This window comes from Schistocerca serialis, chromosome 1 (genome assembly GCF_023864345.2).
Source record: "Schistocerca serialis cubense isolate TAMUIC-IGC-003099 chromosome 1, iqSchSeri2.2, whole genome shotgun sequence".
NCBI classification, from domain to species: domain Eukaryota; kingdom Metazoa; phylum Arthropoda; class Insecta; order Orthoptera; family Acrididae; genus Schistocerca; species Schistocerca serialis.
The window spans coordinates 93828591-93900679 of NC_064638.1; the positions used below are offsets into that span (position 1 = coordinate 93828591).

The window sequence follows — 72089 nt, forward strand, 5'->3', positions numbered from 1 at the left end:
CTGACATTGTACTCTTACTAAAATATACTTTTATTTATTCATAAAGCTGATGAATTAATTGTACTTCTCATGTTTACAAGGCCAACTGCATCAGAATATACTGAACGGCTGATAATAAACTTTCTTTTCTTGCCGGCCGCTGTGGACGAGCGGTTCTAAGCGATTCAGTCCGGAACGGTGCTGCTGCTAGGGTCGCATGTTCGAATCCTGGCCTCAGACATGGATGTGTGTGATGTCCTTAGGTTAGTTAGGTTTAAGTAGTTCTAAGTCTAGGGGACTGATGGCCTCAGATGTTAAGTCCCATAGTGCTTAGAGCCATTTCAACCATCTTTTTGAGGGCTGAAGCATCATATGACGGTGAATTGACTATTGATACTTAAGGCGCACAACCAATAACATCGATTTACTGGGATCTATCGATTAATGCTGAATGCTGAAGATTAGATGGGTAGATCACATACCTAATGAGGAAGTATTGAATAGGATTGGGGAGAAGAGAAGTTTGTGGCACAACTTGACCAGAAAAAAGGATCGGTTGGTAGGACATGTTCTGAGGCATCAAGGGATCACCAATTTAGTATTGGAGGGCAGCGTGGAGGGTAAAAATCGTAGAGGGAGACCAAGAGATGAATATACTAAGCAGATACAGAAGGATGTAGGTTGCAGTAAGTACTGGGAGATGAAGAGGCTTGCACAGGATAGAGTAGCATGGAGAGCTGCATCAAACCAGTCTCAGGACTGAAGACCACAACAACAACAACAACAACATCGATTAATCGATACCTTATAGACAGTCGATGTGCAATAGTAGTTTGTAGTTTTAGTATTATCTACCGACTACTATGTAGTATGTAGAACTTGGGTGCTGTCTTAAGATATTATGGTCGGTTGTGCACGTGTGACTCTGCGCAGTGACAAATTTGTTTTGTGGGTAGATTAATAAGCTACTACATCCTCTTTACGGACGTAAGTTCTTTAAGTATACGATAAAATCCTGCCAGCATTTTGCAGCTACAATAGAGGAACACTTCTGACTCTTTTAAAATTAATGAAACTGAATTTTTTTTTTTTTTTTCGCCGGGACTCGTTACATTCGGAACATAACAAAACTCGTCCAGGATTTTGTGGCGAGATTGTTGGAACACAGAACGTTATATTTTGTCCACTAGCTGTAGAGTTTTACCAATGTTTAGTTGGCTAAAAGTATCAGCGTCGCCTTACAGGTTCATATTGTCTCACTACCTTTATTTCTAAGCTTCTTTTCGTTCATTTGCATAGAACAATTATTTACACCTTTTTACGGACTGCACTTGCATTTGGAAGATGGGACGTAATGTTTATTTCGGGTTATTTCTCCTATTCTCTTCGCGGTATTGTTAAGATCACTCCCGAAGGAGCCCATAGACTGTTTTCTCCTCTAACCAAGTTGTCATTTTATTATCTTCTAGAATAGTGTTGAGTAGGTGAAACTGTAGCATTCTTTTTCCATATTTTATATTGTTTTATGTAAACTTCCGTGAAACATTACTGTGTTTCGTCATATTTCTCTTGTGCTTCAAGATGACTCTTTATTTATTCCACGAACTACAGTGCCATTGCTACTTATCAACTTTATGGTCGAAACACTCAAAATGCTCAGAAAACGGAACAGAGTTAATTAAAAGGTTGCTATGGCACAGAATATGTTAGACTGTGACTATAATAACGCTTGTTAGACTCTTTGAGGACTTCATTTCTGGGAGTTTGTATTGTTTTCTCAGCAGAGAAAACTCTTTTAATACTAAATTGGTGATAATCTTTTATGTACTATATGCCCCCCACACCTTACTAATGGATAGTAAGGCGTATATATTTTGTGACAGCACGTGTTATAATTAATCTTACAATTTCGATGAGAATTATTTTAGTCTTTTCATGCGCCCCTCCAAAACCCTAAAAACACACTCTGAAAAACAACCCCCATATACAACAGCCCCCCACACCCATAAACCAACAGGAGACTTACCCCTCCCATACTTCCTCTTCCAAAACTGCTACTTGTCAACCTCCATGGCCACCCCAGGCCCACCCAACTTACCCCTGTACTTAATACATTCAGAACAAACTTTCATACAAAATGAAAACTAGTCATAAACCGTCCTATCACTAACACCAGTCTCATGCGCACAAAAACTATGGGAGGATCAATACCAAAAATAATAAGTCTTCAATACTCTCTCTCACATACCCAACCTAGACCTCTTGAACCAGGTACTACGCCTCATGGAGCGCCATAGGTTGTCCCTACGGCACTGCCACATGTCCCTGGTCCGAGGTGCCGGAACTCTGGCCAACCGCATGTTCTGTGGACACATGCTGCACTTCAGCCAACAGCCTGAATAATTGTAAGAATTTTATCAGGGACATCATTTTGTCCCCCATTTCCGCCTGCAAACAAGAAGTGTTATATTTATCCGTCATATCCGTACCTATCAAAAGCAGCCATAAATTAAATTAAACGACTCATAACACAGCAAACAGCAGTACAATAACATAGACACAACAAAAACTTAATTCTTAACTCTCTGAAACCAATTTCTGTTGAAGACCAGTCGCAAATGACAACTGAACAGATCAAGCAGCAACACCAAAATGAAGCCAATACACCACATAACACACGAACCATAAAAACACCACCAGAGGACACCACCGATTGCAACAAAACGACATCTACAAACACAACACACTCATAAACTAAACTCTGCACCTTCGTGACATCACACACCACAACACCGTTACGTCACGGGTGAAAGCCGACGGGTGGGATCGAAAGCCTCCGTTGACCCGAGCAGGCACTACATGTAGTAAGGAGAAATTTGGAAAGGGATTTATAATTCAAAGAGAATAAGCAATAGCTTTGTGTTTTACCAGTGATATTGCAGAGCTATGAGAGATGGCAAATGAGTTACATGAGCAGGTGAAAGGAATGGGCAGTGTCTTGAAATATGGTTATAAGACAAATGTCGACAGAAGTAAAATGAGGATAATGGAACATGGTTGAATTAAGACAGGTGAGGCTGATAAAAATTAATTAGAAAATAAGACTAAAAGGAGGTTTTTTTCCATCAAATTGAGGGTGGTCGAAGTAGAGGTTATAGACTGCAGACTGGCTGTAGGCTAACAAGAAAAGCATTTCCGAGAAAGGGGTATTTAATATCTGATATAAATTTAAACGTTAGGATGTCTTTTCTGGAGGTGTTTGAAGTGTAATCATGTGTGGAAATGAAATGTAACATTCAGTCCAGATGAGAACAGAAGCTTGTCAAATGACAGAAGAATGCTGATGATTAGATTGCTGGATCACGTAAGTAAAGAGGATGTTCAGGATAGATCTCAGAAGAAAAGGAATTTGTGGCACAACTTGACTGTGTAATAGAAGAGATTGTTAGGTCACATTCTGAGGCATTGAGGAATTGTTATTTTGGCTTTGGAGGAAGAGACAAAGGGATGATGAAGATAGTAAACAGGTTCAACAGGAAGTAATTTGCAGTTGTTATTCTGAGGTGAAGTGACTTGCACAGGATAATCTCAGGTGGAGAGCTGCAGCAAATATTCTTTGGACTGAAGACCACAACAGCAACAATGAAAAACCATGCATCTTAATTTTTCACAGACAATGAGTGTCTTACTTTAAAACTGCAAAGGGAAGAGACATGAATGTTTAGTGACTGCTTTGAAAGAAGTGGGCAACATTATATTTTTCATACAGGAGAACTGAACATATAACAGAGATCACCACTTCCAGCATCACTCTGTGTATGACTACTGTGATTTGAGTGTGATAATTCTGCCTCCCCCATAGGCCTACATTATTTTAATCATTGGTAAGACTGGTGTGGCATTAGCTTAGATCTAGGTTGTGTTGGGAAGTGACAATTTTTTTTAAAATGAGATGGTGATGCCAATGAATGTGATCATGAAATAAAATTGTTGTGACAGTGTTTAGTGATGCTCGATGTCTACACCCTATTTCTGGTAATGTTCGTACAGTATACATAATCTGTATACCATACATACATACGTATTTAAATAATGAAAAATAGGAAATGGGGTCATAACATAACTCGTACTAAATTTGAAAAATTACCATGGCAGAATGACAGGCCAGATCTACCTTCAGTCGACAAAATTCCAGTAGGTTCTACTTATAAAACAAACAACTGCTTAATAAGTGTGAAAGAAAGTATAACCTTCTACTTTGAGAGCTGCTACATAAAACACATAATTTGACTGTTCAAAGGGCTATGCATGTAGCCTTCAGTGAAATATATGGGTCACCAGAAGTGTCCGATACCACCCGTCGGCTTTGACCCGTGACGTAAGTCTGTTGTGGTGTGTGACATCACGACGGCGCGAAGTTCAGTTTGCGAGTGTCGCGTGTTTGTAGATGTCTTTTTGTACTGTCGATGGTGCTCTCTGGTGGCATGTTTGTAGGTTGCAGGTAAGGTTTTGTTGTTGGTTTAGTGTGTGCTTGTGATGTGTTTTTATGAGGGGGGGGGGGGGGGGACCCAAAAGAAATCGGATTGTTGTCATAAAAAATTTATTGATGAATCTTTTTACAAAATTACTTCAGTCACCTTCAAAATACTCCCCATTACATGCGATGCACTTGTCAACTCTCTTTTCCCACTGTTGGAAGCATGTTTGGAACTCTTCAAGTTTGATATTGTCCAGTGCCCTCTGCAAAGCTGTTTTTACCGCCTCCACATCGTCATAATGCTCCCCTTTTAGCGTTTTTTCATTCGTGGAAATAGGAAAAAGTCGCACGGGGCTAGGTCCAGCGAATACGGAGTGTGGGGAATGACACACCACCTCTGAGATGCCAAATAGTGAGTCACTCATAAGGCTGGAGCGTTATCGTGATGCAGAAACCAGTCACCTGATCGCCAACGTTCCGGGTGTTTCCTCCTCACATCCTTTCGCAGATGCCTTAAAACATCCAAATAAAAGTGCTGGTTAACAGCCTGGCCAGGGGGTACGAATTCCCCATGCACAATTCAACGAACATCAAAAAAGACAATGATCATCGTCTTCACATTTGACCTCACTTGCCTTGCTTTTTTTGGTCTGGGAGAGTTGGGAGTCCTCCACTGGCTTGACGCTTGCTTGGTTTCTGGGTCATACCCATAACACCAACTCTCATCCCCTGTAATGACTGTGTTCAAGAAGTTTAGATCACATGCAATCTCTGTTTTCAAGTCCTGACACATTCATGCGGATGGTTTTTTGCTCCTGAGTGAGAAGGTGTGCAACAAATTTAGCAGCAACAAGTCTCGTGCAAATCCTCATTCAAAATCCGCTGGCACGAGCTCCAACTGATTCCTGTCTCTGCTGAAATTTGGTCGATCGTTTGGCGACGATCCTCGTTGATCTTTTGGCAGACCTTTTCAATGTTCTCTTCATTTCGTGATGTTGAAGGGCGTCCAGAATGAGTTTGGTCTTCAACACACATCTCACCACGTTTAAGGCACCCAAACCACTCGAAAACCGTGTGCGGCTCGTAGCATCCTCCTGGAAAGCTTCCTGAAGCATTTGGTGTGTCTACATTGCAGTTTTTTAAAGCAGGAAACAAAATTTCACACACACTCTTTGTTCTTTTAAAGTTGGCGTAATGACTTCGCAGAGGTAACCCGCCAATAGTCAGAGAAACATAATACCACACTTGCACATTCAGCTCTACACTGACACCGTCTGAACAGCTGTTTCATGAAGGTCTTTACTGACACCATATAGCGTGAGAGCCCTGCACTACGTCTACAAGTGGCAGTGTCCTCAGAGTCCGGTTTCTTTTGGGTCCCCCCCTCGTATGTGGCGTGTCGTTGCGGTCCGATGGTGCTCTTTGGTGGGGTTTGTGGGTTGTGTGGTGTGTGACCTATTGGGTTCATTTGAGTTGTTGACGTTGTCGGCTGTTGTTGTGGTTGTAAGTGAAGATTAGTGGCATATTGTGCCGTGAGTTGATTGTTTAATTTTTGGGTTTTTTCTATGGCAATGTAGTGTTGTATGTGGTTTGTTGTGTTTGAATTTTTGAAATTATTTTTTTATGTCATTGTTAGGAATGGATATGACTGATAAAATGAACCGTTTTCGGCTGTGTGGTACGATGGGTGACACTGCTATGTTGCTCATCAAATTTTTGCAGATTTTTGGATTACTGGCCGAGCTGGTAAAGTGCTCTGTATGTGGTGAGTATATGAAGTTAACGAAAGTTCCGGTGTCTCGGACCAGGAACAGCTGTATGTGGACGTGCCGGTGTGACAACGTTTGGCGCTCAGTTCGCTGGGGTACCTGGTTCGAGAAGTCTAGGTGGGGTTTGCGTGAAATTGTGTTGATGTGTTACCATTTTTGTTATCAGTCTTCACACAGTTTTTGCATGCATGAGGTGGGTGTGAGTGAGCGAACGGTCCTTGATTGGTATTCTTTTTGTCGGGAGGTTTGTTCAGAATATATTAAATACAGGGGTAAGTTGGGTGGGCCTGGAGTAAAGGTTGAGATTGATGAGTCACAGTTTGGTAGGAGGAAGTATGGGATGGGTAAACCCTTGGTTGGTTTATGGGTGTGGGGGGCTGTGGTATCGAGGTCTGGTTCTTCCGTGTGTGTGTTATGGTTGTGGAAAATCGTACAAAGAGGGACTTAGTGGGATTGATTCAAGATTATGTAGAACAGGGTAGTATGGTAGTTTCTGATGGGTTTGCATCTTATAGTGGGTTGGGTCGGGAGAGTTACAGTCGTTTAGTTGTTAATCACAATTAGAGTTCAAGAATTATGAGAGTGGGGCCTGTTGTACAAATACTCTAGAGGGGTTTTGGGGGGCTGTTAAATCTGTAATAGGGAGGGGGAAGAGGCGCTCTTCCAACCTTCAGGCTCATTTAGATGTGTACTGTTGGCGGAAGAGCGTCCCTGAGGGTTTTCTTAAGGGCTGTTAGTAAGATGTACAGGGCCAGGGTTGTGGGTTAGTTAGGTTTTGGGGGTGGAGAGGGTGGGGGTTGGCTGTGGCTCTGGGAGAGGTGGGGGGTTGGTGAGGTTTGGGGAGGAAGGTGGGTGGGGGGGTGGTTGTGGATTTTTGTTTTTGTTGTGGAGGATTCATTTTTTTTCTTTTAATTGTAGGCTGTGTATGGTTTTTCTTTTGATTTGAGGGAGGGGGTGGGAAGTTTGATTGGTTGTCATTTATTCTGTGTGTGTGTGTGTGTGTGTGTGTGTGTGTGTGTGTGTGTGTGTGTGTGTGTGTGTGTGTGTGTGTGATCTAGTAGGCAGTGCTGGAGCTTTCATGTGGTGAGTTTTCGTTTTTTTTCTTCATGTTTTTATCTGGTTAGATGATTTGTGGATCATGCATTGGAGGAGGGGAGGGGTTGTGTTGCTGGTATTGGTGAGTTGGTTTTGTGTGGTGTTGTTGACCCTGTGAGGTCAAGGGAAGTGTTAGATTCCAGATTTGGTGTGTTCTTGTGCTTTTTGAGGTAGTGATGATTCTGGAAGTGGTTGTGGGTTTTGGGGTTTATGAATTGGTATCGGTACTTTCCTTTGACCTATATAGGTCAAGGGAAGTGTTCAATTATGTTGGATATTATTTCTAGTTGATTTTGTGAATGTTGTGGTTGGTTTATTTTGCCAGTTTTGACGTTTGGTTTTGTGGCGTGTGTTTATTGTTAGTTTGTCCCCACCCAAAAAACCCCCAATTTCCCTCACTTATCCCGTTAGTTTCATTATATTATAGGAGGAATATGTGTTTGATTTTTCGATCTATTTTCGCGTTTGTTGTGTTTGTTGTCGTGTTTACGTAATGATGTCATAGTCGCGATATGGGAGTTGTTGTGAATGGTCGTTTCCGCCATATTGGTGACGTTATTGATCAAAGCAGATGGGTGGAATCGGACGTTTCCATTAACCCAAATAACTTGCACAAAGCCCAAAGAAATTCTGGTCACGTGTAAAGGCTAGGAGTGCCACTTAATTTAGTGTTTGGACACTCATAGGGTCTTGGACGGTTCAGGAACTGAGATTGAGGGTAGCAAAAAAGATGAGAAGTGCTAAACTCAATTTCCAAATGTTCTTATGTAAAGGAAAGTCCAAGAGCCCTAGTTTAGTTCTTTCACTGTTGTAAAAATAAGTGGTTTAGGTATTAGTGTCAGTGTTGTTGAGAAACAACTGAGAGTGTTAAAACTGAACGAAGCCCAAGACCTACTGATATACCCATCAGATTCTATTCAGAATATGTGCCTAGTTGATTAGTAAGTTTCATATTACATGGATAAGTTGCATTATAAATCATAATGATGTGGAACAAGTCATTTTACATTAGCATCACAAATTAATTTGTAAATATAGCTACATACTGAACATATGCAAGGTATACCCAATAGTATAAGAGAAATTATTGTACGGAAGATTTTCAAGGACAAACGTGTTCCTTTTGTTTTCAAATTTTACTTTGTTTTCTGTCAGACTTTTTTATCAATGGTTAAGTAAGCAAACATTTTGTTTGCAGCTTTTTGCATCTCTTCCTGTGATAAAAACAACCACAATGTGGTGTACTGAATGTCATTTTTTCATCTCTTGTTGTAATTATGTATGTCATTGTTCCTTTTCAATTGCAGTAATTATGTACAATAAAGTTCATGAGAAAACAAATATACTGTGAAGCAGTAGTCAGAATGACCAACTCCTTAAATAATTTAACCCTTCTTTTAACCACAGTATAGACGTCTTATATTCCTTGGGGTGGGGAGTGGGGGCAGATACAATGCAGAGTATTTGGAAGAAAGTGCTGGTGACATGTCTGCTAGGAGGATAGCAGAGGAGATCTACAAAACTAATATCAAATTGCATTGACATCCATCTGTTGTAGAACCATAGAATATATTTTGAGTTTGAAAGTAATGAGATGTCTTGAATGGCTTGACCTCCTCCATGTTGTTCTGTGTGGATTCTGATAATGAAAATTATAGAAAACCTGTATCTTAGTTTTTTAAATTACATCATGAAAGCCCTGTATCAAACCATTCAAAGGGATGCTGTGATTATTGATTCACAAAGAGCAACACTTATCAGGAGTAATAATAAAATTTTAATTACACCTCAAAAAATAGAGGCCAACCTGTTCGTATTCGAAATGTCATGCAAGAAGCTGAAAACTGATTTGTAATTGAATTCCATTACTCACTGTCACCTTGATTGCAATACTTAAAAGTGCCAGTGCCTCCACATCTCATGATGTATGATTCTTCACAAAGAGGTGTTTTGCAAATTGTTCTATGCCTTCAGACTTGTTTGACCAAACTGGAATCATGTGCACCACCTAACACTTGTTTCATATGATGGTGCAGTGTAGCCATATGCATCCACCGACTCAGCATGGATTGTTGCAGCATTGTTTTGTTCAAATGCAGAAAACAAATTCCACATTATGCTTGTTTATCTGCGGGCTATGCCATTTTGTTTTGGGTTCTCTTGTGGTGTGCTCCAGCACTGTGGCATGGGGATTTCAGTGTGTCCCAGGACTTCCGTAATTAAAGATGTGTCAAGCAACTTTGAACATTTGTAATTGTAATGAAAAAAGGTGCTGTCTTGGTCAATTTTAGTTTAACCAAATTTGACAATTGTCACAGGTCATTCTCATATCAAAAATCTGCTACTTAAAGCCCTCGCCTTGCTAACGATTTGTGCTTTGGCGTAATTACTGATGGATCTCAGGATGACCCGTAACAGAGGTCATATATCAGTACTAAAAACATGTATCTTCATACAAACAAGGTTTATTTACACTTCTTTATTTTTTTAGAAGTGATAGTGAGACTTTCACTGTCCCTCATACTAAAAAACATAAAATCATATGGGATATCAAAAGAAACTTGTGACTAGGTTGAAGATTTCATATAGGGAAGTTGTCTTGGATGATGAATGATTGACAGATGTGGAAAAACTTCAGGTGTTGTAGAGGGAAGTTTACTGGAACACTTTTTGCGCATTATGTATCTTAATGACCATGCAGACAATATTAATAGCACCCTCAAACTTTTCGAGGTCAAGCAATTATTTACAGTGAAGCAGTATCAGCGAACAGAACTGCACAAACATTCAGCCAGGTCTTGATAATATTTCAAAATGCTACAGAGAATGGCTACACGTTTTAAATGGACAGAAATTGAAAACTGTAATCGGTCAACTCATACAAATACATGGGTGTAACAATTTACAGGGATGTGAAATGGAATGATCACATAGGCTCAGTCATAGGTAAAGCCAGCAACAGACTTGTTTTCATTGCCAGGATACTAGGAAGGTGCAATCAGTCTACAAAAGAGATTGCTTATAAGGACTCATGTGACCCACCCTAGAATACTGAAAGTGTGTGGGACTATCAGGTGTTATTGAATGTTGTAAGAGCATCACCAAGCATCACAGGTTTGTTTGACCCATATGAGAACATCATGAAAATGCTGAAAAACCTGAACTGGGAGATGCTTGAAGATAGACACAAACTACACTGCGAAATATTGTACTAACAAAGTTTTCAGAACCAGCGTTAAGTAAATAATGTAGGAGTGTACTACAATCCCCTATGTATTGCTCCTGCAGGAACTGTGAAGGCAAGATGCATACAGGGCCCTTTAAGCAATCATTCTTCCTGCACTCCATGTACGAATGGAACAGAAAGAAAACCTAATAATTTGTAAGATGGGAAGTGCTCTCTGCTGAAAGGTACAATTAAACATGAGTGATCTGCGTCTTGGACAGCAATGTGCATACACACTGTGGTACACCAGCATGTTGTCAAATGATATAATTTTGTCAGGGGAAAAAAATTTGTGAACTTAATCATATATCTTATTACTTGGCATGAAGAGATAGTCACTCTGCGAACCAATCAATTCTCCATAAGTTACTACCACCGAAAATGTTACTTTACTTGTGTGAGTGGTTGCTGTGTTTCCAGAGACATGAGCGTATGATTATAGAGTGAGAATGTACATTGAATGTATGGGTATGATGATTATTATTCCTGTATTATGTCAGTATCACTCAAATGTACTGTATTTGTCAATGCATTTTCCGTTGAATAAGGCTTTTCTTAAGATTTGTTACTCTATTTTTGTCATACATTGTCAGTTAAATTTTGAGCCACAAAACAAGATGATCTGCATTTAAGCAACCTCTGTGTACTTACATGTTTTTGTGTGTTAGTATTACAACTAACACATATATTTACTGCCACCAAGTTCATCACACTTCTTATGTAATCAATCTAAAATGATTTTGTGATCTAGGAAAGGTAGATTGCACTCACTGATACCAGAATTTGTCTTTGTGGTATGTGATATCATAAATGCACAGACACAGCACATAACACTATTTCTTTCATTTTATATTATTTTTTGGGTTGTAGCATGTGGCAGACTAAGCTGTAGGATTGCTTTAAATCTATGTTAGGTTGGAAGGTGACAGTTTGATTGTGAGTTGAAGCCAACGACTGTGAAAAAGAAATCTTAGTTGTGGTGACGTACTGTTCTGTAGCATAACCCAAAGTTTGTTAGACTGAAAGAAGGCAGTCAGGTGAAGCCAATGGATGTGTCATGAGAATAACTATAATTTTTGCTACGAGAAATATTTTATGCTTGTTGGATGAGTCAAAGTAAGTAGCTGGTATCAACAGGTTTAATGTTTCTGATAAGGTGTATAATGAGTTAGTATTGGTAAATTAATATTAAAATGTCCATAGTATTCGATATAAATACCACACAACAGAAAAATGGTGTACTCACTGTATTGTCCCCTGTCTCATAGAACATAGCATGTTCAGCCAGAACATTCTAGGTGAGGTACTGGGTGACATGGTTTTTTTTTTTTTTTTTTTTTTTTTTTTTTTTTTTTTTTTTTTTTTTTTTTTTTTCAAACATCAAGATTAACAGGATATAAATTTACTCATTTACGTGTAATCGGCCGGTACGAGAACATTCCGATGTTGCAGACGGAAGCGAAAACTTAAGGAAATGTCAATGAAATTTACCACACTTAGGTCATACAAGCAATCTAAGTTTCACATTAAGCAATCTAAGTTTCACATTTGGATTTAAAAAAAAGATATCTGGAACATACCATATAGCAGAGATGCTGAGTTGCATATAGGCTCAGTAAAAAGACTTACAAAAATAAGCTTTCGGCCAACAAGGCCTTTGTCAAAAATAGACAAAACACACACACACACACACACACACATACACACACACACACAGACCACAATGTCTGGTAGCTGAAGCCAGATTACAAGCAGCAGCAGTGGTGCATCATGGGAGAGGCAATTGGGTGAGGCTAAGGAGGAGGCTGCAGCAGGGAGGGATAGAAGGATAGGGGTGGGGTACGGTAAAGTGCTGGTGGTGAGTGTGCAGGGACGAAGTGGGGAGAGGGTAGGGCAGCTAGTCACAGTCACGAGGTTAGGCAGAGGGTAGGGGGAGAGGGAGGGTAGTGGAAAAGGAGAGAAGTAATAAGACTGGGTGTGTTGGTGGGGTAGAGGGCTGGGTGGTGCTTGAATGGGAGCAGGGAAGGGGCTAGACGGGTGAGAACAGTGACTAATGAAGGTTGAGGCCAAAAGAGTTATGAGAACATAGGAGAGTTCCCACCTGTGCAATTCAGAAAAATTGGTGTTGGTGGGAATGATCTGTATGGCACAGGCTGTGAAGCAGTCATTGAAATAAAGAACATCATGTTAGATGGCATGCTCAGCCACTGGGTGATCCAGTTGTTTCTTGGCCACAATTTGTCGGTGACCATTCATGGCCAGACAGCTTGCTGGTTGTCAGCCCCTGTAGAATGCAGCTGAGCCTGTAGATGACATGACCGGTTTCACAGGTAGCCCTGCCTTTGATGGGATATGTGATGTTTGTGACCAGACTGGAGTACACGGTGGTGGAAGGATGTATTGGACAGGTCTTGCATCTAGGTCTATTACAGGCATTGAGTCGTTAGGCAATGGGTTGGAAGAAGGGGTTGTGTAGGAATGGACAAGGATATTGTGAGGTTCGGTGGATGGTGGAATACCACTATGGGGGGCATAGGAAGTGTGATGGACAAGACATTTCTCATTTCAGGACATGATGAGAGGTAGTCAGAACCCTGGTGGAGAATGTAATTCAATTGCTCTAGTTCAGCATGGTACTGAGTTATGAGGGGAATCTGGCTCTAGGGCTGGGCGGTGGGACTGTGGGAGTTGATGGGTGACTGGAAGGATAAGACATGGGAGATTAGTTTTTGTGCAAGGTTGGGAGGGTATTTACTGTTTGTAAAGGTCTCAGTGAGACCCTTGATAAATTTTGAGAGAGACCGCTCGTCACTGCAGATGCGATGGCCATGGATGGCTGGGAGATATTGCTGGTGATTGGTAGGTTTGATATGGACAGAGGTACTGATGTAGCCATCTTTGAGGTGGAGGTCAACATCTAGGGAGGTGGCTTTCTGGACTGAGTAGGACCGGATTCCTCTAGATGGCCCATGAATAGGTTAGCATAGGATGGTGCCACGTAGGTGCCCATAACCATACCCCAGATTTGTTTGAAAGTCATGCCTTCATAGGAGAAGTAATTATGGGTGAGGATATAGTTGGTCATGGCAAACAGGAAGGAGGTTTTTGGTATGGAATCCATTAGGTGTTGTGAAAGGTAATGTTCAATAGTGGTAAAGCCATGGGCATTAGGGATGTTAGTGTAAAGGGAGGTGGCATCAGTAGTGATGAGCAGGGCAGTTTGTAGTAAAGTAACAGGAACTCTGGAGAGTATGTGAAGGAAATTGATCATATCTTTGTAGGAGGGTATGATGTGGGTAGTAGGCTGAAGGTGTTGATCTAAGAGAGCAGAAATTCTCTCAGTGGGGGCACAGTAACCAGTTGGGATGCCCAATTGTCATGCTTTGAAATGAGAAATGCCCTGCCTACTGACCTTCCCACATCCTCCACAGGGGTATTCTGCCATCCATCAAGCCTACACAATATTCTCATCCATCCTTACACAATCCCTTCTCCCAACCCATTGCCTTATAGCTCATATTCCCTGTAATAGATCTAAATGCAAGATCTCTCCCATACATCCACCCACCCCAACCTACTCCAGTGCGGTCACAAACACCAGCTATCCCATCAAAGGCAGGGCAGCTTTTGAAACCAGTCATGTTATATAACATCTAAGTGGCAACCACTGTGCTGCATTTTATGTAGGAATGACAACCAACAAGCTGTCTGTTCCCATAAATGGCCACCGACAAACTATGGCCAAGAAACAACTGATTGACCCTGTTGCTGAGCACGCCATCCAATGCAACATTCTTCATGTCAGTGACTGCTTCACAGTCTGTATGATATGGATCCTTCCCACCAACACCAGCTTTTCTGAACTGTGCAGATGGGAACTCTTCCTGCAGTATATCCTATGTTCCCAAAAGCCTTGTGGCCTCAACCTTCGTTAGTCATTGTCCTCACCCATCTAGCCCCTTCCCTGTTCTCATTCCACTGCTATGCAGTCCTCTGTTCCACCAACGCACTCAGTCTATCAACTTATCTCCTTTTCCACTCCCCCTCCCCTCCTCTCCCCCTTACCCTCTGCCTAACCTCCTGACTGCACTTAGCTGCCCTATCCTCTCTCCATATCATCCCTGTATGCTCCCCAGCAGCACTTTACCATCCCCCACCCCTACCCTACTATCCCTCGCCTTCCCGCCCCAGCCTCCTCCCGTCATGTGCTGCTCTTAGTCTGACTTCAGCTGCCAGAGACTGTTGTTTGTGTGTGTGTGTGTGTGTGTGTGTGTGTGTGTGTGTTTGACTAAGGCCTTGTTGGCCAAAAGCTTATATTGCGACAGTCTTTTTGTTGTGCCTATCTGCCACTCAGCATATCTGCTATATGGTGAGTAGCAACTAGCCTTTTCATAATATTGTTACATTTCATCCTGAATTTTCCATTGTTTGATATATCTGGAACAGATTGGCACTCCTATGGCAGGCAGCACTGATTCTGAAACCACAAGCTTATAGCAAAATCAACCTTTGTTTTATATTATGTGTTAACATTGTAAAACATAGTATTAGTTGCAGTCTACTATATGTCATTACAGATCACATTTCCTCTGTCATCTGGGATATGATGCAGTTGTCCACAAGAAAGTATTATCCAATCAAACAGGAAAACTGGCATAAAGACTAGTTAATAGCTTTTAATGAAGAGATATAGAATGTTATACACTAGAACTAAAGTGGGCGCACACTGCTGCTGCCTAGCGGGAACCATGTAAAAGTCGAGAGATTGCACTTTCCAGCAGTACGTTGTTCAGGCAGGGACACGTGGTTTGAGGCGCCATGTCACAGATTGTGCAGCCCTGTGTGTGTGTGTGTGTGTGTGTGTGTGTGTGTTCTTAGCATAAGTTAGTTTAAGTAGTGTGTAAGTCTTTGGTCCCTTAGGAATTCACACACATTTGAACATTTTTTTGTTCATGCACTTACTCAAATATTATAGTCATGATTTTTTAAAATTTGATGTTTCTCTTTGATACAGCCTGTATATTGTTTCTCTTTGATACAGCCTGAATATTGTAATACTACAACATTGAGTTCCCATTTGATGTAATTACAGAGTGAAAATTATTGAACTGTATGATCAGGGGTTATACGACCTGGGACAACCAGGCGATCTGGGAAAAACCTGAGAATTCTTTCATCCAGGAGAAAACAGGAAAAACCCGGGAATTTTTCATTGTTTTAGTTTTCTGTTAAATTTTTGTAATTTAGACCAGCAAGAACCGATACTCTAACAAAGGATATTACTGTATCCTGCTACTGCAGAATAATACTTCAACAATAAAACATAAACGAGAGTAAAAACGAAAATATCTTAAATTGCAAAGGAAATGCGCTGTATATGACGACACACAGTGCTCATGCAAGCATCTGCCAACAGCAAAATGTGTCAAAGGCTTTAGAAATACTATGCAATACTTCATAACAACAAATTCCCTCTGAAGAGTGTGAAGTCGTGAAGTCACAACTGTTTACATTAGATTCGTTTTAGCAGTTAAGAGTGGGCTCATGTGCATGCAGTTGAGACGCATTTGAGTAGTAGATTCTCCCACTTCTGGCTACAGGAATGTGGCTGTAGGCCGTGCAAGCAGTCGCAGCTAGATATTGCTGGGGAAAGGGGGCGCCAAATTCATATTCTTGAGGGGGGGGAAAAAACTTGTTTCACAAAGCGCCCAGCATCCAGTGCACATTGGTCTTTTGATTGTTCATATGAGTTTGAAACACATCCCTGTTGGTTTTTGAACACATTTTGATTTCTGAATGAATCATAAGTTGATTTTTGAATGCGTGCATAGTGTACGTGATGTTTCTGTCAGGAGAATCCATGTCACATCTAGAAATAAACTTTCCACAGACAAAAGGGGATGGGGCTATACGAGCTGAGTGAAGTAAAGCCGAACGGATGAGTGCCAGTCGCTGTCTATGTGGTTGATTGGGTTTGCGAATGATTAGCGTAGTTATAGGTACTAGCAAAATCCATAGATTCGGACTACCAGACTGGAAATAAATGACTACCAGGAATAACAGGTGAGAAAGATTACATATTATCATCTTGGTGTATCCAAGAAAATGAAATTTTGACAGAAAATTTTTGGCCAGATCGCTACATTAGTGAGGACCAGTTGTACAGTCTCCGGCTAGCAGCCACTTAAGTTCTGTTCTTGAAGTAACGCAGAAAACGTGTTGTACGAACATGTAACAACACCTAACCGGAGAATAATCGCAGGCTAACTAGACCTGTGATTCTGGCAGGGTTAGTGAAGTTAATTGGCGAACAAATTTTGACAATGGCAGGAATAGCTACAGAACTGGTGAAGACAAGATTGTTAGAACAAGGAAGGTGAAGAAACTGGGATATCCCACAAATTATGGAAGAGTAAGATGATTCCAAATTTATATAAAAATTTCATAATACTACTTGTTGGTGTCATGCTTGAGAAACTGGTGCGTATGAATGAAATGTGAAACTATTTCCTAAAGCTTTTAACTTGTAGTAGGCCTTATCGGCATTTGATATTGGTACTTCTTGAATTATATTCTGTTGTGTTATAAAAATGACAATTTGTGCCAAAACAGTCTCGTTTATTTGGTGTGTGTTACAAAATTGCTGCAATATTAGAAAGGCCTATTTTGTTTTGTCTATCAGACAGTGACGAAATAGATGTAATCAGATCGAGAAACCACATCAGTCTTGGGTATTATTTGTGTTAACAGCTTTTTCCATATTAGATAACAGAAAGGAAAGCACGCCATGTAAAGCTGTAGCAAGATTAGAGAGAAAAAAATTGTAGTTGCTAAGGATTGAATAAATGTGTAATTTCTTGCTTGTCTCTTGTCTTTATTGGTTTTATGCATCCTATATTTAATTTTGTCACACACAGCAAGTTATTAGCTAACAGGCAATAATGAGTGCAGATTTTCCGAAGAGTTCTTGTTCTCTCGATTACAAATAATCCCATCTGCTATTAATTGCAAGATTATTTATTTATTTATTTTTAAGAGGGGTTAGGCTGTCAAACCAGCTGACTGGGATCAGGAGAGGCACCACAGGACATTTCAATTTCCACTGTCCTGAATATAGTTTGATGGCATCAGTTACAAAATATACGCGTTTCAATTCTACAGAGCGAAATACAGTGATGTGCGATAGAAGAATGCTGTATGAAGAGGTGTGGCACTGCACTTTGGAATGCTTAAGACCAAATAACATGCCTTTCCTCGAACACATGTTTTATGTTTCAGACTTTTCAGAAAGATGTGCTCTACAAGATGAACATATTTTTGAAAATTAGATTTTTTTAGCATTGACCCGGTTAGCAAATATCATAGATCTGGGGCTGGTGCGCAGAGCAGTCTGAGTTATAGTGGGTAGTCTCCACGTGACCTGTGTTTACATTTAGTGATTTTGCTGTGTCCCCTTCGTTTACTCTCACGTCAAATGAAAGCAAAACGGTTATCTGTGGCCGGGAGCTATCAAGTGAATTAAAATACATTCATATAATTACGGAAGGATAAAATATGTTATTAGTTTCAGATTTTATTTTATTTCCACCTTTCTGACAGTCGGGCATTAATCGCCTTGCAGAACAACAAAGTTATTTTTGTCTGTTTGCTAAAGAAATTTGACTTTTATTAACCTTTTTGCAGAGGCAGTCAAGGTATTTGAAACGAAATGTTTAATTCCACAGTACTGGCTAGTTTCAACTTTTCACTGAATTTCAGGTGCGCGTTTTCATCTTCTAGCACGTATGGCATTATGCCATAATAAAGAACCAAACATGATATAATACAGTACTGGTGCTCCAAGAAAATTTACATCCCGAAAACCACACTGAAAAGCTTAATATCAGGTCGAGGTCTACTTCATTGGGATTCTGGACATACGAATGTACACATTTTAGTACGGTTCACAAAATTCCGATGCTCTTGGAGTATTCTCTGATGTGTTGTTTCTTCTGTGACGTAATGTATGATCTTTCAAAGTTTTACACGTATGTACATATGGGCTTCCTATGTCATGGTAGCTGCGCAAGCGCGGTGTTGCCTGTTATCTGCACTCTCTGCTAACTGCTGAAACGAACCTGTTTCTAACAAGTCGCGGGAAAATATTGCGAATGGTAGTTTGAAAAGCTTTACTTTCAAAGTAAATATCCTTTTACGTAAGTTGAACTATGTGCGAAAATGTACAATGAATTTCTTAAATCACACAGTGTTTGACTCTCATTTGGATCAGACATTTATGTCATTAAAAATTTTTCTGCCACATTTGTGTGATATATCTCAAAGTGTAACACGCGCAGGAAAGATAAACATTATACGCGAAAGCTTAGCTTCTCTTGCAGCTTATTAACCTTAGAGACACAATATTATGTGTGACAGATTTGCTTATCTTGTAGCAACACTGTGTGTTTGTGCTACTTAACAGTGATGTTGCTGTTGGCTGACTGCATCATGTGTCCTATGCTCTGAATATCCGCTGCCATCGGCTGGCGAGATCACGTGACATGAGCTATGACTGGCTTACAAATGCACATCACAATCTCGATTTCAATGATTCGGAAAATAACATGCGGTGTTTGGTGGAATTCCAATGTGTACTTTTGTAATACAAAAATACGCATCGTACATGTTGCTGCACATCAAAGATATTTCCAAAACGTGTATTTTTCCCTGAGTTTCGTTTTCTAAAGTGCTGGGAAATTTTATGCCCATGTATAAAACCATAACCATTTAAAGGATTGATAAGTTTTTCAGTTCTGATGGAAAATATACTGTCACTTAACATGGAAAAAAGTGTTTTCACCTAGGAGAAAGTCTATTTTCAAGCGGGAAATCCGGAATTTTTTTTTTTTCTTTATCCATGTATACACCCTGACGAAATAAAATAGTCATAACCTCTGAACAACTTGTGTCAGGATGTTCAAACTGCACGGTTGGCCACAAGGCATGATGGGAATTAGTATATGCATGTACATGGTCTGGTTTAGCAACGTAGCCAACTTTCAGTTGGATGGGTTCGGCAAAAAGCAAAATTGGCACATTTGGGGGGGACTGAGAATCCACATTTTGCGATCGAGAAGTCTTTTCATCCTCAGCCCGTGCGCACAGTATGCAATATCCTGTCATGGAATAATTGGTGCAATATTCCTTGATAACATGGTGACTACCGAATGGTACCTGAAAGTTTTGGAAGATGATTTCATCCCCATTATCCAAAGTGACACTGATTTTGACAAAATGTGGTTCATGCAGGATGGAGCTTGACCCCATCAAAGCAGGAGAGTATTTGATGTCTTGGAGGAGCACTTTGGTGACTGCATTCTGGCTCTGGGGTACCAAGAGGCCACTGGTATTGGCCACCATATTCTCCAGATCTGAACATATGCAACTCCTTTTTGTGGTTGGGTGTTTAGTTGGTTGCTTGTTCCATTGATCAGTCGCACGTTACGGTAACCATTATGATGTGGAATGTGTCGAGTGAGTGCGTGCATGCGTGCGCGCACACACACACACACACACACACACACACACACACACACACACACACACACATTAATATTACTATTATATACCCCATTCCCTTAAATGGCACAAAATGGATATACTATATTTGTAGACTTATTTATTCCTATTCATGAATTCATCCATGGTATAGAAGGAGTTGTCAAGGAGATATGATTTCAATTTATTTTTGAAGCTGTTACTGCTGTCTGTCAGAGTTTTATTTCATCTGGTAATTTGTCAAAAATTTTTATAGCAGCATATTTTATCCCTTTCTGTGCCAAAGATAGGTTGAGTAAAGAATAGTGTCAGTCTTTCTTTTTTCTGGTATTATAATCATGAATGTCACTGTTGTTTTTTAAACTGGTCCATGTTGTTAACAAATTTCATTAGTGAGTAAATGTACTGTGAGGCTGTTGTAAGAATTCCCAATCTATTAAAAAGATACCGACAAGATGTGTGACTATGAACCCCACACATTATTCTAACCATTTTCTTTTGAGCAGTGAATGCTTTTTGTCTAAGTGTTGAATTAACCCCAAAATATTATTCCGTATGACATCAGAGAGTGGAAGTTTGCAAAGTATGTTAGCTTACTGATTTCTGTATCCTCAAAATTAGCAATTATTCTGATTGCAAAAGTTGCTGAACCTAGTTGCTTTAGAAGATCCAAAATATGAATTTTCCAATTCAGATTCCCATCTATATGTACACCCAAAAACTTTGTGTGATCAACCCTGTCTACAGAATTCTGTTGATGGGTTATATTTATTGAAGGAACTGTACTTTTTGCAGCAGAAAATTGGTTGTACTGTGTTTTTTCGAAGTTTAGAGCAAGCCCATTTGCAGAAAACCAATTAATGACTTTTCCAAAGACCTTATTTGTATAATTTTCAATTGGAGTTTCTTTTACTGGATTAATAATGATGCTTGTATCATCAGCAAACAGTGTGCGTTCAGCTTCCTGTTGCAGATAGGAAGGGAGGTCGTTCACATATATCAAGAACAGAAGGGGACTCCTGATTGAACCCTGTGGAATACCTAATATAATTCACCCCAGTTAGATGAAGTGTGGAACTTAAGTCGCTTGACCCATATAAGGAAACTTTTTGGTTCTTGTTCTGTAGGTATGACTTAAACCACTCATATGCCATTTCATTTATACCATAAAATTGTAATTTCTGTAACATAATCTCATTGTTCACACAATCAAATGCTTTGGACAAGTCACTGAAAATTCCTATTTGTGACATTTTACTATTTAAAGGCTCTGTTATGTGGACAGTGAAACTGTATGTTGCTGTCTCAGTGAAACTGCATTTTTGAAATCTGAACTGTGATTTTCTAAGTATCCCATTACTTTTGAGATGGCTAACCACTCTTGAGTACATTACTTGCTCTAAGATTTTTGAAAATGCTGTAAGCAAGGATCCAGTTTGATAATTATTGACATCTGTGGTGTCCCCCTTTTTGTAGAGAGGCCTGACAATGGCATATTTTAACTTGTCTGGGGAAATACCTTGAGTTAGTGATGCATTACATATGTGACTCAGAACATCAGCTGTAATTGCTCCACATTGTTTTAATATCTTATTAGAGATGACTTCTACAGAATATTTATTTTCCAAAGATTTAATAATTTTACTTATTTCACGAGAGGTTGTCAGGTGAAACTTAATCATTTTTTTTTTTTCAAAACAGACTCTTCCCTATACTGCCTGGCTTTTTCTTTTGAACTGTTCTCACCATTTTTTTCTCCTACACTTAAGAAATGGTTGTTAAATACATTAACTACTTGTGTACTGTTGGTTAGGATGGTCTCGTTCTCCAGGGGCTATATTAAACACAAAGTGTGCGGCAGTAACCCCAAAACCATTGCTGAGCTGAAAACAGCCATTCGGGAGACGATTGACGCCATTGATGTTCCAACGCTTCAGTGGGTTGTGCCACATCACTGCCAAGGCTGGCAGGCATATCGAGCTTGTCGTAACCTAAATCCAAACATCTTTAGTGATGTTTACATGTTGAATAAAGTGTGTGCACACCATATTTTGTAACTAATTTACACTTTTTTCATATAGTTCAATAGTTGTCACCCTGTAGAAGGGAATCTCAAAGTATGCACACACCTGTACCCCCTTCTCATGGGGAAATTTTGAAAACTCACAACTTCTAGACACTCAAAGGATGCTTCATGTCATGTTAAAACCTAACTAGAAAATTTCAAGAACTACTTTTTCTCCGAGCTGACTCTGTCAGTGTTCGTCAATGTCATAATTCTAATTTCTCTAGTGGCTACTAAACTTTTTGAAGTATTAAAAACTTTGCACTCTACTGGGCTTGAACCCAGATGCTTGGCTTTTTCATAACTTCATTTATTTACTGAGTTACTAAGTGGCAGCTCACACACTGCCTCTAAGCTTCCAGGTGCCAGTGTCACTTTCCTACATTTCAAACTGGAGAGAAACTGAGGTGTGTTCATGCAGTTGCTGACACTAAAGCAAATGTTTTATTTTTGAAGCGCTCTTCTAAGTAGTTAAATTAATAGTGTACATGCTACTTTTTATGATTTCATAGTTGCGGAAGCTTAATTTAAAAATATTTGCAGCTATAGCAATGTTAGTCTGGCTGAAAATAAGGGATAATCTGGTATTGTGAAGATTTACATTTGTGTTTTTACTGGTTTGTCGCTTCAGTGTCCATGAATGTATTAGTCCTATATGATCTGACAAATTATGATTTATGTCACTTAAGTAGTGGCTGTGACCCAAGCTGACCTCCATTCCAGTGACAGTAAACATTTTCGTAAAAATAGTATTCCAACAGCCATTGTTTTTACAGCTTTTTATTAAGGTTGTCAGTTTCGACTCCTCTATAGAGTCATTTTCAGGTCCTGTGCTATGAATGACAAAAAGTATTCAGTTATACAAGTGTATAGCAGGTAACCAGTGTATGCATCTGGTTTCTGTAGAAAACTTCACAAGCGGGGTGTGATCTTCGTACATGAACAAACTGTTGTTGTGAACAGCGTATGTTGCTCATGAAGTCTTCTACGGCCAGCTACCCCGGTATATAAGTGTACAACTGGATACTTTTTGTCGTTCATGCTACAGGGCCCGAAGATGAATCTATCAAGAAGTCAAAACTGGTAACCTAAATAAAAACCTGTAAAAATAATAGCTCTTGGAATATTATTTTTACAATTCATTGACCAGCCACAGTCCCACACTCCATAATTGCAAGATGGAGTTACATTTAGTAAACATTTTTGTCTCTCAAGTAAACTTCCATAATCAACTACTTGATAAGAGTACAGTGCTCTTACAGAGACTTAAATGTTACCTTTTCTAAATAATTTTCATTAACTCTCATAAGCAAGTTTCATTACTCACTCCTTGAAGGCATAGTACCCCTGGGATGAAGCATTCAGTGGAGTGTGCTAGTGCAGTCTTGTTCTTAACCTACATACATGATCAATGACTTTCAAACTCTGTTAAAATGCCTGTGATATTGTTACACCAGCATAATAATCCTAGATCCAAAAGCATCCTTACTAGACACAGATCACACAGTAGCTGAAAATGCATACAGTTGTTTCATAGCAAACAGTTTGTCTTACTCTTCTAAAGATACATGTCATGGAGGTCCAGACATAAATAATTATACCAGTGCATTAAATGAAACACACTGTGTAAAATTTCTTTCATTCAATTGAATAACAATGGAGGCAATATACAGGTAAACTAATCATGAAGCTCAGTTCAGTATGTTTTACTTTCAGAAATCTCATTGTGTTCACCTTAAAATTAGTACTTACTTATTGTGCATGTTTTTGTGTTCTTTTGGTTTATGGCATTGCATCAGAAGTAAATAAAGTGTTTATACTGGGTGATTCGGTGGTGATGATACAAACTATCAGGGATGACAGAGAAGAGTAATGTATAAATTTGAGGTAAGGGACCATGGTCTGGAAATAACAGAGCTAAAAGTTATAAGCGAAAATCATTGTAATACCTCTGACAGTGGAATATGTGTGTCATTAATGTTGTTAGGATTGTGGTGTAGGTAACTTTCTGAGGAGGTGATAATATGAAAAATGGGCTCTAAAATGCATACCTAAGAAGAGCTGTGAGCACTTGTTCATGTTTGATACAGTGAAACACGTCTCTTCTGTCGAACAAGTGCTCTCAATTCTTAGGGTACATGTTTTACAGTCTGTATTTATCAGACTTTCTTTTGTTGTTTTGGTCCATACTACCACCTGAAACTTGCCTGCCCTAAAATCGTAGCAACAGCAGTACTGGTACATGTATTCCACTGGCAGAGGTATCAGAACAATTTGTAACTTTTGACTTGGATGTTGCCAGACCAGGGTCCCTTACCTCAAAGTCATACATTTAGCCTTCTCCATCAACACTGAAGTTTGTAATATCATCAAGGAATCACCTTGTATATTTAATACTGTTTCCTGTCAGTAGTTGGCAAGTTAAATCATGAATTGATTTTTACGGGAAGGAATGCAGAAATTTTGGAAGCTTGTGTTCTGAGACAATCATATCACATGCTGCTACAAGAAAAAAGTGTGCAGGAAACTGAATTGGTTACTAAATCTCTGTAAAGACTTATGATGGAATGATGAAATATCAAATTGACTCACAGGAGTCAGTGTACCAGAAATTAATTCTGTTGTGTCATTTGTGTAGTGTGTCTCCCAGATCCAGCGACTTCCCAGAAAAATTGAAATTCCCCTTAGTAAAACCATTTTATAAAAAATGGCGAATAAGATAATGTTCACACAGACCAGTGCCATGCTATCTGTGTTGATTGCTTCTGAGAAGGTCTTGTGGAAGATAGTAGTAACACATCTCAGTACATGTAATTGATCAGACTTGTAGGCTCTGATAACCTTGCTTTGAGTGCCTGTACACCCCAAAAACAACAACGCACTTGTAGTCTGGGTGCAAGAAAAAGGGAGTCTACAGTAAATATTATTTCTTTCCTGTGTGAGGCACAGTAAAGTGAAGAATATCTTCTTTCATTTGACAAGTGTGCAGACTCAAACGGACCATGACATGCAGCTGGCACCAAGACTGGAGAGACTGGTGCACTCGGCAAAGGGAGCTCCGTATTGAAGGACTGCAGATGGTCGGTGTTCAGTCACACAGCAATTCCCGATGTAGGCTCCTGTAGGTTGGCAAGCAGTAATCTATGTAGCCAAGTCGTGGATGAATACAAGAACCAGCACTTGGAGCCACGTGACTGGCCACAGTGATGTAGTGCAAGTACTGGCAGTGTGGTGAAGCTCCTGCCACAGGAACTGTGGTGAAAGCTGGAGTCTCGAAGGAAAACAATTATGTATGTTTATGTGTATGGAAGATTGTTGTCCTGTTTTCACCAAATTTGAAGTTAGTGGGCGAGGAAGGCAACCACCTGTGGTACACAGCTGCATAAGTGGTAGTTGGATCGCAAACACTAGTCATACAATATAATTAGAGCCATAAACACTCCTCCTCTGGATCACGGGGTCCCAGGTTCGATTCCTGGCCGGGTTGGGGTTTTTCTCCACCCAGGGTCTGGGTGTTTGTGTTGTCTACATCATCTCATCATCATTCAGAAAGTGCTGAGACTGTAAACGGAAAGATAAATGCAGACTTTGCAAACAACAAATAGAAACAGTAGATCACATCACAAGCAGATGTACAATACTAGCAAATACAGAATACCCCAGAAGACGTGACAATGTAGCAAAAATAATACATCATCAACTTGCCATACAACATAAACTAACAAAACAACACGTTCCCACATACAAGTATGCACCACAAAATGTACTGGAGAATGATGAATACAAATTATACTGGAACAGAACCATTATAACAGATAAAACACCACCACATGACAAACCTGACATCATACTCACCAATAAAAAGAAGAAATTAACACAACTAATCGAAATATCCATACCCAATACAACAAATATACAGAAGAAAACAGGAGAAAAAATTGAAAAATACATCCAACTGGCTAAGGAAGTCAAGGACATGTGGCATCAGGATAAAGTTGACATTATACCGATTATACTATCAACTACAGGAGTCATACCACACAATATCCACCAGTACATCAACGCAATACAGCTACATCCAAACATATATATACAACTACAGAAATTCGTAATTATTGATACATGTTCAATTACCCGAAAGTTCCTAAATGCAATGTAATGTAAACCATACAGTTAAAAGAAAGTCACACTTGATCAAGTCTGCGTCACTTTCCATTTTTAACCAGACGTAATGTCTGAGAAAGGAAAGAAATAATAATAATAATTCCCATGGAGGCCCGGGAAAAGAATGGGCTTCCGGTATGTTCTGTCAGTCGTAAAAGGCGACGAAAAGAACAAACCACTAATAGGGCTAACCCCCCTTTTAGTGTGATTAGTTGGTTCAGGACAGAACTAAAGAAGCCTCGGACAAGCGCCGTCATGGTCGGGGACGACGCTTGAACCCTATGCCCGCCCACAATGGTAACGACACTGCTAGCCAACTGGAAAATGATTCGAATCCAAATAGAGGTGTTTTGCAGGATATGCTTCCTGCAACCACCCTAGAAGGAAAACAAAGACAGAGGATGAGATGGTCAGATGAAGTTAATCAACACCTCATGTTCTGTTATTACCAAGCAACAAACCTAGGAACCAACACAACTGGATACAGATCACAAGTATACACAACATTTATTACCTGATACCCAGAATTAAAATTTTTAACAGAACGACGACTAGCTGATCAGATCGGTGTAATAATCAAAAATAACAGGATACCCCAGTCAGAATTAGAAAACATCAAACAACAAGTACAACAAATACTGGAACAAAATAATGTGCAATCAGAAAAAAGAAGAAAATACAGTAATGGACTCAAATATCCCAGAGCAAACAAACAAAGAACAACACGCATCAATTAAACAGTCAGAGGAAAACGAAATCTTAAGACAGTCACCAGAACAAGCACAAATAGAACACGAAGTGACACACATGTTAGATATAGAAGAATAATTTCAGCTGACATATATAGAATACAAAGACACAAATACAGACATTAGACCATTCTTGCATAGACCACCAAATAACCTACAAGTCGAAACAACTATCAACACAATCATACACAACAAAATAAATGAAAATACAACTATGGAAGAGTTACAACTACTGATTTTTATAGGAGCACTCACCACACTAAATATGCACACTAGGCAGAGATCAGAACCAACCAACATACAGAAGAAACCCACAAAACCAGCATGGCAACACAGGCTACAGATCAGAATAGAAAAACTGAGAAAAGACATCGGACAGCTAACACAATTTATAAGAAATGAAACGTAAGAAAAAAAACAAAAAAGGTTAGGTAAAATCTCACAACAAGAAGTGATAGAGCAATTAGATGAAAAGAAGCAGAAATTACAAGCATTGGCCAAACGACTTAGAAGATACAAAAAAAGTGAAAATAGAAGGAAACAAAACCAAACATTCAACACAAACCAAAAGAAATTTTACCAGACAATAGATAACACACACTTTAAAAAGGCAATCCACCAAACATAACAGACATGGAACACTTCTGGAGCAACATATGGTGAAACCCGGTACAACATAACAGGCATGCACGGTGGATACAAGCAGAAACAGATACATACAAGATGATACCACAAATGCCTGAAGTGATAATTTTGCAACATGAAGTCACCCAAGCAATTAATTCTACTCACAATTGGAAAGTCCCTGGAAAAGATAAAATAGCAAATTTCTGGCTAAAGAAATTCACGTCAATACATTCACATCTAACTAAATTATTTAACAGTTACATTGCAGACCCATACACATCCCCTGATACACTTACACATGGAATAACTTATCTGAAACCTAAAGATCAAGCAGACACAGCAAACCCAGCTAAATATCGCCCCATAACATGCCTACCAACAATATACAAAATATTAACTTCAGTCATTACACAGAAATTAATGACACATACAACACAGAACAAAATTATAAATGAAGAACAAAAAGCCTGTTGCAAAGGAGCACGAGGATGTAAAGAGCAACTGATAATAGATGCAGAGGTGACATATCAAGCTAAAACTAACCAAAGGTCGCTACACTATGCATACATTGATTACCAAAAAGCTTTTGATAGTGTACCCCACCCATGGTCACTACAAATATTGGAAATATACAAAGTAGATCCTAAATTGATAAAGTTCCTAAACAAAGTAATGAAAAATTGGAAAACCACACTTAATATCCAAACAAATTCAAATAATATCACATCACAGCCAATACAGATTAAGTGTGGAATATACCAAGGAGACTCATTAAGTCCTTTCTGGTTCTGCCTTGCTCTGAACCCACTATCCAACATGCTAAATAATTCAAATTATGGATACAATATTACTGGAACATACCCACACAAAATCACACATCTGCTATACATGGATTACATGGATGATCACACTAGTTTTAACTACTGGCAGCAACAAATCAACAACTCAATCAATTACTAAAGATAACAGAAGTATTCAGAAATGATATAAATATGGCTTTTGGAACAGACAAATGTAAGAAAAATAGCATAGTCAAGGGAAAACACACTAAACAAGAAGATTACATATTGGATAACCAAAGTGACTGCATAGAAGCGATGGAAAAAACAAATGCCTATAAATATCTAGGATACAGACAAAAAATAGGAATAGATAATACAAATATTAAAGGAGAACTAAAAGAAAAACATAGACAAAGACTAACAAAAATACTGAAAACAGAACTGACAGCAAGAAACAAGACAAAAGCTATAAATACTTATGCTATACCAATATTGACCTACTCATTTGGAGTAGTGAAATACAGTAACACAGACCTAGAAGCACTCAATACACTTACACGATCACAATGCCACAAATATAGAATACATCACATACATTCAGCAACAGACAGATTCACATTAAGCAGAAAGGAAAGAGGAAGGGGATTTATCGACATAAAAAACCTACATTATGGACAGGCAGACAATTCATGAAAATTCTTTATAGAACGAGCAGAAACTAACAAAATACAGAAAGCAATCACTCATATAAATACATCAGCTACACCACTGCAATTTCATAACCACATCTACAACCCTTTAGATCACATAACATCAACAGATACGAAGAAAGTAAATTGGAAAAAGAAAACACTACATGGCAAGCACCCGTATCATCTAACACAGCCACACATCGATCAAGACGCATCCAACACATGGCTAAGAAAAGGCAATATATACAGTGAGACGGAAGGATTCATGATTGCAATACAGGATCAAACAATAAACACCAGATATTACAGCAAGCATATTATTAAAGATCCCAATACCACAACAGATAAATGCAGACTTTGCAAACAACAAATAGAAACAGTAGACCACATCACAAGTGGATGTACAATACTAGCAAATACAGAATACCCCAGAAGACATGACAATGTAGCAAAAATAATACATCAACAGCTTGCCTTACAACATAAACTTATAAAACAACATGTTCCCACATACAAGTATGCACCACAAAATGTACTAGAGAATGATGAATACAAATTATACTGGAACAGAACCATTATAACAGATAAAACAACACCACATAACAAACCTGACATCATACTCACCAATAAAAAGAAGAAATTAACACAACTAATCGAAATATCCATACCCAATACAAAAAATATACGGAAGAAAACAGGAGAAAAAATTGAAAAATACATCCAACTGGCTGAGGAAGTAGAGGACATGTGGCATCAGGATAAAGTTGACATCATACCAATTATACTATCAACTACAGGAGTCATACAACACAATATCCACCAGTACATCAATGCAATACAGCTACATCCAAACTTATATATACAACTACGGAAATGTGTAATTATTGACACTTGTTCAATTACCCGAAAGTTCCTAAATGCAATGTAACATATACCGTACAGTTAGAAGGAAGTCATGTTGATCAAGGTCCGCGTCACCTTCCATTTTTAACCAGACGTAACGTCTGAGACAGGAAAGAGAAATAATAATAATAATACAAATGATCTTAGCCTGCCAAATTCAATTACTTGTAGATATCTCAGAGCAATAGCATAAATGCAGAGTAAAAAAGGAACCACATACTTCACTAAATGTGAAAAATATTTGGTGATAACTTAATTAATGGATTCAGAATGAGATTTTCACTCTGCAGCGGAGTGTGCGCTGATATGAAACTTCCTGGCAGATTAAAACTGTGTGCCCGACCGAGACTCGAACTCGGGACCTGTGCCTTTCACGGGCAAGTGCTCTACCATCTGAGCTACCGAAGCACGACTCACGCCCGGTACTCACAGCTTTACTTCTGCCAGTACCTCGTCTCCTACCTTCCAAACTTTTAATTAATGGATTGTATATCTATACCTTTATTTGTCCTCAAGTCCCTGCATTATTTGTGACCGGCATTTCAGTAGAATGCTCTTTGCAACAGCACTGGATTGTGGCTGTAGAAACATTTACAAAATCATGTTATGTTACTGGGTGAGGTAGATTTGTGAAGCTGCTGTGCGCAGCCCACTGCAACTGTCAGGGATCAACTTAAACCGAGGCAGTTGTAATTTGATGAGTTCACACAAAATGTTTTAGAAAATCCAAACAATATGAATTGCTAAGAACTTCAATATATATATTACAATTTCCTCTCTTATCACTTCCTGCAATATTTTGAAAAGTTTTTTATGATTAGTCTGTGAATGTTGTCCTGACACCCTTGCTTACTGAAGAAATAAGAAATGGAGAACTAAGATAGCCAACAAAGCAGACAAAGAAGCATGTGAGCATGTGGAGGAGGCATTGTAAATCATGTGCTATTGCTTAGCGCACTATTGTCTCATTTTCGGACAGAAGGATGATACTTCAGTGGAAAATGATAACCAAGACACTGCAGTCAATAAAATTGACCAACCAGGTTGGGGAAACTCATGTCAGCCAAAGCAAACAGTGCTATCTCTGGTAAGAATAGGACACCATCCGTTGACACAGTTCCCTCTTCTGGAAAAATGATACACCAATATGTGAAACTCCTGTAAATATCACCAACATATTGCTGGTGGAACAGCGACCAACGCAGTACTGAAAAGTATATGTTTGTGTCAACAGTCAAAATTTATTTATTTTTACTACTGTTTACTGGTTTTGGTACACCATATGATCCTCGGGTCATCCTATGATCAAAAAATACAATTACATAGTTAGAACAGTAATGCAACAGCAATTTACAATAATATTATTCTTTATGAGAGCAAACACATGGTACATAGTGAATCTTAAAATGTATAGGTAGACTTACCCCTGGCATCTAGTAGTCACAGCTACTTCCCAAGTCGGTGTGTCAAATACTTGAAAAAAAGTTCAGTGTTGAGCTTTAAACAGATTAAATTGTGGTCAGCAATGATAAGAGTGCTGCTATGTACAGAATTTGTTTTATTTATTGTTCTTATTTTTCGTGCCTCTTCAAAAATGTCGGTGTTAAAGATATCAAAAAATGGCATAAAATTTGAAAATAAAAAATTACGTATCAAAATAGTCTCCATTGTAACAAAAGATTAACAGCAAAACCACAGCTGTGTTTAGCCAAGTTTATATTTTACCATTGTATACAGTTTATCCTACCGTAGAACGTCTATCTGACAATGAATCTTTAAATTAAGCAAGTGTCGATGTAATAAAAGCATTACATTATAAAAATATGAAATTAATTTTTATTGAGAAGAAATCAAATGTGCAAAAGGAATAATGATATAGTATGACTACATATTACTTTGCAACTGTCGCTGACAATCTTTGGTCGCATCTCCAGATTGTTTGTCCAAGAAATGACCATGTGCACACAGGGGCATGGGGAAGGCACACTGCAGCACAGCTTAGAGCCCCCACACACACATGGTCATTGCTTGGACAAACATGAAACTGGAGATGTCACCAAAGATTATCAATTGATGGTTGCAAAGTAGTACACAGCCACACAATGCATATTCCCTCTGAATGCCTGATTTATTTTCATTAAAAATTAATTTTCTATTTTTATTGTATAATGATATTATTCTGATGGTGCTCACTTAATTTACAGGTTCACTGTCAGAACAGTGTGTTATAATAGTATAAACTGCTTGTAATGGTAAAACATAAAGTTGGCAAAATACATTTGCAATTTTGCCTGTGATGTGGTGTTATAGTGGAGACTATGTTGTTATGTGATTTCTTATTTTCAATTTTTATGCTGTTTTTTGATATATTTTACATTGTGACTTTTAAAAGAGGTAAAAAAGAATAATAAATAAAATATATTCTGAAAGCTCAACATTGACCTTTTTTTTTTAGTATTTGACATGCGTACTTGGGAAGCAAGCACACTGACTGTGTACCCACGGCAAGAGGCTACCTGTACATTTTAAGGTTCCCTTTAAACCACATGTTAGCTGTCATAAAGGATAATATTTTTGTAAATTGCTCTTGCACTATGTAATAATATTTTTTGATCATAGGATGGCCTGAGGATGGTACTGTGTACTGAAACTAATAGGCAGTGGGCAAAACAAATAAATTGTGACTGTAGATACAAACATATACATTTTAAGTTGTGTAATTTAGTTTGTGGTACTACTTATTTTAACTATATACTTCATATGTTGACACAACAGCAACACTCACGTTGACAGGAAATCTGTCTACCATCCTAGCTGACAAAAGCAACATTGTAACACATATTTCAGAATTTGAAGTCATTGAGCTAGTGATATCCTCTCTCTGAATTGATGGCCAGCCATCCACATATGACAGGTTGTTCTAGCTGTTATAGTCAGCTAATTCTTGTTCCATTAACAAACATCACAAGCCAGGACCAGTACAGTCCCCCCCCCCCCCCCCCCCCCCCTCCCCCAAATATAAAGTCACCAATGTAAATGGAGACACTAATTGTCTCATGAATTTTTTGTTCTACCTTTAACCATTTATTCAAAGATAAGTAACCTGCTAATCATTCTGCCTCATTTGTTAAGAAAAATTTCATGAACCATAGTAATGAAGCTTTTAGATACATTGAAATTCTAGCACTAATTAACCACTCAGTATGATGTGGACATTTTAAGTGTCGTGGCTCATTGTGCATTAGGAAATATGTTGACGTGTTTGGGAGTTGATTTAATAAATGGCAAGGTAAATGTTTAATTGAATTGTATCAGCTACAAACCACAATCTCTGTCAACATAGGCTGACACTGTGAAAAAAATTGCTGATCTGTGTTACTGAAGAATCAGCAGCTGACTTAGTTCAAACATGAAATTTCTATGTTAATATCCAAGAAGAGTACTGATGACTGTGCTGTGTTAAGAATCTGAAGTCCATCCTCATTGTCATCACCACCATGATCTTTACTATCTGCATTGTTTCAGAGAAATTACTTTTTGTGTACACCTCTATGTTGATTTCATGTCGCAATATAGCAGTTAACATTAAATTTATCATAATTCTGCAAGTAAAGTAACAATAAATTATGCCTCGGTGAATCATGTGTCTGACAGTTCTGTCTCTTATTTCAGGATTTTTCTCTGGAGTATTCAATGTCAGTAGCTTCCACGGTTTTGCACAATGAGTTATGGAAGAACATCAGAAGATTTTAACACGTCAGTGGGCGAATTAGCCATCCTGATGAATGATACTTTTACTTGCTGCCTAAGGAACTATGAAGCATTACTTCCTTACCTTGAGAAAAAGGAAACAAAACCTAAAATATATCACAAATTAGTGCACATTAATATACTGTTGAACAAGTTAAATGAAGAGCTTGTAGGACTTAGAGTTGACTATGTAACAGTGGAGTCATATGAACCAAAAAGGGAGACTTTCCTGACTGAACAAGGTAGGAAGAGAGGAATGTTTGATGTGTCCAAGGTAGACAGACATGAGACCAAAAGTATAAAAACAGAAGCACCATTTTCCAGTAGTACTAAAAATTCCATTGCATCATCCTTGGAGACTGGAAAAAGCATGCAGTCAGAGAATTTGGTATCAGTGGATACTAAAGAAACTAGATATACACAGGAACAGAAGTCAGATAATCATGGTACGAAAAACATAAAAACAGAACTACAAAACTCAAATGAAGTCGAAGATTTACTTGTAATTCCCATTGGTAATGGTGAAATACCTGCAGGTCAAACATTATTTGATGCCACGAGTAATGGAATGACTGTTTATTATGCTGGTGACGAGGAAGGTGAACCTGTAGCAGGTAGACATTGGGGGGGCAATGCTTATGATAAACCTGCTGATATAATAACTCAAAGGGAAAATAATGAATGTGTTTCATTACAAAAGGTAGAAACTGTGTCTAGTGCACAAGAGAAAAATGATATAGGTGACAAAGTAAAGAAAAATACTCCAGATTTTCCTATCATAAGTGAGAAAGATAGTTTACATGGTCATAGTTCAGAGGAACTGTGTAATTCAGAAGATAAATTACATGGCATCATGAGGCACAAGGGTGGAAGATATAAGTGTATATTGTGTGATCGTGAACTTATCAATTACCAGGCAGTACTTGGTCATGTGACAGGAAAGAAGCATAAATTGAAACAAAAAACTGCCATGAACAACAGTTCTGAAGTTTCAAATAATTCAGAATCTTCTTCTGCTGTTTGCTGCTCAATTGCTGATACTTTTGCTATTGTAGAGGACAGACACCAGGTAATATCAATGAAACATGCAGTCAGATTAGATGATATGTGGGAATATTTTGATGCAACATTTCACATTAACAAACAAATTTTCAGTATTCATTCAGGGCAATTGATATGCTACCTTTGCAATGAACGGATAGGGAAATACGTGCTTCATGTGAAGAAACACATTTCTAGTGTTAGGCATCTTCATAGGATAAGAATTTTAAAAAAAATTGAACTTAAAAATAAATCATCAAATAAACAATTATTGGATGTACCAGGCATTCTGAAGAACATTATTCCCACAACTCAGTTTAGTTTGGAAAACAAAGGCTTTTTTTGTAGTGTGTGTGACTGCTTTTGTGAAAATGAAATAGTATTATGTCATATGACAGGTTTCAGCCATTGGAAGAAAGTTAGACGAAATGAAATGATCAATGGAGCATTAACAACCACAACAATATAACAATGTTGAAACAGAAGTTTTGTTTGTATTTGATTACAATATTACAACTGCAATATACACTGAAGTGGATCACACATGTGGCCAGCATGAAAGCTATATTACACTAGGAGTAAAAGGACAAAGATGTACACACATGGTGAGTGAGCTTGAGAGTACGAAGATATTATACACTGAGTTGATGTTGTGGTCAGTAAAATGTGTACACACATTGTGTACATCCAACAACTATGCTGGCTATGCAAGTGTATCATAGCAGTGTGTATTGTAGATATTTTTTTTTTTTTTTTTTTTTTTTTTTTTTTTTTTTTTTTTTTTTTGCGAACTTGTGTGTGTGTGTGTGTGTGTGTGTGTGTGTGTGTGTGTGTGTGTGTGTGTGTGTGCGTGTGTGTGTGTGTGTGTGAGAGAGAGAGAGAGAGAGAGAGAGAGAGATATCATCAAACTTGTAAAAATGGTAGTACGAAAACATTAAAAATGTCTATGCTAGAAGTATTTCCTTTCTTTGGATCAAAGAATGCTGCTTTCTTTTTAAAGCATGAGGATAATTTCTTATTAAATTTATGTAAGTTAAAAAGCATTTTTCATTGCAGTTACACTTTGCATCAGAGAGAATCATACACAAAATAATTTTCTATTAGGTTTCAATAAATTTCTCAAAATATATACATGCACTTTAATCTAATTTCATAGCTAAAATAAATGATAAATTCAAAGAACCTTAGTTGATGTGGTGTATTGTTAATGAAAGTAATTGAAGTAATATATTTATTTTTAAAAAGAACAGTAGATTATATAGTAATGTTCCATAGCTTAAACTTATTCACAGTTTATTTGTTGGTTTACACCTTAGAAGTTCGAGTTATCAGTGAAAAAATTGAGCCTATCACTTGTTATGCAAAATTTCAATTTGTGATGGAATTGAGAACAAACTCGTGCATTTCCTGTTAGCTGTGAGAAGTCTCTCACATTTCTTGTCTTTTGTGTTGGTGAATGCCAAAAATCCCAGTTTACACAAATGTGGGAGAAAAAATGCACCATGATATTAACTGCTTTCACTGCTGTTATTGCATTCTCTTTCTTCACTAATATCCAAAACTTGGTAAGCAGTGGTTTACCTACCATATTCCAGCTGAAGCATTCGGTCTGTCTGGAGTTCTGCGAGCTGCTTGTCTTCCTTCAATGAAAGGTCAATGGTGGATTCTGGAGACAGCATATAAGGACTGCACCCAGTCTCATTTGTTGACAGTGATTGAGGGAAAATATTGCACTGCTTTATTTTCAAGAACCATGAGGTAATTTAAAATGAGTTCATTGGTTATGCCACCTTGTAGAACTACCCCGAAAGTGAGAGGAAACATCTTGATATTTTTCTATTTTCCACTTGTAATTTCCATATTTTAAGTTTCAGTGAGTTTATCTCTTGCTTTCACTCCTTCTTTTTCCTTGCGAACTGTGGTTTAGGTAATTGAAATGGCTGAAATTGTTAGCCAAATAGGCTGCCTTTGCACACCACTCCTTGTCCTTTAATTGAGCTGTAAAGTCTGGCTCTTTGAAACTAAAAATATTTGATAGCTCTTTTCTCAGATCAAAAAATCTTTCTGGACCTTACCGTTTGCCAACCGGTGGATTTCATTATGCAGAACCAAAGTGTCATGTCGAGATCCCACTTCATGGTACAATTGTTTGCTGAGTCTTGTCTTAAGAGCCCTAGACTTAATGAAATTTTCACTCTAAAACACTTTTAAGTTATTTTGGAATAGTCTTCACCATCGGAGCCTCACAGTGTATGAATGAATGTGTTAAAGATATGGCCTGGAAATCTTGTTTTAGTCTTGTAACAAATCCTTTGACTCTTCCAGTTATTGCAGGCGCACTGTGTGTGCAAACAGAAAGAGAACTTTTCCAGAACAGCCCATTGTGTTCCAATGTGCTTGATATAGAATCATAAACATCTAAACCACTTGACACTGTAGGCAGTTCAGTATGTAAAAGAAATTGTCCAATGACTGAATCCTCATCAACTTATCTTATTAACTCAGTTAATTTATATTGTTACTTATATCATTTGACACACAGAGCTATAGTGAAAATACACAATCTTCACTTATCTTTTTGTGGACACTGCACTGGATATGTGAAGACATGTTATCAATTTGCAAGAAAATTGTATTGTTTGGCAACGGGACCAAAGCTATTTCCTACTCTGCACCATCACCTAACATCAATTTCACTATTTCCGTACATGCAGGAAAAGTTACGTTCTCTGCAGTATTATGGGGTTGCATTGTCTTGTGCTTTTTTTTAAAAGTCCATAGCATAGGTTGAGCTTGCTTTTCTGCTGATGAAGTTAATTCACCAAAATACTTACCTTTTACAGATAAGTGACGATGTTTGCTATTCAAATGTCTTTTTAGTTTATGAGGGATCATGGGTTCATTCCTTAGTTTTTCTCTGCACACAACACATTCTGGTAAAAGATTGTTATCAGGCAAATGGAAAGTAAATCCAAAGTTAAAATAATTTTCTTGTTACGTACAAAATTTTCCAGTAGCATGCACTGCTTTCATGAGATTTACATTTGGAATTGGTCCTTTCTCACTTTTGTTACTGTTACTTGTTTCTTTCACTGAGTAACAACAACATTTTTTTCCTTTTCATCAGAAACTCATACATACTGAACAATTAACACATTTACCAGACAGTGCATACACGTGTGTAACTAAAAATCAACCTCAAAATATGCCACAACACAGACTGCATTAGGACTGTGGATCTATGGACAACTGATTGGGGGAGACAAGCTGTTCATGCTAGACAGAGGCTTTCATTTTGATGCTGACTCATACATTATCCCTGTCTCACTGTTGCAGACTCCTATGTCTGTGCTGCGGGAACTTACTACATTGTGCCATGAACAAAAAATGTTGAGAACTGCTGGTCTACATCCTCCTCCTCCGCCTCCTCCTCTTCTTTCTGTTAAGCTGTGCCCATCTACACATATAGATCTTGGGATGTATTCCTATACAATCTGCAGAGCATGTCTGTTGTGCAGCCAGGGGTTACCAACCCTTTTCACCCTCATCCCTATTGGATCCAGGAGGTTCTTACTACCACAGTCTTTCTTCTGAAACCCACGACCACTACCACCACTTATTGTCTAGAAAGAAGTATTGTGGAGGTGAGTACCACCTAGCTCCCATAGGGGTGGGGATGAACATGGGTGAGCAACACATGACATCTGACACTGTCCTATGTGTAGTATCGAAATTTATTGTAGGGGGTATAAGTGTGGAAGGGCACAACTGAGCAGAGAGCCCGGGTGAGGAGGAGATGGATAGTGAATAGGCAAGGGTGAGATGGACCAAGAAAGGGAGGAGGGGATGGACAGGGAGAGGTGGGAGGAAGTGATGGACAGAGAAAAGGGAGAAAAAGGAGAGAGAAAGAGAAAAAGGGGGGGGGGGGGGGGAGATATGTGCAGTGAATGTCTCAGTGCTGACAAAGCCCTGGGTAAAGTGTTTATAGTACCAGGTGATCAAAAAGTCAGTATAAATTTGAAAACTGAATAAATCATGGAAAAATGTAGACAGAGAGGTACAAATTGACACACATGCTAGGAATGACATGGGGTTTTATTAGAACAAAAAAAAAAAAAATACAAAAGTTCAAAAAACGTCCGACAGATGGCGCTTCATCTGATCAGAAAAGCAATAATTAGCATAACAGAGTAAGGCAAAGCAAAGATGATGTTCTTTACAGGAAATGCTCAATATGTCCACCATCATCCCTCAACAATAGCTGTAGTCGAGGGATAATGTTGTGAACAGCACTGTAAAGCATGTCCGGAGTTATGGTGAAGCATTGGCATTGGATGTTGTCTTTCAGCATCCCTAGAGATGTCGGTCGATCACGATACACTTGCAACTTCAGGTAACCCCAAAGCCAATAGTCGCATGGACTAAGGTGTGGGGACCTGGGAGGCCAAGCATGACAAAAGTGGCAGTTGAGCACACGATCATCACCAAACAATGCGCGCAAGAGATCTTTCATGTGTCTAGCAATATGGGGTGGAGTGCCATCCTGCATAAACATTGTACGTTCCAGCAGGTGTTTATCAGCCACCAGGCTGGGGATGATGCGATTCTGTAACATATTGGCGTACCTCTCACCCGTCACGGTAGCAGTTACAAAACCAGAATCACGCATTTTTGTTCTAATAAAACCCCATGTCATTCCAAGCATGTGTTTCAATTTTTACCCCTCTATCTACATTATTCCGTGGTTTATTAAGTTTTCAAATTTATACTGACTTTTTGATCACCTGATACAGTGAAGAGAATATCATTTACAATGAACAAGTAATACTACATAAATTTTATCATTTGAGCTATAGCTGTAGATGACAACTGGATTGATGTATGACACTACAAATATGTCTTGTTCACCTGGGAGTCAAGTCCCCTTCATGTGCAGATGTTCAAATACTTCAGTGCAGTTGTATGTCACACTTTGAAAAAATTTCTGTTGTGGAATGACAGACAATGTCATAAAAACTCTATATCATAAAAGCTTTGTGGAAATACCAACAAGTAAACTAAACTGTCGTCCTGTATCTTGGTAATGTTGCAGGAGGACAGTTGCATTATTATTTTAAGCATAAATTATTGTTGCTGAAGCAAAGGCTGTAGAAGGTATATATGTTTATACAGCTTTCAGTACAAAAAGAATAAATGGAGTGCTGCTCCTGAAACACAGTTATCTTTTCACGAGGAGCAGTTATAAATGAGGGAATTACCAATTGATGGCAAATAAAGTGTCACAGCCTATGTGGCAATGTGCTCTAAACCCAGCAGTATACAAAGAGATGTGTTATGATGGAACACTTAATGCATATAACATGCAAAAATTGGTACTTATATGACAGCCGGGTGATTCAAGAAGACATGTATGTGAAAAATTAAAATGAAAGAATAATTTAAATTTTCATCTCAAATTGGTTAAAATGAATAGAAGATGATTACCATATTTTCCTACAACCTATCAACTAGATAGTAGAAGATACGAGTGAACCAGAAAATGAAAAATTGTTTCAACTAGCTAGGGTTGCACTACTTACCACATAAGGATAACTCAACTTCATGTTTTTGTGACAATTAATATAGTTTCAGTTACAAACATAAGGAAAAAAGTACACTCTCCATATCCTACACTTTGTCCCAAGTTGGATCAAACATCACTACAGTTTAACTTTATGTTCTGTAATAGATAAAATGTTTGGTGTTATGGTATAAATAAAAAAATTGAAGCTTTCAGTTCATTGTACCCCAAAAGCAGGCCAGTGTAGTTATAACATTCTTGGTGCATTTAATATCTGATAACTTTGATTTTCTTAAATATACAAGAGTGAAATTTACTTGTACCATACCAATTGATATAAATATTTAAAAACAATTTACATTATTCTGACAACTCAATGTGTACACAAAATTTATATTGCTCGCAGTGCAACATTTTTGAGAAAGATGTCCACAGTGAATAGTGTACAGTGTTCAAAATCTCTAGTGTATCTATATCTACACACACACACACACACACACACACACACAAATTTTTTGGATAGGATAGGATGTGGTGGCCCAGAAAATGTGCTTTTGACCTGGGCTGGTGGCTTTTGATCTGGGCTGGTGGGGTAATTACGTCCAGTGAAGGTTGTGGTGAGAATGGTGGTGTAATGATGTAAACTGGCTGCAGCTGAACAAATATGTTTGCTTCAAATGTGAAGGCTGTATGGCAAGAAGTGTTTGGCATGGAAAGGATGGCAACTGTCAAAATGTAAATACTGTTGTTTGTCAGGTTTAATGTGGGCAGAAGTATGTAGTTGACCCTCAGTGAGGATGAGGTCTACATCAAGGAAAGCGGCCTAGGATTTTGAATACAAACATGTGAAATTTAATTAGGGGAATGTATTTAGAGATCCTAAAGATTTTAATAGGTCAGCCTCACCATGTGTGCATAGGGCAGAGATGTCGTCGGCGTACTTAAACCAAAGCTGGGTTTGAAGGATTATGCATCCCAAGAAAGCCACCTCCAAGTGACCCAGGGAAAGGTTAGCCTAGGAGGAACTCATTCTGGTTACCATGGCAATGTACCTGATCTGTCTGTCTTCTGTCCTTCAGAGGTAAAGTAACCGGTCATAGCTATGGAGTTGATTAAGGTGAGCAGGAAAGAAGTCATCGGTTTGGAATCTGATGAACACTGATTGTGAGGTAATGCTCTGCAACAGACTGCCTGAATACTTGAGGGATGTTGGTATAGAGGATGGTGACAAGTAAGGTGTGGTGGGAGTGGGACAGACATAGATTTCAGACTGTTTTGGAAATTGATGGTGCCTTTAATATAGGAGGATAGTGTGTGTGCTATAGATTTCAAGTATTGATAAACCAAGGGAGATATACTTTCAGTGGGTGCTTTGAAGCCAGCAACTATGGGACTGCGATTAGCGATCTTAGGAAGAACTCAAAAGGTGGCAGTGTGTGGTTTGGGAGAGGTAAGAAGTTATGTGGATTGAGGAGTTAATCCTTTTTAGGGGTCTGTGGTTTTAAGGTGGGGCTATAGGTCAGCTTGTACCACAGAAGCCGTATGCAGTAATGTCAGAAAGCTGGCATAGACCATTGTGTACATGCTCCTGTTGGACAGACAGGTTAGGGTCATGTTTCAGGCAACTGTGAAAGGGTTGTGACACAGTACAGGTTGTTAGGAATTCTTGGAAGGGTTATAAGGGGCCATTTTGAGATAGTGGTAGTGGATTATATTGGGATAGTGGTCGGAACTGTTCAAGGAAGGCTTCGATATCACGTTTGCTGTTGAAAAGATTTTGAGTGTGTGTTGGAAAGTGATACTTCCAGTAAACATTACATGCAAAGGAAAGGAGGTCCTTAACCAAAAAAGAGTGACTCAATGCAGATTTAGTGCTGAAAATGACACCATTGGGTAGTACAAATAATTCAGGATGTGAGAGTGTTTTAGATGAGAGGTTGAGAATGCTGTACTGTTGTGACTGGCTCTTGCATTCATGAGTTATCACTGGTCTGGGAGGCTGTGATGAAGGCTGAGAATGTTGAGAAGATTGGCCAGGCTCAATGTGTGGGAGAGGGTTAGCTCCCTAGGGAGCTGAAGCGAGACACAACTGTAGAGGTAGTTTAGGAGAAAGTAGGACAGTTTTTTGAGGTAAAGTCTGGCCTGTTGTTGCAGTTTGAAGTTGGTTTGGTAGAAGATACCCTTCAAGGAAACATGAGGGGCCAATAAGTGCAGAGCTATGTAAAGTGTAAATTGGCAGATGTGATGTACAGGCTACAGATTTGCTGGGTAAGTGCAAGAAATTGCTGTATTTGAAACTGTAAAAGGGACTGGTGAAGAATGGAGTTACATCCAGATGTAGGGACTTCCAAAGTTAGGTCTTTGAGGGTAATTCCCAGACACAAGCACATTTTAAGAGACAATGGGAGACCTTAGTCTAGGCCATGCATAAACATATTTTTGAAAGACTGATGATAATATGTGATGGGATTATTCACGACAAAAGGAATGGGTTTGGAATATTTGAGATGATTGGGAATCTTACCTGCATTTCATATACTGTAATATACAAGCTAAAATCAGCCAAATGCAAAGTTTATGCAGTGCATTTTTTATGTCTGCAAACTCTTTAAAATTTCATGTAATATTTACTTAACTTGATATAGCACATTGGTTATGACGAATAATGGAAAGAAATTGTCTTTTATCAGGTAAAGATCTAAGGCTGTAACATGTACATAAATCAAATTTTTTCAGCAAATAGTTTTCTTAAAATCAGATAAGTATTACATAGCAGGCAGAACACCAAATCTCAGTACAGGTAGCAGCATTTGGTGCGCAGTATAGCCACAATGAAGCTGTGCTCAGCATGGAATGCAGAGAACCTGTCTGTAGCAATGAAAGGGTTAAACTTTTGTATTCAGTAGTCATTTTCCACAAGATGTATGAAACAGGTGAAATACCCTCAGACGTCAAGAAGAATACAATAATTCCAATCCCAAAGAAAGCAGGTGTTGACAGATGTGAAAATTACCGAACTATCAGTTTAATAAGTCACGGCTGCAAAATACGCGAATTCTTTACAGACGAATGGAAAAACTGGTAGTAGCCGACCTCGGGGAAGATCAGTTTGGATTCCATAGAAATGTTGGAACACCTGAGGCAGTACTGACCCTACGACTTATCTTAGAAGCTAGATTAAGGAAGGGCAAACCTACGTTTCTAGCATTTGTAGACTTAGAGAAAGCTTTTGACAATGTTGACTGGAATACTCTCTTTCAAATTCTAAAGGTGGCAGGGGTAAAATACAGGGAGCGAAAGGCTATTTACAATTTGTACAGAAACCAGATGGCAGTTATAAGAGTTGAGGGACATGAAAGGGGGCAGTGGTTGGGAAGGGAGTGAGACAGGGTTGTAGTCTCTCGCCGATGTTATTCAATCTGTATATTGAGCAAGCAGTAAAGGAAACAAATGAAAAATTCGCAGTAGGTATTAAAATCCATGGAGAAGAAATAAAAACTTTGAGGTTCGCCGATGACATTGTAATTCTGTCAGAGACAGCAAAGGACTTGGAAGAGCAGTTGAACGGAATGGATATTGTCTTGAAAGGAGGGTATAAGATGAACATCAACAAAAGCAAACCGAGGATAATGGAATGTAGTCGAATTAAGTCGGGTGATGCTGAGGGAATTAGATTAGGAAATGAGACACTTAACCGTAGTAAAGGAGTTTTGCTATTTGGGGAGCAAAATAACTGATGATGGTCGAAGTAGAGAGGATATAAAATGTAGACTGGCAATGGCAAGGAAAGTGTTTCTGAAGAAGAGAAATTTGTTAACATCGAGTATGGATTTAAGTGTCAGGAAGCCGTTTCTGAAAGTATTTGTATGGAGTGTAGCCATGTATGGAAATGAAACATGGACGATAAATAGTTTGGACAAGAAGAGAATAGTAGCTTTTGAAATGTGGTGCTACAGAAGAATGCCGAAGATTACATGGGTAGGTCTACGTAGGCAGAGATACAACACCTTCAACCCATTACGTGCAGTCTCCCATCCTTCATCAAAGACACAAACCACTTTCTCGAACGCCTGGAATCCTTACCCAATCCGTTACCCCCAGAAACCATCCTTGTAACCATTGATGCCACTTCCTTATACACAAATATGCCACTTCCTTATACACAAATATCCCGCACCTCCAGGGCCTGGCCGCGATGGAGCACTTCCTTTCACGCCGATCACCTGCCACCCTACCTAAAACCTCTTTCCTCATTACCTTAGCCAGCTTCATCCTGACCCACAACTTCTTCACTTTTGAAGGCCAGACATACCAACAATTAAATGGAACAGCCATGGGTACCAGAATGGCCCCTTCGTACGCCAACCTATTCATGGGTCGCTTAGAGGAAGCCTTCTTGGTTACCCAGGCCTGCCAACCCAAAGTTTGGTACAGATTTATTGATGACATCTTCATGATCTGGACTCACAGTGAAGAAGAACTCCAGAATTTCCTCTCCAACCTCAACTCCTTTGGTTCCATCAGATTCACCTGGTACTACTCCAAATCCCATGCCACTTTCCTTGATGTTGACCTCCACCTGTCCAATGGCCAGCTTCACACGTCCGTCCACATCAAACCCACAAACAAGCAACAGTACCTCCATTACGACAGCTGCCACCCATTCCACATCAAACGGTCCCTTCCCTACAGCCTAGGTCTTCGTGGCAAACGAATCTGCTCCAGTCCGGAATCCCTGAAGCATTACACCAACAACCTGACAACAGCTTTCGCATCCCGCAACTACCCTCCCAACCTGGTACAGAAGCAAATAACCAGAGCCACTTCCTCATCCTCTCAAACCCAGAACCTCCCACAGAAGAACCACAAAAGTGCCCCACTTGTGACAGGATACTTTCCGGGACTGGATCAGATTCTGAATGTGGCTCTCCAGCAGGGATACGACTTCCTCAAATCCTGCCCTGAAATGAGATCCATCCTTCATGAAATCCTCCCCACTCCACCAAGAGTGTCTTTCCACCGTCCACCTAACCTTCGTAACCTCTTAGTTCATCCCTATGAAATCCCCAAACCACCTTCCCTACCCTCTGGCTCCTACCCTTGTAACTGCCCCCAGTGTAAAACCTGTCCCATGCACCCTCCCACCACCACCTACTCCAGTCCTGTAACCTGGAAGGTGTACACGATCAAAGGCAGAGCCACGTGTGAAAGCACCCACGTGATCTACCAACTGACCTGACTACACTGTGACACATTCTATGTGGGAATGACCAGCAACAAACTGTCCATTCGCATGAATGGACACAGGCAGACAGTGTTTGTTGGTAATGAGGATCACCCTGTGGCTAAACATGCCTTGGTGCACGGCCAGCACATCTTGGCACAGTGTTACACCGTCCGGGTTATCTGGATACTTCCCACTAACACCAACCTATCCGAACTCCGGAGATGGGAACTTGCTCTTCAATATATCCTCTCTTCCCGTTATCCACCAGGCCTCAATCTCTACTAATTTCAAGTTGCCGCCACTCATACCTCACCTGTCTTTCAACAACATCTTTGCCTCTGCACTTCTGCTTCGACTGACATCTCTGCCCAAACTCTTTGTCTTTAAATATGTCTGCTTGTGTCTGTATATGTGTGGATGGATATGTGTGTGCGAGTGTATACCCGTCCTTTTTTCCCCCAAGGTAAGTCTTTCGGCTCCCGGGATTGGAATGACTCCTTACCCTCTCCCTTAAAACCCACATCCTTTCGTCTTTCCCTCTCCTTCCCTCTTTCCTGATGAGGCAACAGTTTGTTGCGAAAGCTTGAATTTTGTGTGTATGTTTGTGTTTGTGTGTTTGTCGACCTGTCAGCACTTTCATTTGATAAGTCACATCATCTTTGTTTATATATATATATATATATATATATCACACTCACCTACCCTCTGCATGTCCTAGAATTCCCATTACTAACTTCTAGGACATGCAGAGGGTAGGTGAGTACATAACATTTTGAACAGGAATCCATGTCCAGAAACATATCGGTTCTGTTCTACAATAGTTTCAATGCAGATGATAATCTCATCCATTCCCACGTGAGGAATGCACTTAGGTGTGACCCAGTAAAATTGTTGCAATCCATTTGAAAAGAATACTGATTTGTTCCATTATTACTTACGCATTAGCATTACAACTTATGCCTTATGGTTTACATTAGTCGACAACAACAAGAATCCAGCATCTACGGCACCACCTGCAACATACCGATGTGGCGACCACCAACGTTGTTACACACATTGTACCTTCAAAGCATGTTCAGGTACACCCATCCCACCTGGTGTCTCTTCAATGTCTTGTGCAGTGGCCAGAACTCATGCCAGCAGATCTTCCTCTGTCTCTACAGGTGTCTCATAAATTGGGCTCTTCATACGACCCCACAAGTAATAGTCCATAGGGGTTAAATACGGCGATCGTGGCCGCCACGCGGTTGGCCCACCAAGGCCTATCCATCTTTCATCATACAGTCTGCTGAGATGTCTCTGGACAGCCAGTGAAAAGTGAGGTGGTGCTCCATCATGCTGAAACCACATTTCTTGATGGACAATCAATGGCACAGCTTCCAAGAACGGGTCCATTACATGTCATAGGAAGACTAAGTATGTGAGACCTGTAAGCTTGGATGGAAGGGGAGGTATGGTCCAATCACATGACCGTCCAGAATACTTGCACGCACGCTAATTCCAAACCTGTCTTGAAATCCTTGCACATGTGTGGCATTAGGGTTTTCGTCCGCCCAGACATGGCTATTTCGAGCATTCAGAACACAATCCCTTATGAACCTACATTCATCTGTGAAGAGAACTCGACGTGGAAACGGGCGAGTCAATGCAGTGATGCAGGAACCATGTGCAGAAGGCGACATGTTGTGGAAAGTCTGCTGGACCCATAGCGTGTACCATTTGTAAGTGGTATGGATGTAATTGTTGCTCATGCAGGACGTCCAAGACGGTATTGTGACTAACAGCCATTGCACGCGCAATTGTTTGCGAACTCGTTGATGGGCTATCTTCAATGCGATGCAGTGCACCTTCTTCAAATTCGGGAGTGCGGCGTCACCGTGGAGTACCACAGTCCTGCCTCCTCACGGTGAAGGTACCTGTTTCTCATAGCTGTTGTGTAACTTGGGCTAACAGTTTGTGCGATGGAGTGTGACGGTGTGGAAAATGTTAGTGATACAGCCATCTAGCAGCTCTTCTGTTACCTCCAGCTTCGCCATACATAAGGAGCATGTCTGTGTATTCTGCAAACGTGTACTGCACCATGTTTCCTCTATTGGTTCAACTTCAAATGGCTCTGAGCACTATGGGACTTAACATCTGAGGTCATCAGTCCCCTAGAACTTAGAACTACTTAAACCCAACTTAACTAAGGACGTCACACACATCTATGCCCGAGGCAGGATTCGAACCTGCGGCCAGAGCGGTCACGCGGTTCTAGACTGAAGCGGCTAGAACCACTTGGCCACGCCGGCTGGCCCTCTATTGGTGATGCACAGGTCTCACAGCAAAGCGAACAATAAGTGACATTTGGGGATCATTTGACGCAGTACACGTCATCATGTCTACCCTGCTTCATACCAGGACAGGGATCTCTGAGACGTTTCTCTTGCCCTAAGCAGACGTTGACAAAGTACACATCTGAACTGAAACTGTCGTAGAACGGAAATGATACGATTTTGGACATGGGTTTCTATTCAAAATGTTCTGTACTCGCTGCCCTCTACATGTCCTAGAAGTTTGTAATGGGAATTGCCGACCACCCTATGAGGTATAGCCCTTTACCCTCCCTGGTTCAGGTTACAATAGCAAATAACAACCAGGTACTGACATTCTGCCCAAATCATAAAGGCTGGAATGAAACGTAAACATAGATCTGTAGTCAGGGACCTAAACCTATGTCTTTCATTTCCTTTGATATTGCTAGCTGTTCAGCCCAGGGTACACTGTAGGAGGTATTGCGTATGTTTGAGGGGGTAAATATCACATTTGCATTTTCAGCCTGAAGTAACACCTGGATATTCATCAAACACTGTGACATGTGGTCAATATGTGCACTAAGTTTGCTTTCTTGGTGTCATGAAGGTAATCCAACTCTCACAATTTTGAATGGATAACTTCCTATATATGGATCCGCTGATTTTCTTTGCTTGGTTGGCAACAATCAAATCACCTTTCTGCTCTTTGGTAGAATTTGCCTTGCTCCGTGGGTGTAGCAACCAAGTTCAAAGGGGTGACATCACAACCTACTTGGGCATGCACCTTGCCAGCAGAGAGGTCTGTTATTGTGTCCCCCTCAGCTAAAAAATCTATGTCTGCCATGCCGTTGGTTGTTATACCATCAAAACAAGAAACGCGTGTAAGCACTTCATTTCTCCCAGGTCAACTTGCAATAAGGCATGGGTTAGATTTTGGGCTGATCTCCAAGGATCTTGTACCCAGTTAGCCAAAACGTTGGAACTTCTTTCATCTCACTAATCCTCCCAAACAATCCGGCTATCTGCACCCACTGTGCTCTTGGCGCAACTCTTCCATCATGCTCATCCCATCACTGACTATTTAAAAAAAAAAAGGGGGGGGATGTATTTGACACCCCTTCAATTTGTTAAGACTGCGCCAGCAGGGCTAATTCCGATCTCGCCTAGTTTAACGATTTAACATGAACATCATCAGAGTGAACTGCACGAATGTTAACTCCATCTTCATAGCTTCGGAACTGGTTGTTTGCCTGTCCAAATGACGATCGTGCACCATTAGCTTGGCTGTCTAAAACTGTGATGTCGATCATGCCTACCTCAAAGATCATGATATCCATGTCTTTTGCGATGCTGTGGACCGTAGCTACATGATAGAGATTTAGTGTTTGATCCATGCTGCTCCTGCTCGCAGAGGTGGTTCTCTATGCTATCTGAAGTCTGACTGTTAGCATTATGGAATTGCACATTGTCATTTGGCTTTGCACATTATTATTTGTCTGTGGGGTCCATGTTCTCTGCGCTGCACTCAAATCTTCGTGTATGAAATCGATATTGCCATCTACCGATAGGAACGCATCGAGATTTTCATCCGCTGCATTCAATAGTTTCTCCCATTTTACGACTGTGAGCTTGGGTTTAAAAATCCGCAATATGTCATGAGTCTTGGTTGTCTCAGACCTGTACTTTATGTCGTTTACGTATTTTTCGGTGTACCAGAGGAGACTTCTTTGTCATTCGTTGTAAGCACCTGGGTTAAATTCTACCTTTCGTAACCTTTCTTGAGTGCACCGGCCGAGAAGGACTGTCGAATTCTTGCATATCTGTTGTGTATCTGTAGCATCTATGGTCCAGAGATTTCACATTTTTTATGTTATACAATGACTAAGGCAACAATATTCCACAAAATGATTGTATAAATACTGCAGGGTGAGTGGATTTCTTTCCAGGCGTAAACATGCTAAATTGCCGATAGAGAATAATATTTTTCCTCTAGTATTGCTCTGGCAATGAGAGGCCTATTACCTTATCCGTGCAGTGCTGTGTTAGTAGGAATGTTAGGTTGCTGCTCTATATCTGGCCCAGCACATTGCATGGAAATACCAGTAGGTCCAGACACATTGCTTACTGAAATAATAAGTGAGTTATCACTCTCTGTTAACTATTAATTTTATCGTATGGTATCTTGTTTTGTTGTGCTAACCTCTTTTACCACAGATTCACGCCATTCTTTGATTCCTTTGGCGACACTTCCACAGCACTAACCTCCACTGTTGCGGTTTGCACTCGTATTTTGCGCTCCATATCTGTTCGTTTACGTTGTTTGGAAGTATTTTCGCCGACGCATTTGCCAGTTTTCTGCATAATTCATGGGCTGTAGATTCTCATCATGCTTCCAGTTCTCGCTCCCAATGGGAGAACTTATTTTCTTTTGTCTAATTGAGTTTCTCCCCTTTTTCTTGCAGGCATTTACCTATTACTTCCTTCACCAGTTTCTGGTGGCGATTAAACAGTTCTGTAATTAATTTTTCTTGCTCAGTGTCGAGACTTTCCAGCTTGCCTATTAATTCAGCCTGAGCCTTTGCATTTTCGGGTATGATTTGTTTTTGAGCATTTTCAGTTTCTTGCTGCACGAGAGAAATTTCGTTAACTCTTTCTGCTGTGTTTACCTGCACTACTAAGTTTGCTTGCGCCATGGACGATTCACCATGAGTGTGTAAGATTTCATTAATTTGTGGCAACAAGTTTGTTTGTGCCACGGACGATTCGTCCCGAATGCGTGCGATTTATTGCTGAGCAAGAGAAATTTTGTTAACCTACAATACGAAGTTCGCTTCCTTTGTGGACGATTCGCCCTGGATCTGTACAGTTTTTGTTCTAATTCTGTTTTTTGTCTGTTCTTAAGTTTGTAGGAAAGTGCTCATCATTATGTCTGCTTTTTAAATTATCTTACCATCTTGTCAATATGACTAGCAGGGTTGATAACTTGTTTGTGATCATCAGAATCAGACACCATTACAGATATTTATTAAAAATAATAAATTAAAATGCACAGAATGATAATTAACTGTCTAATTATTGCAGATACATACTAATCTACGTTACTTTGTATTTTTATGTAAGAAATATTCTCACTGTTGCCAAATACTACATAATGCTGCCTGGTTATAAAATGAAACCAATTGGTGGCGCCTCATTTACTGCAAGCTTGGAGCACTGGAATGTCGCCATTATATGTGCTAACACTGTTAATAAGCAACATAGCCATGATTGCCACCTACACGAAATTCAGCGCACAGAATAATTATGAAAAAATTTCTTCTGTCTGTGCAGAAAGGTGACTGGTGGTAAGAGGAAAATTCTGGCTTTTAAAATCCGACGAAAATTTTCGTCTGGCTCCTCTGAAATATACTCTCTCTCTCTCTCTCTCTCTCTCTCTCTCTTTCACCCTGATATATCTCTGATCTCTCAGTATGGTTAGAATTGGGATTTTATGCATGAAGAAGAAATTTATAAATGGATTATTACACAATATTCGAGTACTTTTATATGGTCGCCAATGTAGCATCTAAGTAAATAAAAATAAATATAAAATGTATCGAATTAAGTTATGTCAACAACTGTTGCAGTTGACAATGGTATGGTAATAAATGCTCCATTAAGTTGAATTTATAGCAAATAATTATTAAAAGGCTTAAATTGGTAATATTAAACGAAGATATCACCAAAGACTGCTGACAAGGCCCCTTGATAACAACAATAATAATAATTTCCAGATGTTTGTGTCATACATTGGTATTTATACCTAGTTGTGTATGAGTACGATTGTATCTTAAACATTTTCGAACAGACAAATTGTGAATATATTCAGGTATTAAATAGCTATAAATAAAGATACAAGAATTATAATTTACGTTATCTTTTAATAGATTCTCAGATGTTGTTCACTATACAATTGGCTTTTTACCTCAGTGCCTGTGGTCCTGATCTAATTGTATAACCTCAATCGAAAATCCATGTACAGTTAAATAATAAAACAGAGCAATGTCAGAACTCTGCTGTTCTCTCCCATGCCTATATCAGAAGAAGATCAAAAAGGAGACAGAGATAAACTGAACATCAAGCAAAAAGTCCAGAACCTAATTTGACCAATGATTACATAAAAAATATTTATCTATCCTCCTGCTCTGAAGACGTGTCTCCAGACACAGAAAAAAAAGTTTAATTAATTTTTTGTTAATGTTATAGAATCTATGGGGAAAGCAAAGATTATTGCTGAGAAACAGAGATGCACCACAGAAAGAAAGGAATATGCTACAGACACAAAGCAGTGTAAGTTAATTTTCACTGCATCAATGTCAAAAAAAAGCAAGCAAATAGCTCGAACAGCCAGCTGATTAGTTTTTAGAGTCATAAAAGTGCAGGGAAAAACCAAAATACAATACAGAGACAAGAAGGCTATGAAGGTGTGTTAGACAAGAAAACAGGGCTGAACACAGCATGGTTTCACAATAGAAAAACTTTTTCAGATGACATAATGAGGTACACTATACATACCTAGAGAGTTTATCTTCAGTCACTGAACTCTTTCAGGTTTCACCCATTTCATGGAGAAGAGATAATTATTTTTGCACAACTCTTTTAAGTGTTATCTTCAAATTTGTGTGATATTTAAGTTGAGTGTTTTACTGGTTAACTTTGCTACAATAAACCAATGTTAAAGGCAGTTTTTTTCAAGTCTTTTATAATTAAGTCTTCATTTTTGGTTTGTTTATCTCAAATGGGGCAAAGGCCTACACCCCACCCCATTTTGTGGGGTAAAACACTGGATTTTTTTTGTAAATTCTAAATTTCTCTGTAACTGATAGACAGCTGGAGTTTGGTTGGGTTATAGGTAACACCCAATCTACGAGTTCAGTTTGAAACTGTGGGAAAATCTCTCTCTCTCATTGACCAAAATGTTAGAAAAACTGAAAACTGTGTGGCTTTACTGCCACATACACTAAATTATGAGAAAGGAAACAACACATTCATTACCTATTAAAATATATACATACAAATACATCAAACAGCTTTATAAGGGAATGAATGTTTTCTGTTTACTGTATCGTACCCCCTGTGATTCTTCTCCCTACATAAAAAAGCACAGTGAACAATTTCATTTTTCTCTTTTATTAGAGGTAACTTCTTCATTTAGAAAAAGGTTATTTAATGGAAATGGCTTCATCAATTAATGTTCTTATACGTGCAAAGAGTAGCCTGTTCTTTTATTGTAAAACTACATTATCTCTCGCTTTCAGATGTCTAGCTCTCTTGTGGAAGAACACCCACTGAGAAAATACCCAATTCATTGTGGAGCAATTGTGAAGTGTCATGAAAGAAAGTTTCCGAGTATTGTTTGATGGGGCAAATCTCAGACAAAGTACAGACAAATTTTGATAAACTTTCCAACACCAATTTTCGAAGCAGATATTAGAATATTTAATCACCGGCATATCATGTGGAATGAACGAATAATTAGTGTTTCAACAGTGAACGCAGCAGTCCGACTAGCATAATCACAAAATAAATGTTACGTATTTATATGCCTAGAAGTCCAACCTGTGGCCGTAATTTCTAAATTCATTAAAAGCCTTACTCTCTGGCTGGTAGATACTGATAACATCTGTGATAACTATAAAGGATAGCTAGGCCAGAGATGATTATTAATGAGCAATCAAGGGCAGACTAATTAATTAGGAGTGGTCTGTCTGTATCGAGATCTGAAAGAGACTAGATACATATGATGACTTGTGTGAAAAAAATGTATGCTCGCCAAGTAATATTAACTTTGTGAATGTATTACGTAAAGGATGGGTGTGAAAATATATTCAGGGCAGTTTTTAAAAGTTTTTTGAATATTTTCATTAATCCATGAAATAACATCGTCATAAATGTTTGGACGATCGTGAGGATCTGCAAGGACACTAGTAATAATGGAGGGAAACACCAATGTCTCACCGCAGTGTTGAAGTAGTACAAGAAATCATTTTAAGAAGAGATATAAGAACATTTTTAATTTTTGTTTCTGTGTATTCATAACGAAATCTTATTATTCCATTTTTTCTTAATTAGCTATGGTGACTGCTCAGATAGTCGAAACCCCTCGTTTATCTGATAATCTATTTCAAAATAATCTTAAAAAATTCAATCCTCTAAATAATACTTCCCTCATCATTTCGAAATCCTTTTCCCATAATTTTACAAATGGCGCCCTAACAGTGACCGCGATCTCCAAAAATTTTACATGCAACTGCAATACAAACTAGAACCCATTATTGGATATGTACATTGTACTAATAATTACTTTTTGTTGCATATTTGTGATATATGAGGAAAAAAGACGAAAAGACAATTAATAGTTCCTGAAAACAAGAAACATTCAAACACTCCAAATATACTGGAAATTACAAAATTCTGAATTACGAGAAAACGTGAATAAGACAATGTTCAAGGTAGGATCAAGAGCATTGTTGAATTTTAAGCATGTGAGAGGAATTCCACCATGATCTCATCCTTTGTTCAATTTCCCAACCTTTGCAGCAAACAACAAATTCCAACTTTGTAACATGTATTCTTGTAGTATTTGTAATGTAACAGTACCACAATTACATACCATCTTGTTGCGAGCAAAAAGTAATTTCTAAAGATATAAAAAAAGCTTTCTGTAAGAATTTAACATTTTTTATATATTCGAATATTACATATGTTAGTCAAAAATGGAACCTAACAACACGCAACAAATAACTGTTAATAATAGTGAAAGTGAAAATGTCGAAGTGTCGACAAGTTTGCCAATAAGAGATGACAGTAACGAATGGCTATAAGGCAGTCATTTGTGTACATACAGAAATTGATGGTATACGTTCAAATAACACAAAAATAACTACAGAAATTGCTGGGGTGCGGTAAGATAATACGAAATTAGCGAACAAAATCCTTAGCTGGGATACAAAATTTACTTCAAAAATCGACACTGTTGCAACAGAAGTCGACAATCTCGATTTAAAAAAAAAAATAATAAAAAAAGTTCAAATTTGTGTGAAATCCCATGGGACTTAACTCCTAAGGTCATCAGTCCCTAAGCTTACACACTACTTAACCTAAATTATCCTAAGGACAAACACACACACCCATGCCCGAAGGAGGACACGAACCTCCGCCAGGAGCAGCCGCACAGTCCATGACTGCAGCGCCTCACAACGCTCGGCTAATCACGCGCGGCAATATCGATCGAAAACCTTGTAATGGTGTCGGTATGGTAGAACAAAAAGTCAATACATTTATTGGTGATCTTGAAATTTTGCGTGGTAAGGGGATACAGATCTATCAGGAACCACAAGCCCACTTGACTCGAAGTTTTTTGGTATGAACATGCAGTTAAGCGAAAAGATATCAGACACTGAAAAGGAACAGAAAAAACGTACGGACCAAGTACGAAAGGTAGTGGGGGCGTAAGAAGCCTTGCAAAATGAGTACAAAAATCTGACTGGATTGGTCACTACTAGGCAGACAAATGTAGCTGAAACTGCATCGACTTACAGAGAATTGTCAGAGGACGTATGCAAATTCAAGCAACATGTTGGTCTCTTAAAACTGGATCATTCATTTCTAAGATCCAAATGTGGAAAGCTTAAGAAGGGTGTAATTTACATCTACGCGATTACTCTGCTATTCACAATAAAGTGCCTGGTAGAGGGTTCAATGAACCACCTTCAAGCTGTCTCTCTCTACCGTTCCACTCTCGAACGGCACACGTGAAAAACGAGCACTTAAATTTTTCTGTGTGAGCCCTGATTTCTCTTATTTTATCGTGATGATCATTTCTCCCTGTGTAGGTGGGTGGCAACAGAATGTTTTCGCAATCGGAGTAGAAAACTGGTGACTGAAATTTCATGAGAAGATACCGTCGCATCGAAAAGCGCCTTTGTTTTAATTATTGCCACTCCAATTCACGTATCATGCCTGTGACATTATCTCCTCTATTTCGCGATAATACAAAACGGGCTGCCCTTCTTTGTACTTTTTCGATGTCATCCGTCAGTCCCACCTGATGTGTATCCTGCACCGCACGGCAATACTTCAGAATAGGGCGGACAAACGCGGTGTAAGCAGTCTCTGTAGTAGACATGTTGCACCTTCTAAGTGTTCTGCCAATGAATCGCAGTCTTTGGTTTGCTCTACCCACAATATTATCTGTGCGATCGTTCCAATTAATGTTATTTGTAATTGTAATCCCTAAGTATTTAGCTGAATTCACAGCCTTCAGATTTGTGTGACTTATAGCATAATCGATAATTAGCTGATTTCTTTTAGTACTCATGTGAATAACTTCACACTTTTCTTTATTCAGGGTCAACTGCCAATTTTCGCACCATACAGATATCTTATCTAAATCATTTTGCAAGTCGTTTTGATCATCTGATGACTTTACAAGACGGTAAATGGCAGCATCATCTGCAAACAATCTAAGACGGCTACTCACTACGTCGTTAATATAGATCAGGAACAATAGAGGGCCTATAACACTTCCTTGGGGAACGCCGGATATTACTTCTCCTTTACTCGATGACTTTCCGTCTAATACTACGAACTGTGACCTTTCTGACAGGAAATCACGAATCCAGTCGCACAACTGAGGCGATACCCCGTAGGCATGCTGTCTGGTTAGAAGACGCTTGTGAGGAACGGTGTCGAAAGCCTTCTGGAAATCTAAAAATATGGAATCAATTTGACATCCCCTGTAGATAGCACTCATTACTTCATGAGTATAAAGAGCTAGCTGTGTTTCACAAGAACAATATTTTCGGAATCCGTGCTGACTATGTGTCAATAAATCGTTTTCTTCGAGGTACTTCATAATGTTCGAATATAGTATACTGCCGATCGACGTTAGTGATATAGGCCTGTAATTCAGCTGATTGCTCCTACTTCCCTTTTTGGGTATTGGTGTGAGTTGAGCAATTTTCCAGTCTTTAGGTACGGATCTTTCTGTGAGCGAGTGGTTGTATATAATTGATCAATATGGGGCTATTTTATCAGAATACTCTGAGAGGAATCTGACTGGTATACAATCTGTACCGGAGGCCTTGACTTTATTAAGTGATTTTAAGCTGCTTTGTTACACCGAGGATATCTACTTCTATGTTTCTCATCCTGGCAGTTGTTCTTGATTGGAGTTCAGGAATATTTACTTCGTCTTCTTTGGTGAAGAAGTTTCGGAAAACCGTGTTTAATAACTGTGCTTTAGTGCCACTGTCATCAGTGTCTTCACCGTTGTTGTCGTGCAGCGAAGGTATTGATTGCGTCTTACCACTGGTGTGCTTTATGTATGACCAGAATCTTTTCGGGTTTTCTGTCAGATTTCGAGACAGAATTTAGTTGCGGAAATTATTAAAAGCATGTCGCATTAAAGTACGCGCTATATTTCGAACTTCTCTAAAACTTTGCCAATCTTGGGGATTCCGTGTTCTTTTAAATTTGGCAAGCTTTTTTCGTTGTTTCTGCAACAACGATCTGTCCCATATTATGTACCATGGGGGATCAGTACCATCACTTATTAATTTATGTGGTATATATCTCTCAATTGCTGTCGATACTATCTCTTTGAAAACATTTCACAACTTTTCTACACTTACATGATCCGATCGGAAGGAGTGAAGACTGTCTCTTAAAATGGCGTTAAGAGTATTTTTATCAGCTTTTTTAAATAGATACACTTTGCGTTTCTTTTTGATGGGTAGGTGTTACGGTATTCAGCCCAACAGTAACTGCCTTGTGGTCGCTAATCCCTGTGTTCGTCACAATACTCACTATTTGTCCAGGATTATTTGTTGCTAAAAGGTCAAGTATGCTTTCGCAACCATTTACGCTTCGAGTGGGCTCATGAACTAATTGTTCAAAATAATTTTCTGAGAAAGCATTCAGTATAATTTCGGATGACGTTTTATGCCTGTCACAGGCTTTAAACGTATAATTTTTGCAGCATATCGAGGGTAGATTGAAGTCACCACCGACTATAATTGTCTGAGAGGGATACTTATTTGAAATGAGACTCAAGTTTTCTTTGAACTGTTCAGCAACTACATTACAGGCCATTAAAATTGCTACACCACGAAGATGACGTGCTACAGACGCGAAATTTAACCGACAGGAAGAAGATGCTGAGATATGCAAATGATTAGTTTTTCAGAGCATTCACACAAGGTTTGGTGCCGGTGGCGACACCTACAACGTGCTTACACCAGGAAAGTTTCCAACCGATTTCTCATACACAAACGGCAGTTGACCGTCGTTGCCTGGTGAAATGTTGTTGTGGTGCCTCGTGTAAGGAGGAGAAATGCGTACCATCACGTTTCCGAATTTGATAAAGTTCGGATTGTAGCCTATTACGATTGCGGTTTATCGTGTCCCGACATTGCTGCTCGCCTTGGTCGAGATCCAATGACTGTTAGCAGAATATGGAATCGGTGGGTTCAGGAGGGTAATACGGAACGCCGTGCTGGATCCCTACGGCCTCGTATCACTAGCAGTCAAGATGACTGGCGTCTTATCCGCATGGCTGTAAGAGATCGTGCAGCCACGTCTCGATCCCTGAGTCAACAGATGGGCACGTTTGGAAGACAACAACCAGATCGTTTGAAAAAATTTCGGCTGAACTTATTTCCGGCAAGCAAACCAGTCAACTAATGACAGTGGGGGGCAGCTACAACAACAATAAAGGTAGGAACCACTACATCCAATATAGTAAAGTGCAACAAATGTACCATCCATACGCACCATGAGAACTGTAATTTCGGAAACAACAGAAGAAACGGTGACAGAGGCCATAGCACTAGGGATTACAGTCAACGACATCGCGGTCCTCAACACCGTAGTAACCAGAATGGATGGAATAAGGCATACAGTCCAAATGACAACCCACAACAAAATTTTGGTAATAGTAATAATCAACCACCGAGTAACTACAATGATAACAGTGGTTATGGGAGTGGCAGAAACCCAGAACACGGTCATGCTGCTCCTGGTCAAATACAAGGCCGTAAGTGAAACACTTCTGAACCAATGATACACATAGATGTGACGTCTGGAGGGATTAACCTCCAACCTCCACCCCAGGGAAACAGCAATCGGTCATGCCAAGCCCCCGCCAAAGACTGTGAACTGAAGCGAGGGCATAAGGCTTTTGAATAGCTATTTTGTAAGATATAATAAGGAAAATGACACGAGGGTTGATGTTTATACCGATGAAGACATGAGTAATATCAAAGGATTCAAGGAGGAAGTACAAGTTATTATAAATGTCAAAATTGGAACACAGAGTTACAGGCTGTCCTAGACGCTGGCGCCATGGCGAATTTATTTTCGTAAATTCTGTTTGACGAGCTGCAGAACAAACTGAATTCGCTACCTCGAGTGTCATGCTCCTTAATGTTCATAGGTAAGGTGATCTTTATTACTTGGTTGCTATATTTGATAAGATCTGAATTCATTCATATGATGAAATGGTTGACAGTAGTTAACGCTCTTGCTTGTGTGGTGTAGTGAAGGCGTAGTGGTACGCTTTACCTGCGTTCGTAGGAAGAGGGTGCCGACTGCAGTAAAAGCGTACGGCGGCTGAGAGCCGAGGGGAACTTTTTTCTGTGGAACCTGGTGGAAACGTTTGCTGACAGCCAAGTCCCCCGGTCTCACTGTGCAGACACATTGGGTGGCGCCAGTCGGTCGGCGGCTGCGTCCAGGTAGGTTGATAAGGGCCAATGGCTGGCAATAAAGCAGTGTATGGGCCCTTGTTAGGTAGAAAACGGATGAGATGGCTGAGAGTTCCTGCGAATTCCGTGGGATGGGGCAGTGGCGCCCAGGCTTCCAGACTCTGCTGCAAAACATATTTGTGAAGGCACAAGACTTTTAGGGAGTTTATGGCTGTTCTTTGGAAAGTTCGAAATGGACGCAACAGGCGAGATAACGATCTTTTTATGGAGGGCTGTGTTTCCATCCAAGTCATGCTTTTAGCAAAGACACGGCGTAAATGTGTGGGAAAGAGGGTGTGAAGCTGAATCTTTTTTCCTTTTCTCCCAATTAATTTTTAATGTCGCTGGTTTGCCAAATCTGTGTATGCTGAGTAGGGGGGGGGGGGGGGGGGGGGCGGTCTCCCAGCTTCGAATGCCGAGCCCCAGCTCGTGATTGGCTTGTGCCTAAGTGGGTGTAGTCTAAGCGTGTAAATGTGCTATGCTACCGAGTTGCAGAGGAAAACTGTAGAGAAAGAGAAGCTCACACACTTGTACTGGCACTTCGCTAGTAAAGAATGGCAGGTCTCTACCTAGACGGTGAGACCTGTGTCCTTTGCTAGTGTACCACTTAGAGCCTGTGCCAGTCACCATCTGAACAGTCAGAGGTACTGCTTCTTGCATCACGCACACAACAGGTTATGCGTGGGTGTACTTATTGGCTTAGAGTTGGCCGTCTAAAAGTTTGACGTATTCTGTCACGTATAGTCGTGTCACGGAGTCGAACTGGTTTGGCAGTCCAGCAAACGGATCCACCTGCACACTGGAATCCACCGGGGTTTCAGAGGCCCGTAGGTAAGTATCTGCATTCTTGCATATTTCCAGGCGCGCACCGTTACTAACAGATCGTCGGTGTCCATGACAGCAGTCAGCGAGCGTCGCTGTGTGTCGCTCTCACCTGCAGAAAGGTGAAATATCGGCTGCTACGGCGCAGGGCTCCAATATATGCTTCTCAGCATCCTGTTCCTTGGAACCATATTTTTATTTATGGAATAGTAGAGTATAGATACTTGATAGTAGCGTAGTTTTTGGGCCACACCACGGATTCACATTTATGAAGTCAGATAAAGCGATTAGTTCTGGTTAGGGTGGTGTGTTGATCCCCAGCTGATCACTTTGGTAACCGTATATCGCATATTATTAATGCGTCTGTCAGATAAAAATGTTCGTGTGGCGTTTCTTTAGCCATCTTTTATCATGTGACGTTAAGAATGAATAAATCTATTGTTATATAGACCACAACTTCTCCCACATTACCTTTGCTATTTTATTAAAGTCTTGGTTGCGATTGAAAGACTCGGAAGCTTGCAACCTTACCAGTACAAAATTGTCACATTATAACTGCAAAAGCTGTCAGGCCGCAAACTTGGATAGCTATTAACATCAATGAAAACATATTTATGTGCACATTTTCAGTAGTCGAAAATTAATAGTGAATTGTTTGTTAGGCATCAATTCTTCAAAAAGTATCAGGTAAAGATTGATCTAGGCAAAGGGAAGTGCCTTTTGTATGTTGACGAAAAAGCCATTTCAGTTGATTTGTTGAAAGCAAAGGTAAATGTTCAAGGTCATTTGACAAACAAAGTTAATATTCAGTTGATGTGTCCTGAAATTTTATGTAAACACGAAAAATTTAATGACGTATGTAAGGGAAGAAGGTAAAGGAACCAAGTGAAAACACTTTTATATAGTTTGAGGTGTAAATATAATTTAAAGTAAGGTAAATAAGATGACCTGAAAATGTTTGTAATACTATTTGAAAAGGTTAACATTCCTAATGCTCTGTGCACTGAAGGTATTCGTTGATAGTAGGCATATGTATGCAACAATACTGTCTGCACTATGTACGTATGGCGTGGCAGAAAAGGGGACTGTTTGAAAGGTGATTCACCCCCCCCCCCCCCACACACACACACACATTCACACACATCTTCTCATTTAATTAGAGGAGAATACAGCAATAATCTCGCGCATGCGCAGGTCTGCAAAATACTAGCAATACGCTGTTCAGCTTTCTACGAAGCAGCAAGCATTACCACATGCAACTAAAAGGACAATTAATCTTATCACTCATATAAAGATTTCTTAATTCATTTGAGAGTACATGGTGTAAATAGAACTTTGTTGGCTAATGCTAACACATTCTCCTGTGGTATTAAGCAGTGATAAGTACTCTAAATAGTGAGGACCAAATCATGTGCATATTTATTGTAAGGAATAAGACACACTTGAGAACTTGACTATTTGAATTAATAAATGTAGCACCAGTGTTGCTATTCTTTGTTAACTTATAGGTAAAACAGGAAATGTATTAAGATAGTGGGAAGCAATATTATAGAAAAAGGAGACTGAGAATATTTACAAAAAGAAAAATAAATGCTAAAAAAGGGAATATATAGAAGAGGAACTTGTACAGAAAATTGGAATAGTAATCAACATATACATCATTTCCACCCTTTTTATTGCTCATGAAAACCACACATTGCAAGTTGTACCATTATACAGAGAGACCTTCAGAGGTGGTGGTCCAGATTGTTGTACACACTGGTACCTCTAATAAACAGTAACACGTCCTCTTACATTGATGCGTGCCTGAATTCGTCGTGGCATGCTATCCACAAGTTCATCAAGGCATTGTTAATCCAGATTGTCCCACTCTTCAACGGCGATTCGGCGTAGATCCCTTAGAGTGGTTCGTGGGTCATGTCGTCCATAAACAGCTCTTAGCTCTTTTCAATCTATCCCAGGCATGTTTGATAGGGTTCATGTCTGGAGAACATGCTGGCCACTCTAGTCGAGTGATGTCGTTATCCTCGTTATCCTGAAGGAAGCCATTCACAAGATATGCACGATGGGGACGCGAATAGTCGTCCATGAAGACGAATGCCTCACCAATATGCTGCCGATATGGTTGCACGATCGATCGGAGAACGGCATTCACATATCATACAGCTATTACGGCGCCATCCATGACCACCAGCGGCATACGTCGGCCCCACATGACGCCATCCCAAAACAACAGGGAACCTTCGCCTTGCTGCACTCGCTGGGCAGTGTGTCTAATGCGTTCTGACTGACCAGGTTGCCTCCAAACACGTCTCCGACGACTGAAGGCATATGCGACACTCATCTATGAAGAGAAGGTGATGCCAATCCTGAGCGGTCAATTCGGCTTGTTGTTGGGCTCATCTGTACCGCGCTGCAGTGTCGTGGTTGCAAAGATGGACCTCGCCATGGAGATTGGGATTGAAGCTGCTATCATGCAGCCTTCTGCACACAGTTTAAGTCGTAACACGACGTCGTGTGGTTGCACGAAAAGCATTATTCAACAAGGTGGCGTTGCTGTCAGGGTTCCTCCGAGCCATAATCCGTAGGTAGCGGTCATTCACAGCAGTAGTAGCCCTTGGGTGGCCTGCGAGGCATGTCATCGACAGTTCCTGCCTCTCTGTATCTCCTACATGTCCGAGATGACTGAACATTTCCCTTGTTGAGAGCCCTTCCTGGTACAAAGTAACAATGCGGACGAGATCGAACCGTGGTATTGACCGTCTAGGCATGGTTGAACTACAGACAACACGAGCTGTGTACCTCCTTCCTAGTGGAATGACTGAAACTGATTGGCTCTCGGACCCCCCACTGTCTAATAGGCTCTGGTCACACATGGTTGTTAACATCTTTGGGTGGGTTTAGTGACATCTCTGAACAGTCAAAGGGACTGCATCTGTGATACAATATCCACAGTCAACGTTTATCTTCAGGAGTTCTGGGAACTGGAGTGATGCAAAACTTTTTTGATGTGTGTATTTACAAACAAAGAAACACACAGAGGAAGCAAAAATATATACAACGAGATTACTAAGCGAATAAAAGAACGAGTTATACAAAAACTAAATGCGCTTTGCATTCTGCTAGCTACACCTACTTAATCTAAGGACGCCTTACGCTAAGTTTGCTACGAACTTAAGTCACTCAGTTACAAATTGCACGAAACTAAAGCTAGCAAAACTTGTATCTAATTGAATTACTACTTTGCTAGAACGCTGAAAGGAATGATAATTATACACATGAACGGATTCGACGCAGCACAGTGAGCAGGAGCAAGCTACAAACTAAGTTAAATCGTCACAACGCAAAATGTGATCCTGTAAACACATCACTGCAGGTGAATTCACTGTCAGATATTAAAACAAGAAGGTAATAGCGCGATTTGTTCTTAGGAAAGCAAATAAATAGAAGTTTCTAGCAATCTGCAGAAGTATGTAGCTGCAAAATTTATATGTATGTGTATATATGAGTGGAGAAGTTATCTAGCCTGTGGGAGACGATACATATATTTAAGAATTTATGTAATTATTAACACTGGATAGGGTATGTTGCGAATGCACAACCCAATTGAAATTAATATTGTGTAGGTGGCAAGTACACAAGAAGTCTCGCCCCCCCCCCCCTATTCTGTTAGTTTATAAGTATGTATGTTTGTGACTGTATATAAGTGGTAATGAGAATTATCTACGACAAGTACACTTGTTCTTTTCCACTGCAGCGGTAGGCTTGAACTCTGTTGCATTGCTTCCAAAGGGAAAGAATGGACAAAAGTCGCAGTAATGACAGCCTGTGTGATTGAATAATGACACAGTCATTGAGCACCATGATTAGGCTATTGTGCAAATCACTTGAAAGAAAGTATCACAATATCCTTATTCATTCTTTATGTTAAATTATCCATAAGGAATAAACACGTTACTGAACATTCTATTACTCTAAGGTATGACATTACAAGTTCTCAGGAATTTTATATATATATATATATATATATATATATATATATATATATATATATATATATATATATCAACAGTGATGTTTTCCAATGCAGTGAAAGTTGAGTAACTTTTGAAGATGAAGGTAGCTAGTAATAGTCAAAATTTAACAACTAGCTGACTAATAAATTACTAATTAAGTACTATTGTATCCTTTCCTCGTGTGTGGTGGAAATCTTGAATATATGATGACAGCAATATTCATGATTGTCACACTCAGCTTGTGGATGTTTTCTCTCTTGTAACGGCATTTTCTCTTTCTCTGAGAGAAGGAAGTTCACCTCAAAACTGGCTACTAATGTGATGCTAAATGGGACCTCTAATTTAACTGTAAAAATACATAAGATTTAAAAACTTTAATCCATTATAAAAATGGCTATATGTACTTTTGTAATTACCTTTAAGTTTCATGTATTCGTATCCGTATGTAAATGTTATATGAGGAAGTGCAAATATGTCTGATCAAAACGTTTGAATCAGAAAAAATGATAATACAGTGAATTAAGTATCCCAAAGGTGCTATCATAAAGTGACAAAGTGCAATGCAGTTGAAGTGTTGCATAATACCTCAAACAGTGAGATACCCACCCAGTGAAAAATTAACGTGCTGTGCATCATTAAAGGTACGCTCTTCGAATATACAGATTTTATCTGCAAACCTGGAGAAGGAATTCGTTTAATAAGGACGCCAAACTTTACAAGCAGAACAATCACGCATTGTTGGCGAAGGCATGTGGTACTCACATAATGTACTGGGATAATTTCGTTGGGTATGGATGTTCTGGCGGGTTCTTAAGGTGATACACATCTGCGCTGTCATCAGAGTCTGCATATTCCATAGACAAAATTAAGAAGAACCAGTTTCAGACTCCATGCAGTTATAAGAGTACTACATGCATGAGCTCACATGGCACTGTGTAGTAGTAAAGACAATGCCACGACTATTCAAACAATGAACAGTACTGGCTGTGGCCCGTGATACTACAAGTGGCAGTCAAATCCAGAAGTATAACCAAACAGTGGTATCAACAAAAACAATCAAATTTTTCCTTTCTTTTGCAGTCACTAAGGACTCTGTGTAGTCCCACAATATTAATGGCAAAGTTTGCAAAACTTAATAATGAAAGGACGAAGAACAAAAGTGTCATGTATCCCTTTTAATTATGTATTGGACCGAGGAAGGGGAAATGAAAATTTTGCATGGATAGATATGTCTATGTACTGTAATATTAGTAAATTTTCTCATATGTGTATAAGGCTCAGTATAAAATGTTCCGGCGGTTTCTAGTCAGTAAGTAAGTCAAAAGTAAGTGTATTTTCATTTCTTTTTCACAATTCAACTATTCACAATAATGACTGATGTAGCACCATCACAGAGTGAGGCGCACTTGCTCCTTGTGCTGGTCCTGTAGCTTCTGCGACTAGCGTGGCAAACCGCTTGCCCGCATCGATCAACCGCCCACATTGTAGCACTCTCCTGACACACGTTACAATGCCCACTGTGGCATTATAGTGAGGAGGAAGCGACTCTGCCTTACTTGTCAGGTTTCTGTATTACTAACCTGGTGTCTTGCTGTTTCGGTAGTCCCTTGTCTCACAGTAGTAGCGCTCAGGCGCCAGGTTCAATGTAGGTTTGCGGTAACGCTGAAGTGGGGTGTGTCAGGATGCCAGTTGTTAAATGTTAACAACGTTTTGTGCTATACTCGTTTTAATAAAGAATACTTTGAAACACACGTCATAGAATTTCCAATTGGCAGCTCTTGGCTACGCTGTTATACTCAACCCTTTACAGCACATTAACACATTTCTCAGTTTCCGTACTCTTGATAGTCACTGCCCACGACACGTGGCGTTCACTGATAACTAATACCTTCACTTTGTATTTTATTTAACAGCTGGAATATTTACTCTCGACCGTTCTTTTGGAGCCGCCCCCAGTTACTCGACCGTGCATTTTGAGTGGCGCCTCGGTACTGACTCGCCCTGTCTTCCTGACGGACTAGAGAGACCCCACCTTTCTCCTTCAGCCAATAGGGACACTTCACTCGTCTCCTATGCATATATACATCAAAACTTTCAGTCAATGGCCGTTTAGATCGCTGTTGCAAGGCGGATCTGACATCACATTTGCGAACATTGTGACAGGAGTTTGTCTCGGAACACTGTCTCAGATTGTAAGTTCCTACTCCCGAATAGTCGGATCTTGCCCTGCTAAGGTTGCACAACATTGCCTCCTATGATATTATCATTAATGCTCCTTGCCGCCGCATAATTGTCAAATGTACATGTAGCCTGGCTGCTACTGAGCATTCCCAATCGCATAAATGTGTGTAATACTTAGCGTAAGCGCGTGTGCATGGGTGCATTACACTCCCCCTCCCCTTCTTTTATTTCCAAAATTCAGTATGCTCGAAGACCTTGTTTAATTTTGAAATATTCTTGGTTCGGTGTCTCTTGTCTTCGATTTACATCTTTAATCATTTGTGGTACTTAATCTGGCACATACTCTAGTATCATTGGTTATCGATTACTGTTCTCATCATTTCACTATCCTTAACATGATATAGCTATAGAGATATATGTCCTATTAAATTGAGTACGTATTCCATCTTCAACGATACTTCTGATCTTTATCTGATGCCTTCAGAGTGGCACCCTTCTAGCTTTAATTCTCTTCTGAATATACCCTGAATACTATATAACACATACCTTATTTAAAATTGAATATTTATTCAGATATACTCTTGTCTTATCTGAAATGGACCATCTACACGTATACCACTTCCTTTTAGCTCATCTAAAGATTTACATATTAATCATTTCTGTATCCAATACAAAACCAGCTAAGAGCTTTTAATAACTTATCAAATTGCCATTTGGCTTATCTTATTTTATAATGCTTATTTTCTACTATGTACCAGACCATGTACCTTCGCCATTGGCTATGTAATTGCCGTCCTATTAGTCATTGGTTCACTACTTTTTTCTTTTTTTTTTTCGTCAGCAAATGCCGTCCTTCTCACTTTTATAACTTTAAAGCATTAGCCATGTTATGGCTGTTCGAGTGGTCATAAATCAACTTGAAGTTCAGTACTCTAGAAATAATTTATGAAACCTCCAATTCGTGATGAGGTAAGCTGGGAGACGAGAAGAAAGTGTGGTGCTGACGCCCCTGTGAGTGTGGCAACAGCGAGCAATGTGGTGTGTAAACGTTGCTGAGGCTTTGCAGACCGGCTGTCTCGCTCCATTGGCGCTGCGGCTCTCCAGGCCCCATCCATGGATTACATGTAACAATTTGCACATACATTTAGTCAACAGTTAGTACTATTTTAATATTTTATTTTATTTTAATATAGCTTCCAAGTAACATTCGATATTCATTTTTTTTTTCAATTTCTATTTCTTTCTTTTTAGTCAATTCTGTGCAATCAAGCAATGCAGCTGCGGTTTTCAGATCCTGCCTACTGATATTTTATTCCTTCATTTCGTGTATGTCTTACAATTATCTAAGACACTTTTATAGGTACGACTATTTTTTTCATCATCTTCTCACAATTTCATAGGTGATCAGATGCCTTTATCGCCTACTCTTTTTGTTTTCTTATTTTGTTTCTATTTCTGAATCATTGAATATCTCATTATCTCGACTTGCGTCAAAATTTTTACATAGTATGGATTACCCTCTTCTACTCTTACATCAGACACCATCATTTCATATCCTTCGTGTGTGCATATTCCAAGACTTTTACTTGTCTTAAGTGAAGCATTGCGTATCTCTGTTCCTCTGTTAGTAGTTCTCGCCTGTATTATTCTGTAATGTTTAATGACCCTACTGATAGTGTAAGTGTGCCTATCATTTCTTCTTTACCTCTTCTGCAGCCTATTAATTCCCTTCAACTTACTTCAATACTTCTTATCTTTACTTAAGGTACCTCTCAGGTTACCATTACCCATTATTGGCTGTGGGGATACCTTTGTATGACCTTCATCATCTTTATACTTCATAACTTATAGCAATACTGTACTCAGCCACTCATTAACTTACAACATTTCTTTCTTTTATTCGATGTGGGCTGGACACACTTCCCATGCTTAGATAATTTCAATTCTTCATCTTATTCTGCTGCACTTACCTCTTTATCTTTTGGTCATGAGTTACCTTGTCAGTTGGCTGAACATATGTTTCGTATTTCGTTACCATTCGATCTCGTTACTATTCACTTCTCTAAGCAGAACTGCAGAATGATAGACACTTATATCTATTTTCAATGTTTTAGCTAATATGTTTGTTCGCAGTCTCCACAGTGTCTTTTTAGAATTTGTTAAATTTCTTTCCAACAGGATAACATTTTTGTCTCTGTATACCTTGTTTACTCTTATAATAGCTTCTTCCTTGTTGTACTGATCGTCTCTTAGGGTCGTTACATGTCATAATCACATAATTTCAGAGTTTGCTTAACATTTTCCGGCAGGATAACACATTTTTATAGATAGCTTTTCCTTTTTTGTACCGTCTCTTTTTCTCACTTACCTTTGTTACTCGCTATTCCCATGTTCCTATGTTTAAAGATGAAGAAGGTATTGATGATGGAGTATCATTCTGAGGGAGAGAAGGGAATGTTGCCACTATGACGGGAAATAGAAGTAATATTGCCAATGCCTGAGCACCTGGTGTGAGTCACGCACCTTACATTGCAAAGACATATTATACCTTGAGGTTGGATAGCGGAGACTTAAAGATGATAGTAAATAGTTCTGACTGAAAGAAGAAGAATATCGACAATATGAAGATAAAATGAAAAAGTATTGTCAATAACTTGAGTGCCTGGTGTTTGTGAGACACCTAGCGTTGTACAGAATACAGCGCACTCTGAGGTTTTCAATCAATCCTTTAACCAGTTGTTCTTTTCCTTATCAGGTATATGTTGTATTCCACTCTTCCCTCTAATATTTTTGCTGGCGTTGCCTCATCCATCTCCTCCTTGTCTTCATAACATGTATATTTTTGAAAACTGTTCATCGTCATACTTGTCTGTTCAATGTCACTTACCTGGTTGGTGTGTTCTACCTGTTCCTTAGGTGATGTTTCGTTTTCTTGCTCTTTATCCTCTATCAGACTTATGAAGTTGGTCGTTAGTGGTTGAATACTGATATAAGGTATAAGGTCAACAATGTTGTACATGCCCTTGCTTTTGTTTGTTTTGATCGTAGCCACTTCCCTAGAATTTGCATGTGCTATTGTGCCATCCTTATTACTTTGTATGGCCCTTGATATGTTTCATAAAACTTTTTAATTTCATCATCTATCTTCGATGATTTCCTTCTCGTCCTTATTAGTACCTGGTCCCCGATTTCAAATTTTGCTGGTTTTATGTCACTCTTATTTTTTGCTTTACACTTCTCTGCCTTGTCCTTTATCCTCTGCAGTGCTACTGTTTGGATTTGATCTCATGTTAAATTCTGACCTGGTGGAAATGTTATCGATTCTGTGATAATATTACTAGGCATTTTGCCTGTCAGTACCGCTATTGGCGACATTCCAGTAGTGGTATGAGGGAGTTCCTTCATAACCTCTTCAAACTCTTTGATATGCTCTGCCCACTTTGAATGCTTTTTAGAACGATACTTGCGGCATAACCTCCTGCATTACTCCTTCTGACAGATTCAGTGAAGGGTGATACTTTGAGATATATATATTGGCTTTATTTGTAGTTCTTCCAAGGTGTGCTTCCAGATTTTTGCATGGAATTGTGGCCCGTTGTCACTTACCACATGTACCAGCTTTCCTATTTTGACTACATAGTCATGTTTAAGTCTGCTAGCCAGTGCCTTGGCAGAACTTTTCTTTAATGGATAAAACTTCACAAATTTTGAACCTACCTCCAACAATACAATTACATACATATATCCACTGGTTGACCCATACAAGCCCACTGCCACTTTATCCATGATACCATAGGTACTATTGGATATACGTTTCCCTTGAGATACTGGTTGGATACTTTCGTTTTCTGACACACTATACATCCCTCAATTAATCATCTAACTCTTCCTACCATATTATTGAAAATTCAGGCTTCCTTCAATTTCTCAGTGCATTTTCTGACTCCAAAATGTCCATAACTGAAATGAACATGTAATACTAATTCATCAACCTCATGTTCTGGCCAGCAGACCTTCCATTTACTGGAATCTGGGTCTGTTCGCCCATATAGAACCCATTGGTGTACTAGATAATACTTTTGTACTTTAGTTTCATTCTTGTCCCCCATTTTCTTTTAACCATTCTCAGTGTTTCGTCTTCATTTTGCTCTCTTTGTAGGTTTCGACTTACTTTCTTTACATGTGCTTGGAACCTTAATCCTTTCATGTACATTATTTTTATTTCTTGTTGTTGCATATCACCCTGTTGCATTTCATGCAGACCTAACGGTAACCTGGCCAGGGTATCAGCCACAATGTTGTCTGGTCCTGGCATATGGATGATTTCATAGTCATATTATTGCAGTGCTAATGCCCATCCTGTGAGCCTCCCATGCGTCAATTTGAAGGCAGACAGAAATGTTAGTGCCTTGTGATCTGTGAACACGTGTTCTTCTGCCTATTAAGTAGTGTCTAAATTTCTTGAATACCTACACTATCGCCAGTGCCTCTTTTTTGGTGACCGAATAGTTCCTTTCCCATTTTGTCAGTATCCTCCTAACAAAACTGATGTATTTTCTTTCCTTATTTGCTGTTTGAAATAAATCCGTGCTGAGCCCATGTTCAGACACGTCCGTCTCTACACAGAAAGGTTGGCCTAAATCTGGGTGAGATAGGGTGATATTTTTGTTGAACTCTCTTTTGATCTTGTTAAATTCCTCCTGACATTTTCTATTCCAAATCCACACTGAATTTTTCTTCGTAAGTTCCAATAAGGCTTTTGAACTTAATGCCTGATTCATGGCGAACCATCTGTAGAAAACACAAATACCCAAGAATCCTTTTAGCTGCTTTGTGTTTAACGGTTCTGGAAAATTCTTAATAGCTTCGAGTTTATCTGGATTGGGTCTTATTCTGGAGGCTGAAATTATGTGACCAAGAAATCGAATCTCCTTCTTATCAAATTCTGATTTCTCAAGGTTGATTCTAATTCCTTTTTGTTTGAATGCAGTAAAGATCTCTTCCAATATGGCGTTATGTTCTCTCCATTATTCGTAGCGATTAGAATGTCATCTATGTAAACTGTTACCTTCGCTAGCAGTTGGTCTCCTAGCACTGTGTCTAACTTGCATTTAAAAGCTGCTGTAGATATCTTTAAACTGAAGGGTAGCACCTTAAACTGGTATCCTCTCCCTTGGTAGATGAACGCAGTGTACTTTCTGCATTCCTCGTCTAGGGGCACCTGCCAAACGCTAGCAATCAAGTCAATACTGGACATGATTTTGGCATTGTCAAACTTCTGTATTAGTTCTCCCAGTAGTTCTGGTCGATCTACTTGCGGTAATATTATTTTATTAATCGCCCTGGCGTC

The 72089-nt window shown here is 39.3% G+C and overlaps 1 protein-coding gene across 1 annotated transcript; it reads left to right on the forward strand.

Annotated features, from left to right (window-relative positions):
• Positions 1-826: 826 nt before the first annotated feature.
• LOC126462572 (uncharacterized) lies at positions 827-35603 on the forward strand. The gene is made up of 2 exons (XM_050096083.1): positions 827-966; positions 33738-35603. Exon 2 carries the CDS (start codon positions 33787-33789, stop codon positions 35323-35325), a length of 1539 nt encoding a protein of 512 aa, XP_049952040.1. The 5' UTR covers positions 827-966; positions 33738-33786; the 3' UTR covers positions 35326-35603.
• Positions 35604-72089: the final 36486 nt, after the last annotated feature.

Coding starts and splice junctions, on each gene's coding strand:
- LOC126462572 (XM_050096083.1), top strand. CDS start 33,787: ATGAGTTATGGAAGAACATCAGAAGATTTTAACACGTCAGTGGGCGAA.